Genomic DNA, 58,202 nt, shown 5'->3' with positions numbered 1-58,202 from the left:
GTCTCTACAACTATCTATAGTATTCTGGAACCTTCCAAGCTTCCCCAACAAGCTCCACACATTTCTAGAGAGTTCCAGACTTACCCAGACTTTTGTGGACACCTTTGGACAGTTCTGGGCAGCGAGCCTTTGTGTATTTTTGGACAAAACATGAGCGGTGCGTTACAATATGTACGGAAAACAAACCCAGTGCGAACTCTGAAGCGTGTATGGTATGCTTTTTATTTGCTTTTACGATCTTTTAAACATAAAATTCATCAATAACTACATTTATATTAAGCTCTGCAAAATTCTTATTACCTTTAAGTATTTAAGTAACATATGACAATTTGCAACACTTTTTATGTTTATAATTGAAAATAACATTTTCCTCATCACATTTAAAATATATATATAAGAAGGGAACGAAGCATAAATTTTTGTTATATACATGTACACACATATATATTCTAGGTTGGATCGATATGTTTAACATATTATTATTTATTATATATAAATAATAATATTTAATATAAGACCCAATTATTAAGTTAGTTTTAGTCCTAAATATAAGACTCATTCTCATATTTATCAATTTATATAAATTACCCATATAGATATTCTCTCAACCATAATCAAGTAAAAAAGAAAGAAGAAGCATTAAAAAGATAATTATAGTGTTTTAGGAAAAATATGTCACTTTTTTATAATTAACTAATTTACCCAACTTCTTTAATCTAATCAATTAGTTAAATGAGTCTTATATTAAAAACCAAAGGAGTATACAATAACCGCATTCTATCCTATTATTATTGATTAAATTCAACTGTTATTGGCTCAGTTGTTGGATTTTTTTCCCCCTTCTCGGCCAGCCCCTATCTTTCGAATTCAATCCACTTGAAATTATAATTATAAATTTCAGGAAAACACAATTTTATCTTTGAATGATTTTTTTCCAGGACAGTGGAAAACTTCAGAAATCAATCCACTCTACTCACATTACCAACTCCTTCCCATCTAAATTAAAATTAGATTATTCAGATCTTTGATTTTTTTTTTATATTTTAGAATAGACAAAATACAATTGCAAAACAAAAAACTAACGACCAATTTTAAAAAAAAAAAAAAAAAGCAAAGGGAACGACCAAAATTCACACAAAAATATATTAAACTTCAGCTGTCTACATTTAGTAACATCCTAACGAGCTTGGTCAAAAAAAAAAAAAAAACATCCTAACGAGTAAACAGTACGAGAACAATCAAGAAACTAATGTGCAGGATAAATACTTATAATCATTACAGATCTTTTTGTTGTCTTATAGATATTAGTAGATTAACAATATGAATACATGTAACAATGGACAAAATTTGCAACCTTACGGTTTATGCATCGAAGTATAATAGTCCTATGATTAAAAAACCTTTAGAGGAGTTAGCCAAGAGATTCAAACCTAGAACTTGATGAAAGCCAGCAAATCAATTACACTTGGTTAGCCTGAAAACTTTATGCTTAGACATTAAAAAAACTGCAGATACTATTTTACCTGTCATCTCCCCCACTCAGATGGGGATTCACTAATCTCCCCAGGAAAACTTTATGCTTCGCACATTTGCTGGTAGCACTTGCTTTTCTGATTGATGCAGATTGCTTCTCATTTTGGTTGTGATTTACCTATTCGTCTTGTGGGATTTGGAAGATCTCATGGATCCATGAGAAGCTGCCTTATCCTTCCCAGTACTCTTAGCCTTAGGCATTACTTTTCTCTTCCCACCACCAGCGACACCTTTATTCTTACTACTCCAATTGCCCTTCTTACCTCCTTGTTGACCTCCTTTCTTTGAATTATTATTATTATTATTATAAGAACGCCTAGCTCTTTTGGCGGAATCGGATTCATGATCAGATTTCTTCTCTTCCTTTCTCTTTTTAAGTTTGCCTGCACCATTCCCCTGAGAATCTAAATTCTTGGGCTTCTTCTGCTTTGGCCTATGATACAAGGGGGAAAGAAGGATCAGATAAAGGCTGCTGCTTCGGGTTTGTAGGATCAAGGATGACGTTCAAAAAAACCAACGAAGTAAATAACAAAACTAGTTAACAAACAGTTGAAGCTATACCCCTTCGCAGATTCAGGAACACTTTCTGCATCATTATTGACATCTTCCACTGCACTCGATCTGCCATGGCGGTTCTGGAGGGCAAAGAGTGCAATACAGTGAAATGAAATGTTTAAAATTGGTCAGCATTTACCATTTAACTAAAATAAAATGAACTTGAAAGTAATACAAAGTTCAGACAAAACTCCAATCGAAGAAATCCAATGGGTGCACAACATAAATTGTATAGCTGGCATATAGATAAGAAGGAAAGGAAGAATTCACCTTACAAAAAACAGACAAGGGGAAAAGAATTCTACATAAGAGATAAATAATTGTTTAAAGCTCCAAAACAAAAGGATGACTATCCGGGGGGGAGTCAAACCAGAGACCAAATGCAGTCTGGCCCCACGTAAACTTAGTAACCATTAGTAAATCAATAAAAGGTTTTCATTATGGCAGCAAAGAAGAACGTAGTTTATAAATTGTTCATTGCCTAAATTTAGTCACTATATTTTTGCCTTAGTGAAAAAAGAAAAAAAAAACTGAGATTTGAAGTTTGTGACTTTGATGCATTTGAACTTCAAAGTCCACATGTCCAAAAAATTTGCGTTTGTGCTTAAGTTGCTGTCACATAAGAATAGGCTCAGGCCAAGTTGAAGGTATAGCAGTGGTCTCTTAACTAACAGAAAAGGGCATACCTCTAGCACTGTCTTGATAAAACCCATGTATTTCCCAGGGGCAACCGCCTTGACTGCTGCAGCACCACACTTCCGTATTATTATCTCAAATATGACAGTGACCTGCACAAAACTGTCTATATAAGCACACACTCAAGCATTGATTAGAATTTTACAATCATAACACTAAAATTTGCACTTGCCTTTGATCTAAAATGATGTCTTGAGACAGACGACCAGGGAAGGACTTCAGTTGCAATATCTGAGAGGAAGTTGTGCAGATCTTTTGCTTGTAAGCAGGAGACAATCACTTTTACAAAGCCCAACACAGCCTGTAAAAGATGTAAGTCAGCTCAGTTGTTGTTATGTATAGATCCTCTAAAAGTACTGTGACTTTGAAATTTGAGTAGGAAAGTACTCACTTTTATGACTTCAACACCTTTGGTATGCAGCAAAGACAAAAGAGATGGAACAAGATCAGACACTGAGAGAAAGATGTCTATATCCTTGTACGCCAAAACAGACAGTGCAGACACTGCCCCACTTTGTATATGCGGAGATGAACCAGAAAGATACCCCATTATCTGAATATTATAGAATGTCAATCACTTACTATTTACGACCAATGGATAAAAAAAGCAAGCGAAATTAAAAAATAGCACAACCAAGTTCAATAGTGCAATAACCAAATAAAGATTTGAAAACAGCATAAAGATAAGATCTCATTGCATAAACCTATTTTTTTTACTCCCTTCAGTCCTTATTATAAGATTCAAATAATTAATTTGTGGATAACAAACAACCGGTTAAAACTAGTTAAAAGCAATAAATAAGTTAAAAATATACATTTGTTTCCAAATATGCCCTTATAATAAATGAGAAAAAGGATAAAAAGGAATGTATGAGGAAATATGATGAGAAAGAGAATGGCAAATGAGAGAGGATAAATAATTAAGGGCAAAATTAAAAAAAAAATGTACTAAATGTTAAGACCAACCCAAATTAAAGCTTATAAAATGAGCCACCACCTCTTCCCAAATTAAAGCTTATAAATAAGACCAGAGGAAGTAGTTTATATATAGAACATAATCGACTTTTAACCAAGCAACTACTGGAAAAAAAAAAAAACACTTAGAGAAAGGAACATCAAAGTGAAATACAATATGCATTTACCATGTTAATGAGTTTATGATATGGTGCAGTCGGGCCATCATAAGATAAGTCTCTCAACGCGGAGCCAATATCAAGGAGTACATTATATGCCTGTTTCCTAGCTTCATCATCGTCGCCCTACAAATTACAATTGGTTGTCAGTTTAATAAAGCCAACATTTTTCCTCTTTCATTTAAAAAGACAGACAAAACTTAAATCTGAAGTTTTTGACAAGTACATCAACAATATTCACTCAAATCTTACATCCTTTAATGTGAGAATTATTTCATTGAGAATTGAAAAGGCTTTTGAGTCCACCTCCTCCTCCAAGCTCATCTGCAGAATGCGTAGAAGAATTAGTTATATTCTTTCCCCCTCAAAGGGCCACCCAGTTATTCACTTATTGGTCTAGCTTTAACAAATTACAGAAAATTAATTATCTTAATTGAACAAAATTCTGACCTTCATTGGCGTATCATCAAAGTGTGGAAACAAGCAAATCGGCTTCTAAACATTCAACAATATAATCTTGGAGGCTTCTGATTTTAGCAAGAAATCAATAAGCTCTCCATATCGAGAAGAACAAAAAGTTGTGTTCCTGCATCAACCACAGCACAGTAATGAAACTGGAACCAAAAAAAACGACTATGGAACATGAGAATGTTGCGCAAATGCAAACCTCCAAAATTTTGCTCAAAGTGCAGTAAGCCTCATGATGAACCCGCTCATTAGCAGCCTAAATAGCATAATATATTTGAGTAAAAGGTTAAACCATATGGGATAGTCAACAGAATTATTAAAAAAGCAGTAAAACAAAAAAAGAAATGTCCATCGCTCAGAAATACCTGAAAAGAGTTTAAAGTTAAAGCATAGATCATCTCAACAAGATCATCATCTCGGCATCATTGCTCCCTCAACAAGAGATGATGCCAATTCCAATATCAATTGCCTGAACAAATAAGTAATTATGAACATTCAGTGACTTCACAATCATAAAATGAAATGAGTGAGTTTTCATCATTTACGATTGTTGGGCTCTCCAATTCAAATATTATAGTCTGAAAATGATGCCAGCAATGGACATTTAACATCAGCTATTATAAGATGGTTGACTATAGCATAAGAGTGACATAAAATGAAGGCTGCCAAAGCGAAAAGTTGGTAAAAGGACAAAATTTACAAACTGGTATTTATAACAAATCAATGGATTCTTTCCTATTTATGTTTGCAAGTGTTCATCAGCTTAGATTTAAAATATACTTATACCTGCACCATCCTCTCTCTCAAAAAAGGTACTTTGCTAAGGATTATAAGGCTTCAGAGATAAAATAACCTGTGTTATAAAGATAACTAACAATTTAAAACAGAAAAGACAGGAAAGTAATAAGGATGCTATGAGATTAGCATTAAATGCAAAACTGAGACATGCATGACGTATTGCCCTTGTATTAAAATCCATACTGCCATGCAAGACCACTGACTCAATTATCCTTAGAAAATTAAATTTCCACTGTTACCTTTGAGAATCTCCCTCTGTGTCACTTGGTTCACTATCTAAAGTTTGATCGTCATTCTTCAGCTCTTCAAATTCACCTTCATAGTCAATAAACTGAAACCTTTTAAGTAATGACGCAAAGATTTCTTTAGTTACAGAAGAATCAGTGATAGAAGCCAGACATCCAACTGCTCCCTGAGAAAGAAAAAAAAATCAAACAATTCAAATTACTTGTATCCTGTCCATAAACAAAAATCATCAGGCAATCGCTTAAAGAAATATCAGAGAGAAATTGAAAAGAGTGTGATAGATACAAAACCATAAAAAATAATCTTTATTATTATTGAGAATAAGGAGAGCTAGAGGTAATGTTTCCAGCCAAGATGACACCTAAAAGTTTAGATGCTGCATTGACTTGAAACCTCCCTGAATAAATATTGATTAGAATGATGATAATGCCAACAAATTCTTGATTACAGGCTCTATTCAATGACATAATTGAGATAAAATTTAGGCCTGAAAGATAGCAACTCCAACTGGCAGGTAAGGGTAATGCTGTGCAAATTATTGAAAAATAGAAATAAGTCATGCATTTTTCAAGCAACACAAGGAAAGAAGAGAAGGGCTTATCTAAGACAGGGAGCGAAATAAGTGATAAATGAACAACCTTTAAAGGAATGTGATTGCCGGAGTGTGAATTTATAAACAAGTCTGATAGTACACGAAGCAATTGGTTAGAACAAGAGGCCAGAGCCTTAATGTTTCTATTGGCTTCTTTCTTTGAGTAGGAAGGTGAAGTTCCAAACTCCATCCAAGAATCTCGTAGTGCATAGCAGCTTGACTCACTCTTTTGCTGGCTCACACTTCTGTTCTCATTTACAAGAATCTACACAAAAATTAAGAGTAAGAAAGGTACAACTTAAATCATATAGGGCTAATCAGTTTGGAAGGAGAGAGACCTGTAATGCCATGGAAATATTTTCATGCATAGAAGGGTTCTTCTTGAGGAAAGTAATAAGAATATCAGACAGACTGGAAAACCTCTGGTAAGTATCCGTTGCATGACGACAAAAGCTAGGCAGCAATGCCAAGAGCTCATGAGCTCGAACCTGCAGATCTTGGCTAATCGCTGACTTTTTTACTGGAAGGGGGAAAAAATAAAAGGAAAAGGCCAGTTAAAGCTGGTAAAGGTGAGAAACCAGATAACAACAAGGAACGAACATTTTAGGCAAGACAGAAGACCATCTCTCCACGCAACCAAATTATTCATAATCAAACAATTGTTGCCACTGTTAGGAAAACCAGACCAAACCACCTGCCTAAACCTAGTCAAACCTCAAGAGTCAACCAATTTTGAAATTTTGCACCTCATAAGATTCATTCCTATGAAACAGCACAATTCATCATGATCAGATCTGAAAAACTAAGAATGCAAGGCTCTAGGAGAAAGTGGAAGTTGAAAAAACGAGAAAATAAAGGAAAGAAAACAAGAGAAACAAAAAGTGTGTATTCGGTAATTTTTGGAAGTTCTCTCCATCATGCTCCATCTCTTAGCAGCATCTCGTTCAACTGTCAAGGTATCTGGAAAAAATCGCTACTTCTACAATTGGGCTCTTCACATAATATTGGAAACTCGAAAGTTATATATTAAAACTCTTAATTAAGGGTAGTTTTTGTATTGTTCAATTCAAAAATGACTTCTCAAACATATTAAAAAACATGGAATTATAATTCAATATTTAAAATTTATTAGTCTTTACCAAAATGAGTCGCAAGGAACTCAACACTTACCAAACAAAGTTTCAAATTCAATCCTTGGAACTAAAAAAATCACACTGCGAGAACAACATCCTCAATTGGGGCCCAATTTGGATTGAATTTAAATTAGCTGACATTACAGATACTGAATGGTATGTTACACCCCAAAACCCCAAAAAAAAAAAAACCTAGTATTTATCTGTTTCTGCAGAAAATTTTGAAAACATATTTACCTATTACCAGTTCAAACATGGTTCAACAACGGTCAGAACTAAACCATGAACCACTATTTTCCTTAATTTAATGCCTGACCCAAATTTAAAAACACCAGTTATAATATCAGTACTTTTTTCTGTACTTTTATCCAGTAAAACAAAAATAAGGAAATCACATTTTAGAATGATAAAACTAACTAGTAAGCAGAAGATTTTGAAAAGAATGATAAATCACACGGTGAAAAATATAAAATTGGTAGAATACCTCTATGACTAGCCTTCTTAAAGGACTTCGCAAGAGGCATGATATGATCCATGTAGCATGCAAGGGTTGCTCCAGTTACATAGCACTTCAAAATAGGTATCAGCCAAATATTTGAATAAGTCAAGTCATGTTCGTCAAGAGAGATAGGTAAAAGCATAAGAATCCTCTCTGGCCCCATGGCAAAAACAGCAGCAGCACCAAAACATTTCTGAAGCTGCGTGATTACAAAAAGCAGAAAAACCAATACTCAGCAGAAATTTGAGCATGAAATGCATTAAAACACATTAAACATTACATGTTTATTGCAGCAGGCACAATGGTACGAAGAAAGAAGAACATCTAAAATCTCAAACCTGTGAACCGATCAGTGACAAATTTATCCACTTGGAATATTATAGCAAAGGAGATATACTAGGAATTACACTTAGGTCCCAGAAAATCAACTGCTTGGTAGTTAATATTTTTTGGGAATTAAATTGAAGTATTGGGACGAGGTGTCATTCCCCCTAAATTATACTCAAGGTTTAGAATTAACTGAGGAAAGTACATATCAGAAAAAGAAAAACCGGAAACATGAAGCATTAGTTGCACAATTTTAAGTGGTAAGGCCCGATCAACACCACAGTGGCCAAGAAAATCCCCGGTCAGTACTTACATGCTCCACACTATTGCCACCTTCAGAATTGTGGGTCATCAAGTCAGCAAGTTTAAGCACAATGTTCCTCAAAAGCACAAACGAGATTTCACCTACAACAAAGAATTACCCAGCAATAAGCAGAGATTAACACTATGTCTACCACCACCTCCCAAAAAAAAAAGGTAAAACAAAATTATCACTGAAAGAAGGGAAAAGTACAATAACCGAGAATAGGCATAATCATCAATATGATTATATGGATAAAAAGCAGTGAACTACTGTAAAATAAGAAAGTCCCATACCAAGCTCAAGAAACAGAACAGATATGACAGACAGAATATGCTCATTTGGAATTCCAACGCCACTTGAAAGGGCATCCTCAAAAACGGCACATGTTGCTTTCAAAGCACTGCTTTCAAAACTTTCCTGATTCCTGCCAGAGGATATTTGATCCGCATTGATTAATAAGCTTAGTGGGTGCACATGACGCTTCAGCACATCCTTCAAAATACTTGAAGCCTCTGATGCAGTGCTTGCCTCAGAAGTTAGAAGACCTAAGTTCAACATTGACAGCCTGAATCAGAACACAACATGCATGAAAGGACACGTGGAAGCACACTGGTAGATACAAGATGTAACACTTTTGAATGATTAAACTCAGAAAGCATATGACAACATGAATTCCCCCCCCCCCTAAAATTCTATATAATCATTTGCTAAATAGAAAGACACCTTTAGATTATTTATAAAGCCTATTATTAGGTGAATTCAGCAAGAGTTACCTTAGAAGTTAAACTTTTTGACAATGTTCTCACATTTTCCCCATTTTCACTTAGAAGGTCTTCAGAAATTGTTGCAAATTCAAACTATATAATTGTGAGCTCTGACAAAGTTAAAAACCTGACATAAAATCTCCGCACAGTACTCTTTGTGGAAAATAGCAAACTATTGCTCCTAAAGTACAATGAAAATGTCTGGCAGGCCTAAGATATATTAACAGAACCAATTTTTGACCTCCTCTGACAGCTGAACGTTTTGGGATGGTTGGTTTCTTAACAAGGTAAAAGTTTCACCCATGGGTGGATCTACACTTCCTCCTCACTTCAACCAGAAAGGTTTTTGCTTGAGTGGCATGTCAGAGATATTAATTAAAGTATTCTTGGGTCTTCTCCAACTCCATAAGCTTTTGGGATAGTCGCTAGCTTGCCAGAATTGAAGTTCTTATTTTAAATGATACAGATATGCAACTGATTTGAATCAAAAGGTAACTATTCATTTTCCTCAAACGAAAGCAGATAAGGAACAGAAGTATTGCAGCTGTCTTGAGCTACTGTGTTACTGATATTTGAATGATAGGCTTGGTGAAGTAAACTAGAGAAGGCAACCTAGGATGTTTTCAATGACAGAATAATAACATCCCTGCAAATCATGTAATTCTAGAATGCAATAATTCAAGTCAAACAAAAGTTAAAATAGACAAAAGGCAGTGCTAAACATTCCATTTTAACTAGATGAAATTTGATGATGGAGAGAAAATAACAAGAGACCTAGAGTTAACCTGAACACAATCAAAGGATAAAATTTTACATTCAATTAACATGTAGCCATGTCGGAAGTACACATACCCACAACAGAACTACAAACATGAGGAAGATTCTTGATCCAAGAGCTTGACTGTCCAGTATGAAGCATGTCCAATGCACGGCTTAACAAGGATGCTGCACAAATTACAGTATCCAGGGGGTTCTTATCTCCCAAAGACACATATGAAGTAAGAGAAACTGTAATGTTCTCTGTCTCTACAACTATATTTTCAGATCTTGAAGCTTCAAAAATAGCTTCAATGATTTTAAGAACATGCCTTGTAAGTGCTGAGAACTGGGAATCAATTAATTTATGCATTTCTGAAAGCACTTTTGAAATGACTTTTGCAGAAAGACAAGGAGCAGTAAGCTTAAGTACGTTTAGAACATAGAGGACCTCCATATGTTCAGGTTTGGAGGACATATCATCTTTAGAGCCATTACTAGTCCTTGACGTGACTAAGTTTGTAGCCAAAGGCATGTAACTTCTCAGCACCGACAAAACGAACTTGCTGGCTTCCATAACAACTCTGGAAGACTGGAAAGACTTGAAAACCTTCTCAAGAGACTCCTGAGCACATCTTCGCACCTGAAAGAATCCAACCAGCAAAAGCATGCGAACTGAACTTGTTTGATTCTACCAATGATTTCACCAACTCTTTGACCAAAAATATTACAAAAACAATCATCCAAACAGAACCAACTAAAAAGAACACACGAAAACATGAAAACAAAACAGAAGAAGAAAGAACCAAATCAGTTTCTAGTAAGTCTGGTTTGACCATACAACTTGGTCGAAGAATTTGATTGCATTTACTGAAGGAAGCAGACTGATGAATACACCTAGGTGCCATGCAAATGGCAAGGAAGGCCAATTGCTGTCAGCGAAATCAAACAAAATAAGATCGACAACTTTACCGCGTAAAACCTTTTCAATGATCTCAAGAAGGTGGTAAGTTTTCCTTCACATGGCATTGCATGTCAAAAAAAAGTGCGGGTCTTCAGATTTCCTTCTTCCAGACAGGAGCTCTATTGCTTTGAGACACGGTTAGCGTTAGTATTCTTAGTAGGTCTTATATCATCATGACATAACGATACTAGAAGACCTCTGATTCCAATAAAGAATAGAACATGTTGTCATACGGATTACATTACTTGCATGCACAGTTACACGTCAATGCCGGGATTTAACCACCAAAGGGATATGTACGACGCCAATGGGCAGTGAAAGAGTGGATGTCTTAAATAAGGTGAGAAGACAATGAGGATTGAGTTTTGCAGTGACACTACAGAACATATGCACAAAATTGTGGATAATTAAACATAAGCATCTTAGTATGCCTAGTTACATAAACTAACAACGGGAGAAGTAATAACAAAAGCATACGAATACCTTGGGACGCTTGTCGATGGAGAACTTCATCAGTGCTTCGAAGCCCAGTCTGACAGTGTCCCAAAGCTCCAAGTCACAAACCCCATCAAAACTCCGAAACACTTTACCGCCGCCCTCACACTAGAGACACCCAATCCCTCCCCTTCCCTCTCCGCCACCTTGACCAATACTTCAACAGCATCACTCGCCCTTGCGGGCGCAATTCCACCGGGTTGCACCAGGGGAAGGTCGATGGCCAGGAAAGACAAGAGTGCGGAAACGGCCGTCGGGTCCAAGGACTCGGACGAAGACGCAGTATCAAGTGCAGAAATAATGGCGGCAAAATAAGCCGGCGGTGTGAGAGGGAGGGACTCGGCGGTGAGATTGGAATGCATGGCTGCGGCGGTGGCGAGAAGGTGCCGGTGCTGCGGCGCCGCAGAGTTGGCATAACGGTCCATGAGCTGCTGGCAAAGGTCCGAGCCACCCTTGAATAATTCTGCGCGTTCTACTTCCATGATGAACAGATTTTCACTTGACTAGTCACACTGCCGATAATTTTCAATCCCTGCACCCCTGCAGGCTGCAGTTGGAAGGAGAAAGAGCGCCAACGGAAGCAAGGGTTCCTTTTTTTAACGGACAAAAAAGGCGCGGACCAGTGATGGATTGGGCACTTGTGGCCCAATTTATAACTAATCTGGCAACTCTTTTGTTTTGGACTGAATAATCACGCAACTTGGGCTTCCTATTTCATGAGTTCACGTGAAATTGACAGTTGTAAAAAACAAAAATGGTATTACAAACAGGGCCTAAGCCCAAAACAGTTGTCAAAAACATTTAATTTCATCATGATCTCGTGATATATTTTTTTAACTTTTTCCAGCTCCCATCTAACCACTCTCGACGCTAATTAGGCAGGTTGAAGTTTCCTATTTTGTTTTATCCGGAAAAAAGAAGTTTCGTATTTCATGAGTTCATGTGAAATTGACAGTTGTCAAAAAATGTAATTTCATCTTCTTCTTCTTTTTTGCACACGAGAAAGAGAACGTAATTTCATCAGGAACCCATATTATAGTTTTTCACTTTTTCCAGCTCATATCTGACAGTAATTACTCGGAGCATTAACTAGGCAAGTCAAAGTTTCCCAGTTTTGGGATTCATATGAAATTGACAGCTGTTAAGAAACATAATCATATTTAATTAAATTAAAAAAAATTTAAGTTAATTAATCATTCATTTGATTCTTAATATAAAATGTAATTGGAGATTTAATATTGTTCTCATATATAAAACCTATTTCATATATTCACTAATTTTTTTTAAATTAATTCTCTTAATATTTTCTAACAATAATCATGTAAGGGAGGAGAAAGAGAATTAAAAAAGATGTTTAAGGTGTTTTAGAAAAAACATATCATATTAACTAATTTAAATAACATTTTTAATATATTTAAATTAGTTAATTAAGTCTTATATTAAGGACCGGAGGAGTATAAAAAATATGATATGTTTTTCTTAAAATATTATAATCATTTTTCTTAATATTCTCCAATCTCTCCTATTTGATTATGGTTGAAGGAGCATATACAGGAATAATTTAGAAAAAAATTAATCATAATAAGATTAAGATTAACTCAATAATTAGATTATATGTTTAAAAAAAAAAAAAGAATGCATGAGTATTTTTTTAACTTTCTCCAGCTCATAACTAATCAGGCCGAGCATTATTTAGGGAGGTTGAAGTTTCCAATCTAATCCCTTCCTGGTTTTGTCCACACAAAAAAAGTACGAGTTTCTTCGTAGGCCCGATAGAAAACCTGAACCCGCTCCGCCTCATCCTAATTATCCACGTTCGTGAAGAGGGAAGAAAATTAAAAACGATAGTCGAGATGTCCAGTGGGCCTCAACCATCCATCTTTTGGGTTTTGTTAATGTTTTTGACCAGGGATATTTTTCAGAAGCAAAACAATAAAAAAAACCTGAAAATTACTATATCCCAAATCAAGTTTGATAACAATACTTTATTTGGTATTGACAACACTAAATTTGTGACTAACAATAAATTTTTATTGACATTCCTGATTTGGTATTTAGTAACTTCTAACTTTTTTTTTTGGTTATTTTCTCCAATTGTTAACCATCATGTATTTGAAAAATTCATACATATTTATGTTGGGTCTGATAGAAAGAGTCAATACCTTACAACGTGATATGAATCAAGGTTTAAATTATTGTTAGGAGAAATACCAGTTAGTTCCTCACGGTGTAATAAATCAATATTTGAATTATTGTTGGGAGAAATGCCCCATATTTACCACTTTATTACTAAGTCTCAGATTAAGTTTGGTAACAATACTTTATTTAGTGTTAACAACACTAAATTTGCAACTAACAATAAATTTTTGTTGACATTCCTGATTTGTTATCTAGTAATTTCTAACCTTTTTTTTTTTGTTATTTTCTCCAACTGTTAACCTTCATGTACTTGAAAAATCCTTACATATATATATTAAGTCTAATAGAAAGAGTTAATACCTCAGAGCATGATGTGAATCAAGGTTTGAATTATCATTAGGAGAGGTACCAGTTAGTTCCTCATGATATAATAAATCAACATTCGAATTATTGTTGGGAGAAATACCCCATGTTTACCACTTGGTAGTGTTTCAAGCAAAATTGTCTTTAGTAGAAGTCCTACTCATATATGTACTAAATATATTGTCAATCGCAGTGAAGATACTCAGGATCTCGCAGTGAAATAACATATATTGAAAAATTCACCTCACCCAAATTTACTCCTTGCCATTAAATTGAGGTCTTAACCGAGTGTTAATTCTGATCGAGTCTGGCAATTATATTATATACGACATGTTTTCATGGTGACCGTGACATTATGGAAAGCGAGACTAAAAGAAGGGCTGAGACAGATGCATTGTCTCGCACACAGGAATGACGATGGGATTTTGATGGGCGTCAGTGTCTCTGACCAAGTAATACACAAAACAAGTCCCAGAATGATGAAGATGACAAGGAGGAACCGCAAAAATTTCCATATTCAACGCTTCACTGTGCTCTCTTCAAAACCTGTATGATTAGCACCTTTGAATTCCCCCAGTTCGTGAGCACCTCACAAAACGAACCCTGCTCGTCAATCCAACGTATCAGTATAAAAATTAACAAGTCCTATAATTCTCCCAGCACCCTCGGCATAAAAAAGAATTATGTTTATTTACTCAGCATTATATTGATGGAATCAGAAATTAATACAGGCTCGCCTAAGCCAATTAAGTACTTTAATTTGTAGTCCATAGTGGGGTCAAAACACTAAAAATAGAATCGTAGAAGAGAAGCGAGGGCGCACGTGATGGAAAGAAATGAAGCAAGAGAAAGAGACAAAGTAGCAGAGTCCGATGGATATGGGGCGGGCGGTGGAGAAAAAGAGAATACCTGTACTTACATTTCTTCTTCGGAGCTTCCAACTATCCATCCCTCATCTGCTCCGAAGCTTCGTATTTATGTTCCTTGTCTCACTACTCTCATAAAACATCACATTCCCCCACCTCCCTGCGAATCCTCGTGGGTGGTTTAATACCTAAAAATAAATAATACTAGTAGATAGATCTCATTTAATTTTCTTCATCCTTCATTAATGAGACCATGCCCTCTCAGTTTCTTCTTCTTTTCATCCGATCCTACTGATACAGCATAACTAGGTTTCTCGAGCCCTTGGCTATACTAGAAGCAGAAACCACGACGCCGACAACCATATACATATGTAACTTCTTATACACTTAGGCCGTACTCCCTCTATTAAAATCAAAATCACATAGTTCAAGATATTAGTTAAATTTAGTTAAGTACAATAAACATACAAGATATATACTTTTTTTTTGGTAAGAGATTATGAGTGAAAATTTATCATAAAAAAATAATAAGTGACAAATATTTAATAAGAATAAAAATAAAAATACTAGTTTAAAATTTCAAATAAAGAGACTTGATTTTTTTATATATTTAGAGAAGATAGATTATTTATATTTAGAGACAAATATATTATTTCTTATAAAATGGGATGGGAAAATATGTATTGGTAATTAATTGAGAAATTTGTTTTGGTTTTAAATAACTTTCCATCAACCTTGACTCTCAAATTTAGTATTCAATTAGTAATTTTTTTTCCAGCCGTTATTTAATTAATAAATTATTCTTATAAATCACACTTATTATAAGTGTTAAAAGCTCCTGTAGTGCTATTCTCAGAAAACGCTACAGAAAATAGCAACACTTTCCTAAGAAAGCACTACAAAAGATATATTTCCTATAGTGCTTTTTCAAGAAAACGCTATAGTTTATACCCACACTTTTCCGTAGCAGGTATCAATGTGGTGTTTCGAAAATGCTACAAAAGTTAAAAAATAAGTGCTACAGTTAATATTTTTTGTAGTAGTGGAAGTATGTTTTTAATCAAAAATATCGTGCATTCTTTACAAATGATCAAGTTAACCAATCTTTTTTATGTTTATGGACTAATTATTTAATCTCCATATTTAGGATAAAAGGAAACACAATGATGTGGAATGAGCTAGAAGAAGGCTGTATACCATAGCATTTAGCTTCTCTGGAACAAAATTACTATTCCCTCCGTTCCTTATTATAAGAGACAAATAACTAAATTACGTTGATAAAAAAAACAGTTAAAATTAGTTGAGGACAATTAATATGTAAAAAGTATAATGTTTTTTCCAACAATACCCCTATTAATAAGGAGAGAGAGTATGAGAGAGAACAATTAAATTATTAAAAGAAAAAGAAGTGGGAGGAAGAGAGAGTATGGGTAGAAGACAAAGTAAATAGGGGTAAAATAGGAAATTAATACAAAAAACTAGAGATAACTTTTAAGTGTCTCTTATATTTGGGAACATGCCATAAGCATCAAATGTCTCTTATAATAAGGAACGGAGGGAGTATTTCCGTGTTCAGTTAGAAACAACAACTCCCTAAAAAGCATGCCCGATATATATATATATATATATATATATATATATTTTACCTGGGCCGATAAAATGTAAGGTATCCGCATCCAACGCTTTTTCTCCTTCCCTGTGTGTGGCTGTGTGTGTGTGTGTGTGATCAATTAAAAAACCGAGTGTCTATCATCGACAAAACTTTTCAGATGGCGTCTCGCATTCATCATATTGATACCTCCCAGGATGATTGTTTAACAAATACTTGTGGAAATATGATTGTATACTCCAGGTTCGATTGTAAAGAACTGTCTCTGTCAAACGTATCGTTATCCTGTTGTTGTGACGTGAACGGAGAAGGGAAGCACATATATCTTAATAATAACTCGTGAGATTTTTAAAGTCATATCATTTGGATAGTTCCCTTGATATGAAATCAAATTAACTAATTTAAATTATTTATATTCATATTTTTTTAAACTAATTTGTATTATTTATAAATTGATATATAATCTAATGATTCACACACATATTTTAGTATGATTATATAACACATATTATAATTAAATAATTTAGTAATTTTTTTATCTCACTAAATTAATTAATTGGGTCTTGTATTAATAACTAGAAGTAGTATAAATCATTATAAAGTATTTGAGTTATATTGTTCATACAATACATGAATAAAACAATAATCACAGGTCTGCATATTTTACATGCCATGGCCACCTACGCTATCACTCACAGTTAAATTTTATGCATGTATTAGTTTATAATGAATAATGTAATACTACCTCCGATTCTTAATATAAAATCTTATTTAATATTTATTTTGATCTTAAATATAAGATTTCAATCCACTTTGTTTCTTATATTTATACATTTTGTTCTAAGATAATCCTTCTAACAATGATAATTCTAGCTAATATACTTGATTAACAAGGATATTTTTAAAAAAAACACATATTTATTATAAATAACTAATTTAATTTTTTTAAAAAAAAATTAAATTAATTAACTAATTTTTATAATTAGAATCAGAAGTAGTATAATTTTATTGCATTTGCTGCTGAGTATTCTAGTAAATATGCTTTTTTGACCAGCTCTATTAACTATGCTTATACTACTGGATAATAGTAAAAATTTATAGAGGAAACAGGGATTCGAAGGAGGCGTGATGAGTGCGAAAGGACATCTGAGCTTGATTCCGTGAAAATGCCAGGGTGGTCATGTTTATTATGTGTATCGAGGATTGGACCCTACCAGCCTCCGTCTACCATCCGCTCCACCAATACTTTCTCACCCTCACATTTTTTGTCGGCAGGGGCGGCTATTTTTCTCCCAGTAGCTTCATAATTCAATATTACAACTCATTCTAAATTTAAAATTTATTTTGTGATACAATTCACGTTACAAAAAAAGAAAAAGACAGAAAAATACTAACTTAATTTCAGAATCACCAGAATGTCCGCTGAATTTGAAAAATGCCATTTTGATCATATGAGACTAAATTGGTATTATCATGTCAAATGAAAAGACCAAATTACCCTTCTTTTTAAATATTGTTTTTAAAGTATCACAGTCCCACTGGCCGGCCGATCACCGAAGCTCCGGCAACGACAGTCAACGGAGCTCTAGCAATCGGCTGACAATTGGTCACCGGAGCTCCGTCGGTCAAAAATATTTTTCTTGAAAATTTTTACAACTTCAGTATAACGATAATAACTTTTGTGACGCTATTAACAACTTCAGTATAACAGTTAACAACAGGTTTTCTGGAAAATTCAACAAGCTTTGGTGGCCGAAAATAAATTTTTAAAAAATGTTTACAACTTCAGTATAGCGGTTAACAACTTTTGTAACGCTATTAACAACTTCAGTATAACAGTTAACAACAGAATTTTGGGAAAATTCAATAATTGAACACCGAAGCTCCGGCGTCCGGAAACAATTTTCTTGAAATTTTTTACAACTTCAGTATAACGGTTAACAACTTTTATAACGCTATTAACAACTTCAATATAACAGTTAACAACGGGTTTTCTGGGAAATTCAACAAGCTCTGATGGCCGGAAATAATTTTTTTGAAAATTTTTACAATTTCAATATAACGGTTAACAACTTTTGTAACGTTATTAACAACTTTAGTATAGCGGCTAACAATAAATTTTTTGAGAAATTTAGCAATTGGTCGCCAGAGCTCCGTCATTTTTTGAAAATTTTTACAATTTCAGTATAACAGTTAACAACTTTTGTAATGCTATTAACAACTTAAGTATAACGATTAACAATAGGTTTTTGGAGAAATTCAACAATTGGACACCGGAGCTCCAACAGCCGAACAATTTTTTTTGAAAATTTTTACAACTTTTGTAACGCTATTAACAATTTCAGTATAACAGTTAACAACAGGTTTTTGGGAAAATTCAACAATTGGTCGCCGGAGCTCTGACGGCTGGAAACAATTTTTTTGAAAATTTTTACAACTTTAGTATAACGGTTAACAACTTTTATAACACTATTAACAATTTCAATATAGCGGTTAACAACAGGTTTTTCAAAAAATTCAACAATTGGTCGCTAGAGCTCCAGTGGCTGGAAACAATTTTTTTTTTTTAAATTTTTATAATTTCAGTATAACGGTTAACAATTTTTGTAATGTTATTAACAACTTCAATATAGCAGTTAACAATAAGTTTTTCAAAAAAATTCAAAAAGTAGCATTTTTACAACTTCAATAATGTCGTTAACAAGTTTTGTAACTCTATCAACAACTTTAGTATAACATTCAACAACAGGTTTTCTTAAAAATTAAAAAAAATGGTATTTTTATAACTTTAACAACTATTTTTTTAAATTTTTTACAACTTTAGTATAATGGTTAACAACTTTTGCATCTCTATTAATAACTTTGATATAACAGTTAACAACAAGTTTTTGAGTTTGTTAATGGCATTATTGAAATTGTAAAAATGTTATTTTTTGGATTTCTTGAAAAATCTATTGTTAACCGCTATACTTAAGTTGTTAATAGCGTTACAAAAGTTGTTAACCGTTATATTAAAGTTATAAAAATTTTCAAAAAAATTATTTCCGCCCATCGAAACTTGTTGAATTTTTCAGAAAATTTGTTGTTAATAACATTTCAAAAGTTGTTAACCGTTATACCGAAGTTGTAAAAATTTTTAAGAAAATTGTTTCTGACCGCCGGAGCTCCGGCATCCAATTATTGAATTTCCCCAAAAACCTGTTGTTAACCGCTATACTGAAATTGTTAATAGCATTACAAAAGTTGTTAACTATTACGCTGAAATTGTAAAAAATTTCAAAAAATTTATTTCCGGCCGTCAGAGCTTGTTGAATTTTCTAAAAAACCTGTTGTTAACTGTTATACTGAAGTTGTTAATAGCGTTACAAAAGTTGTTAACCGTTATACTGAAGTTGTAAAAATTTTCAAAAAAAAAATTCTGACTGACGGAGCTCCGGTGACCAATTGTCGGCAGGTCGTCGGAGCTCCAGCGACCGGCCGGGCAGTGGGGCTGTAATACTTTAAAAACAATATTTAAAAGGAAGGGCAATTTGGTCTTTTTATTTGACACGATAATGCCAAATTGGTCTCATGTGACCAAAATAGCATTTTACAAATTCAGCGGACGTTCTGGTCATTCTGAAGTTAAGTTAGCACTTTTCTGTCTTTTTCCCTTACAAAAATAGGCCATATATTTAAAGTGAAAGGTAATACTTTAGTATCAGAAAATAATAATTAAAAATTTTATTAACGATGACACAGTGAATTAAATGTGTTTTTAAACAAAAGATTTCAATTCATTGTGTTCCCTAAATATCCCTAAGAATTATAAAAAAAACTTCTTCCAATCATCCAATATACATAATTAAAGAGAATAGTTTAAAAATATTAACATACACATATAACTTTTTTTTTTGAGCAAAAATTAACATACATATGTAACAAATAACTAATTTAACTAATTGTTTTAATATTCATGTGTATTTAGCTTTTTATAATAAGAATAGTGGCATATCTGATCTATTTCGGCGCAAAAAAACGATTCATTGTTAACGTACCCGAACTCGTTCGATAAGCACACGCTATTATGGTAATGACGTCCCTTCATCCGCCAAAATTTTGCCCTCCAAAAGCACTATGTCAGCCTCCAACAACAACAACAACAACAAGCATTATCTCACTAGGTGGGGTCAGCTACATGAATTACACGACGCCATCGTGCTCTGTCAATAACCCAATCCTTAGATATGTTGTTGACTAGGAGGTCTCGTTCAATGACCTCATTAAGCGTTCTTCTTGGTCTTCATCTGTTCTTTTTTATAGGACTCCATCTTGTTTGATCCACCCTCCTCATCGGGGCCTCCAATGGCCTTCTCTGCACATGTCCAAACCATCTTAAGCGATTTTCAACCATTTTCTCTTGGATAGGTGCCACACCGACTCTTGTTCTGATATTTTCATTTCGAATCCTATATTTTCTTGTACGACCACACATCCATCTCAACATCCTCATTTCTGCTACCCCAACTTTGCGCTCTTGTTTTCCCTTTATTGCCCAACATTCACTACCATACAACATAGCCGGTCTTATAGCAGTCCGATAAAATTTTCCTTTAAATTTTTCTTTATGTCAGCCTCCAACAGCACACGAAAATTTGCATGGGCAGTCAAGAACTCGAAACAAGCCTCCGTCAATTCTTCTACGTCACTGAAGTGAGCTTACACGCTAATAATTGACATTTTGTGTTGGATATAAATTCCGTCTCTTGTAGTGTATATTTAATAATGTAGTACTACTCCGGTTCTAAATAATTATACTACAAAATATATCTTATATTTAGAATCGGAAGAGTAGTATTTTAGTACATTAAGTTGAACTTTTCCAAATTTAAAAGCTCAATTAAAAATAATGAACTGACGATCGTGTTAATATTTGGCGGGGCAAAAAAAGAGCGTGTTATGCTAAATGTATTCCGTCTATACTATAATGACTTATAAACAGTTTTTTTTTATTATTATTTATAAAATATAAAATAAGTATACGAGGAGCGTTTTATTTTAATTTATACGAAACGTGTTTATAAATGATTTTAATCATAGATAAATAGGAACTTATACGTTTAGCGATCTGCTAGCATGGTGCCGTGGTGTGAGGCTTAAGATTTTATTTTCCATTTGACTTACTGCATGCAACACCCGCCTGGGTGTTTGTTTTTTTTTTTTTTTACTTTTTATTATAGGTTTGGGGGTTGTTGTTGTGGAGTCATGGATCAAAATTGAACTCTACTGGACCACCTTTTCATCTGGAAAGGAGTAAAATGCAATTTAATTGGAGTAAAATTTTCAGCTGATGGACCCTTTCTTCAGCAAAATTTCAGCTGATTACCTTTGAAAAGCACAATTATCAAGTGATCAGAATCTATAAAGGACTGATCACTGTGATTGATATTTGTTTTTAACTAAAAATATACAGTTATGTTTACGTGATATAGCATAGTTGCCCGAGGGCATCCTCATTATGAGTTCAAATTAACTTGGTTGATGAGCTAATAGACCCGACCTATTTAACGGCAATAAATAATATCAGAGACAGCTGTTCATGAATACATATTTGAAGAGCTAATTGTCTAAATGTCTAATGTTACACGAAGGGAGGAGGTGCATGAAGCACCGACTTTTTCCGGGTGCATTTCTGTGCCTCAAAATATTTTATGATATACTTAATAGTTAATATTCTGAAATATTTTTTTAAATACATCTAGTACTTTAAAATATTTTTTAATGCATTTAACATCATAGAGTATTTCTTAAAATGCTTATAGTAGACGCATTCCAAAATATTTTTGTTTGCATTCAATGCCAAGGCAAAAAAAAAAAAAAAACTAGATGTATTACAAAATATTTCATGGTGCTGGATGCATTTACGGAAAAAAATTTAATGGTACTGGACGCATCTTAACTTTTATATAAATTACTCTTCTGATCCTTAATATATAATCTAATTAATTAATTTGAGTAGATTAATGATAGTAGTTAACATGATACGTTCTTTTAACTTTTTAAAATATCCTAAAAATCTTCATTAACTAACACCCTCTGTTCCTATCCTATTTAATTATTATTGAAAAAATATTAATAAGGTTAATTTAAAAACTAAGTTAACAAGGAGAGTATTTTAGAGTACTAACTTTTTAATGCATGAAAATATGGGTAACGGCAATCCATTAATTCTTAACGTAGGCACGGAGGTGCCCACGGGCAAATTTTTCTAAATATTTGTGCTGATGTTACTAATCCTATCAGTACACGGTTAACACTACTGAAAAACATGTAAACGATTTAAAATTTCAAAACATTATAAAAAATTAAAAGCTCAGAATTATACTAAAGAACAAGATAGAAAATCTTCAGTAATCGTTATCAATCCATATTTATCATAAAACATAATCTTATATATCATCAAGTTTTGTAGAATTAACATATCTCGTGTCGGTCTCAAAAGGTCACTGTGCGTGGGTTTTTTTAAAAAAATAAATCAATTATAACGAGTCAGCGCTAACAAAATAAAAATTTAAAATTTATCAATATAAATATTTTGGGGTCAAGATTTTGAAAACTAGATAGATCACGCATTCATAGTTTTATATCGACGTTAGCCTATATATGGAATACGGCTATACAAATGTACATTTTCCTAATATCATAATAAAGGAACAAAGAACGACAACAACGTTGTGGGCAAATAGAACATAGACGGCGAAGCAAACAACCGGATCGCCGAAGGGCGTCATAACTCTTCTTCGTTATCGTTTCCAAAGCGTCCAAAAAACAGAGCAAGTTAAAAGCTTCGCAGCGTTTTTGACAGCCACAGAGCAAAGCAGAGACGAATATGGGTTTACTGGCGAAAATAAAGGCGAAGTCTGGCAGTAACGCCAGCACTGCCGATAACACTAGCAGGAACATGGGTCTTCTGGTAGTCTTCTTCCCTGAAGACGATTCTGCCATTGCCGACAAGAGCAAGCTTTTCTCTTCCCCCTCTATTGCTTCATCTTCATCATCTTCTTCTTCTTCACCTTCACCCTCTAGATCACCTGGTTCCTCCTTCAGAAGAAGAAATTCCAGTTTCCTCCTCTCTAAAGCTCAATCCACCATTTCAATCTGTGCGCTTTTCATCTTCATCACTCTTCTTCTCTTCACTCTGTCCACCTTCGAACCCTCTAATCCTTCTCCCCGCAATACCCTTATGCATAACCCCCCTCGTCGATTCCTATCTCAGAAACCTCCCACCATTCGCAATATTCCCAACAATCCCACTTCGAAATCCAAAATCCACAATTGGTTACCCCAAATGTGGTGGAAACCCAAATCGTACGAAGCATCAAAGATCGAGTATTCTTTCCCTTCAACTGCTCTACAACGAATGGGTACCCTGTATCGAAGAGGAACCAGAGCCATGAGTGATCTCGTTGTGGCTCACGTGGTTGAAGACACCACCGACGATGAGCTCCGTTTGTTTCTCAGAGTTCTGCACCGGTCTGGTCTCACTGCTAGAGCAGATGTCGTTTTCATCTTCGCTTCTGCTTCTTCGTCTTCGAGCTTCGGCTCCATTATTCAGCAAGAGAACGACTTGTTCTTGTCTCTCATTGACCATTATACAGAATTGAACCCGACGGACCCGAGCCTTAAGAAGAAGCCGGAGTCGAATTTCGACGGTGCTCGGTTTTTTAAGGTTGGAAAGAAGGGAAAGGTAACTGGGGAGCCACTGTGGGGGAAGAAATCCCGAGGCAATATCACAAGACCAGAAGCAGAGGAGGGCAGCAAAGAGGCGGCTCAGTTGAGTTACGGGTCGGTTCTCAGCTTCGACGCCACTGAACTCGACCCGGAAAACTCGCTCGCCGGTTTTCTAGATCATGTTCCTTTAAAATTGCGAAGATGGGCATGTTATCCCATGTTACTGGGCCGAGTCAGGCGGAACTTCAAGCACGTAATGCTCGTGGACGCGAAGAATCTGGTGGTTACAAGCGACCCACTGGGACGAGTCAGGAATCGGAGCTCCGAGTCCGTTTTTATGTACTCTGTACCGGACAGTAAACACAGTAAGAAGACCCCTGAAAAAACTCAGTCTAACCGCCCGGTTGACTCTGCCGTCGTAATGGGCGGCGAGCGTGGAATTCGGAGATTATCGAATGCGATGTTGATAGGGATCGTTCGAGCCGCGACGCAACACAAGAGGAAGAACTTGGTGTCCGAGTCAGCAATATTGAGTCAACTCGTCAACAACGGGTTTGTGTTGAAGAGCGTCGATTTGATCACAGCGCCCGAGTCGATACCGGACGCGACCTCACTCGGACGCCGCAACTCGGTTGCTTTTCCGTCATTGTGGGATCATCCCATAATTCAACGTGGTACGAGTAATCGTGAGTTAAATTCTGTTATTACGAAACAATTATGTTCCTCTCACATAGATTCTTCTGTTTATAGAGATTGTTAGCAAAGCAGATAGACAGTCCTGAGAAAAGAAAATAAATAAGGGTGAAAATAAACCCCCAAAAAAAAAACTTTTAAATTCACGCCTATGGTCACCGTGTGATTCGATCAGTTTTGTTGTAATACTTGTACATGTTCATGTTGGGATTATATTTTTGTAGCTTTGTATGTGGAGCAGTGTGAGCGGAGTAGAGATGAGTAGCTGACAGTGAAATTTGACCACGCATCCCAAATTAAACCCTCTCTTGCTTCTGGACCCTTGACTTTGGTCCTTTTTCCAAGATGTCCATTGCTGGTCAATTAATTAATTATATTGAAAATTAGGGCATAGCTAGATCAGCCATTGATGCTGGATGTGTCAGGGAGCATTAAAACGCGCTCATATAGATTAGATTAGAGTTGCTTCCTGGAGAAGAACCCAGATGCGAGAAAAGGTAAAGCGAAGGAAAATGGAAAAGAAAATGGGAGGAAGGGGAGGATGGAGGGGCATGTGGTGCTGAACTTTTAGGCTTGAGGCAGTGTCCGTGTTGGTAATTAATAAGAAAGAGGATGCATTAATTTTCGGAAAATTCCATCTTTTAAAGAAAAAGGTAACAAAACGTCTTGATTACGCGCCCTTGTCTTTCTCTTCCCCCGAAACAAGGCCTTTTGGGACGTGCCCTCTTCAGCACTACCACTACTTCTACTGATCTTGACTTTGTAGGCTGTAAAGTTGAGTGAAGGTTTATTTTTAAAACCAAGAAAGGGCAGTGATGGCGTACAATGTGTTTGTGTTTTAGTAGTTCTATAAATGAAATGGAGGAATGATCTCAGAATTGAGCCAACCAAGTTCATGCTCATTCACTTTACCATTTATTAATGGTAACCCACTCGTATCCCCACAAAGACATTTGCCAACCTTGCAACTTGCCCATTAAGTAAGGATCATCCTCTTTTGAACAGGGGATTTCAATTTATCGACTTCTCTTTCTCTTTCATGAGCAAGATCTCTTCTTCTTTTTTCAAATTAACCAGACTAATTTACTAGTATCACTGTATCTCTTCGAATTGGCCATGATAACGTGAAAACATAAACAAGCTAGGGGTAATGAAAGTGTGTGTTTCATTTTGTTGGGGAAAAGATGTTTGTTTTGGCTTTGGATGACTACCAGTGGGGAAGTGATCCAAAACCGTCTTTTCGTGGTGAAGGCCAACTCACCGACACCAATTCATGTCGTCTACGTGTCACTCCATAATTGATTCCGGACTCACCCTGTTTTTTCTTCCCTCTTAGTTTCTTTCCTTTTTTCTTTTGCCAACCTTCTTTCTTGGTTTCTGTAGGATGGACAAGTCTCCACTCGACTACGATTATATTATAGGCTAATTTTCCTTTCCTTTCAAAATCTTTTGCATTCTTTAAACCAAGACTATAATTTATCATTAAAAAATTCAAAGCAAAACAATAATACATGAACAGTGAGACGAATTCTCCAGAAAATCAAAAGGGAAGCCAAATTCATGTGTTTCTCAATGTGCCTGTGGGACATCTATATATACTCCTCCGGTCCTTATTATAAGACCCAATTTGACTTTTTATTTGGTCCTAATTATAAGACCCAATCCATTTTATCTCTTATATTTATGTATTTTTTTCCAAGATAATCCTTCTAATAATGATAGTTTTAGCCAATATACTTAATTAGCAAGGATATTTTAGGAATGACAACACTTATTTATTATAAATAACCAACTTAACTTACTTCCTTAATTTCCTCAAATAAGTCAATTGGGTCTTATAATTAGGACCGGAAGAGTATAATAATTACAAATACTGGAATCTCTTTGGTTTTGGCCCACACTTGTTTTGACTTTGGTTACCTATATTTTTCATGTGCTTCATGTACAGCTATGAGAGATCTTAATTTGTGCGTCCTCAAATTTCCCATGTACACACTCTGTTCTTCACCTGTTCGCTTCCTGTTCCTGTTATCTCAGCTAAAATTTATGTCATTATTTCTAATTGTTAGATAAGGCCAATAATTCAGTATTGCAAGAGCCAAAATACCTTTTTTTTTAGTCATTTTTCTTCTTTCTTCCTAATCAAATTAAGCACAACGTGCCAGCAGCAATCTGTGGGATCGTTTCACACAAACACACACAGCGTTCACATGATAATTACTTGTGCGAGTTGATGAAGAAAATTTATAAATAATGAAATGTATATCTCAACGCTCCTTGACAAGAAGGAAGAATCCAAGGCTTTTTGTAATTGACAATGGCCGATCATTGTTTGAGATTTTGAATTTATTCACTGACGCGGCTTGCTAGATTAAGTGAGCAAGCTATATTTTATAATATAACAAGGTTGAAGTAACCTGAATATATATACATATATATAAAATAATTAAAGCCTCTAGAGGCATTTTGCCGTAGGAAGCACGAAACACAAAATCTATATACTCTTCCGGTCCTTAATATAAGATCTAATTGTTGAGTTGGTTTTGATCATAAATATAAGATACATTTCTCATATTTATCAATTTTCTCTAAATTATCCCTATAGAAACTCCTTTAACCATAATTAAGTAGAAGAAGAAGATAAAGTATTAAGAAAAATGATTATGGTGTTTCAGGAAAAACATGTCACATTTCTCATAATTAACTAACTTACCTAACTTCCTTAATTCAATCAAATTAGTTAAATAGGTCTTATATTAAGAACCAAATAAGTATATTATCTTTAAGAAAGAAGAGCGCCTATACGTACAAAACCGAGTGTGGCTTTCATATATTACTTTCGGTGTTAATCGGTGGCACGGGTCCAAACCAAAAAAGCCACGCATTCAAAGTGCAAGCAAGCTCCCTTTAAATCATCTCTGTTTTATTTGTTTATTTTTTTAATGATTCTGTGTATATATCTTCACATTAGCAAATGATATAAATTCCTTATAAATGTAAGTTTTTTAAAGCCGTCAAATATCGGAGACCGCCTTTAAATTAAACTTGCTATTAAAAAGAACTCTCTACTCTAACACAACTCAGCGTACGTGGGTGAAACGTGAAATGGATTGTGAAGATGCCATGTGACGTTTTAACCAGAATCACTTACTTACATTATTTTATCATAATAAAGAAGGCCTTTCACTATGGAAGGATATGGTTAAAGGTTGAGTAAGTGAAAGCAACAGAAGCCCTATCTTATTAAAAAGAGACAAAGTGGGAGGGGCATAGTGCCCATATATTCCCAAAATCCCACGGGGTGCCCATGAAGCTCGTGAAGACAACTATATAGTGTATATATATATATATATATATATATATATGTATATGTATGTATATTACGTGTATATTGTGAACGTGAATGCGAACCTCACGCCACCACCCTTCCCTCAACTTTTCTGGAAGCAGCCTCACAATGCTTATCTTTTTCAATCCTATAACTACATGATCTTTTGTTTCAGTGATAGAGATTATATATATACACTATATATATACTCCTCCAGTCCTTAATATAGGACCCATTTAACTAATTTGATTAGATTAAGGAAGTTAGGTAAGTTAGTTAATTATAAAAATTGTGACATGTTTTTCCTAAAATACCATAATCATTTTTCTTAATACCCCTCTCTATCTTCTACTTGATTATGGTTGATGGAGTATCTATAGGGGTAATTTAGAGAAAATTGATAAACATGAGAAATGGGTCTTATATTTAGGATCAAAACCAACTCAATAATTAGGTCCTATATTAAGGAGGACCGGAGGAGTATATATATTTGCAGAAGCCGGAGCGTATTTAAGGCAGGCCAACGACATTTTAGGGGGCGTTTGTTGGGACCAGAGTCCTTCAGTGGTATTAAAAGTGGTGGGGTTTTGATCAGAGAAAGCTTGGGACCTGATGGGACCAGTGAGATTATATTACTAGCAGGAAACCATATGAGGTTGAGACATTTTAGTTTTTTTTTTTTTTTTTAAATTTTAGCGGCGCCTTATTCTCTTGAAGCATTTTTAAGTTTGTTCATCGAGCCTGGAATCTGCAGTGCTTTAGATTAATGTTTTTGTTTGCCTATAATAAGAGTCACTTAAACTAATTAACTGTACATTTGTATCTCACCTGTTGGCGCAGTCGATTGATTCCCTGTTCGTATGTTTATATATATAAACCTTCATATATTTATATTCAAAATAATTAATCTGAGAGCGATCTTATTGTATTATATTTAGACGAATGAGTGGACGATACATGGGGATGGGGCCCCAGAATTAATGATATAAAACTGTTATAAAATCAGCAAAGGATGACACTTTATTAAAAGGCAAGAATTATAAGGACAAAAAGAAACCCCATGATTGATTGTATCTCGCTTTGCCATTTACAACTGGATAGTGTTAACTATAACTAGGACAATTAACATATATATAATTTCCGGAGCTAAAAAATATTTAAAAGCTAGGGAAAGAAATAATAAAAAGGTACAGAGGGGATTCATCAAATGCACTCATTTTATTCATGTTACTGTTTGGTAAAAAATAAATAAAAAGAAACAGGGACCATTCAAATATATGTCCATATATATCATGAAATTATGTAAGGTTCGTCACGTTCTTATCAGCGTTGTTTAACGTAACGTTCGTATCTTTATTATTGTGACTGATACTTTGGATAAGCGCAGTTTATTAGAATTATCTGTGGTTTTTATATAAATGTGTTGGTCATTGAAGTGGACTCGTCTCGTGCAGCTTTGCGCACACTTTGGGGAAAAAAAATTCCAACCCCAATTATTATTCCCTCACAGGCCTTTCATTAAAGGTCACTTTACGAAGGATAGTGATGGTGTTGCTTTCTCGTTCAAACTGTATAATCAAACGCTTCATTATTATGTTGGGTGAGGGGTGTTCTAAATCAACTTATTATTGTAGCTGTTGGGTTATCAATCAGACACTTAGTAATAATTTGAATACTTTTTTAGGAACCGCATATACAGACACTTAGCTGTAGTATAGCTTTATATACAATACCATGTCTCGTAGTCTAATAATTTTTCAACAGTGGTTGGCATTTTTTCCACGGCTTGTTGTTAAAACATTTAACCTGAAAGAAACAATGATGTGGTGTGAAAAATTAAAGTCAATCTTTAAGCACTGACTTATTGCCTTCTTTTTTCTCACATGTACTCCTAATCATAATGGCTCCTATTAGTGCATTATTACCTAAATTAATCTGAGTTAATAAATTGACCATCCTGCTCCTCAATTTACTGCGTTACATTCTCAATCAGGATCCATTATTGAGCATCTTATTAAAGATTGCTTTGAATTATTCTAAGCTGCTTAGTGCGGTGGAAAAAAAGAGTAAACATATAACCGAGTGGTAAGTTTGCTGTTTCAAATTAATCAGAAGGCAGGGTCTTAAAATCCTATTTGATCACGAATATAAGATAAAGATGTCTTAGTTTCCATAACCACGACAAATTCTTGGCATGTTTTATATTATCATGAACTCTACTTTATTATGGTATTTAATTTTAATGGATGACAGGATTGGAAGATCGGATATTTTCTACAAGTTTAGGAGTATCAAATACTCCTCCGGTCTTTAATTTAGGACCCAGTTGTTATATTGGTTTTGGTTCTAAATATAAGATCCATTTCTCATATTTATCAATTTTCTCTAAATTACCCCTATGAATACTCTCTCAATTATAATCAAGTATAAGAGGGAAAAGGGGTATTAAGAAAGATTATTATGGTGTTTTAAAAAAAACGTGTTTTACCCAATTCTTATAATTAATTAATTTACCTAACTTCTTTAATCTAATTAAATTAGTTAAATGGGTCTTATATTAAGATTGAATGAGTACCATTAATTAAGATTTAAGAATGGTAAATTTAGTTAACTTCATCTTATAATTAGAAAAGATGGAACAGACAAATAGCGTATTGTGAGTCTCACATTAGGAATTTTCTTTCCCAGTATATTAGTCTTTTGTAATTGGGTTTTCCTATGTACTTGTGTTTATCACACAGTGAATTTTGATTCTGTGATGCTTTTATTGCAGTATCACTTCTTTTCCAGACTGTGATTCCTTCGCTCGTGGTTCAACTGCGCAGAAAAGTGGAATATATATGTAGTTCAGAAGAGGAGCTTTACTTTTACTTTTACTTCTGGTTTTTTGGTTTGATCCATGGCTATGCTCCTACTTCTACTTGAGAGCAGCCGTAAGATTCAAACAGATCAGTTTTCAAGAGAAAAGGTACGCGAACCTGATGCATAAAGGAAGGCAGAAGAGCACTACGAAATTAAAAGAGACGAACCCACTCGTTTAAAGTTACCGTTCCAAATGCATATAATAAACTAGCGGACGCGGACGTCAAAATCGGCTCACCCGACCCTTAGGGGCTCGGTCCATATGAGTCAACCCACGCAGGCTGCAGTAATTTTCTCAACTCCAACCTAATTGACCAAGTTCAATGGAGGCCACAAGCCTTCATTTTTATCTTTTGTAAATTAAGTTTTACTGTATAATGAGTTAATAATGCATGGATAGCCTGGCCGAAGGGATAAGTCTACTGTGATTGCTCAAACCAAGATTTGAATTTTTGCCGGATACCTGTACTGAAAAAAGAAAATAATGCATGCATAAATGTGTCCCCGTGTTTTCAGTTTTTTTTTTTTTTTTGTGAATTTGCTTTACTAATATTTAAAGCTTAAATTTGTTTCAGTCTTAAGTCATTGTTTTCAGCTGACCATTTAATGAAAAAATTGCTGGGAGAAAGTTGCATAAAATGAAAAATTTTCACCTTTTTTAATGAGCCAATAATTTAGCTCGAGCTTGAGTCCATAGAGTCAGCTGGAAAACTCTCCAAAAACTAGGTCTGTATGAATAGCAAAATGGACCACATTACGGGCTGAATCTCATCCCGAGCCGTTGAAGCTCCACCCCTCACAATTAACATGTCCCCCTGCCCCCCAGGTTTAAGCTACAGTTTCAGGTATAATCAGTATTCTAAATATTTTCATATACATCTAATCCATAAAAAAAGATTTAAAATATGTTTAGAACCCTAAAGTATTTTTTATGTTTGGTGTTGGAAGCACTGGGCATTGAACACATATGAAAAAGAATTTCACAATGTTAGATGTGCAAAAAAAATACTTTAAAATGCTATATTCATTTGAAAAAAATATTTTAAAGTGTTAGATGCATCAAAAAATATTTTAAAATACTAAACACACTTAAAAAAATGTTTCGGGGTGGCAGATGCAGCTTAATTATTTTTCACCTTACAATTAACTAAGATTAAGACAATGGGTTTTCACTTTTCACCACAGGGCTCTGTCCATCATTTGTGGCGAGACCTAGCTGCCCTCACGCGATGCATAGTTAGAAAACATATAGTACTTAAATAGATAAATAACAAGAGGGTAAATAGAAGCCTGAGATGCACAGAGTCTCTTAAATTAACATAGGCTTCAAGGCTACTTGTCTCTTATGAAATCCGATCGATGGTCGTTACTGGTTGCTTGCTAGTAGTCGATCATGAACATGACAAGCATAAAAAGGAGGAAAGCAGTTTGTACCTCTTATCTAGCAATCGCCTATTGTCCTTTCCTTATTTATATAATAGGTTATAGGATACCTAACTGGCAACTTGGAATTTCCATGACTGTTAAATTTTCTTGTTGGTTTTTCCCAATGTGCATATGACTACATAAATTTTTAATTAATTTTAATTATTTTTTTAATTACAATTTTAAAACCTCACTTTTTAATTTTTTTTAAATAGAGCTTACTAAAATTTTTCTTTTCCTTTCCTCCCTTCCATTTTCTTCCTAGCAAACAGTACCTTAGTTTCGATTTAACAGATCTAAGTTTACTAATTTATTTTTAATTAAAAAAGAGGTTATAAACTAGTCATGTCAGGTTTCCGCCTTCTGATGAAACTTGAGACAAGGTAAAGGGCATATATAACGATTTGTCATGGACCAGACCAAGCACTGGATCGCTGGTTGATGGAATGGGCCGGTCCAGTTCTGTTTTCCAGAGTCAATTCGATGGTTTCGGTCATAAATGTTGAAATTCTTTCTGGGTCAGACACCACGGTTTCCCAATGGGGCAGGAGTATCCAATAGATATTGGCCGAAGTGGCCCACCAAGGGCGGATGAAGCCTTGGTTTTGTTATGAAGCGTGAATTGAATTGGATGACCCGCCGATGCTTCGGGGCCACCGTGAAAGCTATTGCGCGCATTGCATTAATCAAAGGCGTCCTCAATCCCAATTCGATGGTAGCTTGCTTGCCAAGCTAGCTACGTGGCACTTCTTGTCTGAGCCAAAGCCTCTGCGTGTGAGAGAGATTCTATGACATCTCCATTACCGATCCTATCACTTTCAGTTACTGCTACTATTGGGGCTCTTCATCCTTACCAGCTAAGACACGCACAGTTTTTTCCCCCGGTTTCCACGCGTCTCTCTTTCTCTCTCTAATTTAAGCCCGTTCTTTCTGAAATATGCTCGCTTCTCATTCGAGGAGCTGATTCTTTTTTTAATGTTTTTTTTTGCATTAATTCCTTCCTATTTGCCATCTTATAGACAGAACCGTGTGATTCCCAAGTCAGTGGATGGTGATACGAAATTTTCTACTTTTCTCTCTACTTATAGGCCCAAGGCTCCCTAGCCAATTCACGCTGCAATCGTCAATTCACTCTGGTACGTTTTGGCTACTTACATGTTCTTGATTTTCCTTGTTTTATGAGCTTCGTCGTTGCTTTTAGGACGGTAGTTTTTGTGCTACACAAAAAAGTATGAACATTAACTTCATTGTTAATTTGATTTTGACTTTACTTAACTTATGCGTTGGTTGCCGTGCATTGCCGAACTTATGAATTGGCATCTTCTCTGGGACAAAGTATTTGGTGCTTCATGCGCATACTTATATAGAAATGATAGCCAACTAATCTCTCTTATTTGGACTGGCATCAAGAACCTGAATTAATTTCCTATCCTTCACTCTGTTAAAGGATGACGCTGTCATCGAGACTTGAGAACATTAGCAAATGACACAGTCTCATGTTTTTCATTTCTTATGCTTCGATTGTTATCTCGGCAAATCATATGGTCTTTATTTTCACTCATCAGGCTCGAAACCCCGTAACTGATAAATTTATCATTGATGCAGGTTACCGCATTAAAGCAGAATTTGTTCACCCACTGTTTGTAATCCTTGAGTTGCTATGGGTTACCTAAGTAATGTAAGCAAAAGATTCCTATTCACTCTCGCTTTTGTGAAGCATTCTTCAGATTTCTTTGTTTAACTTTATCTTTATCTTTTGGTTGATGGTTGATGGGCAGGAGTTTGATCAAACTAATCAACAAAACGATCATGGTATGCTGTTCTTCCTATATTTCACATGCACAGACTCACAATCATCATATGGTCTTTTGCTGACTTACAATTTTAACTCCCATTTCATGCACAACGTTATAGTCACAGCTGGTATTATGATCAATAATAATAGAAGTGATATTCATAACTGAATTTTCAGTGTCAGGTTAACTGTTGTATCCAACATGTTAATTTAAATACTTAGTAGAGGATATTTTGATCCTACTGAATGTTTCCCTGACATAAATGACCAGGTGCACTGATACGAAATGGAAAGGAAATTCTTTTTCAGGTAAACCAAAAATTTGGGACTCTGCTTATATGCTTAGTTGCCTACCTATAACTAAATAGATTTTGGAGGCAATGTTCTGACTTTGATTATCACATATCATCAAGCCTTTTTTGGCTATACTTTTCAAAGTCTATGTTGTTCGTTTCTCTAGCCTTGGGCAGTACTTAGTTGGAAAACTGTGCTGATTTTGTTACTTATATGTAATATACTGCATTTCAGTTTTTAGAATTAAAATCGGTCAATTGTATTTCACACAGATGATTTAACACACACCAACAAAAGAAAATAAAATAAAAATGCTTTTCAGGCATTCAACTGGGAGTCTCACAAATACGATTGGTGGAGAAATTTAGAATCCAAAGTTCCTGACATAGCAAAAGCTGGATTTACTTCAGCCTGGTTGCCACCACCAACACATTCCTTCTCTCCTCAAGGTTAGAAGCAGTGAGCACGAAATTATTTGGGTTTCGAATAATATTTTATCTTTTCCAATGACCTGACGAGGATGATGAGATCAAACCTTTCACTTCCTTTTCGTTTACAGGTTACACTCCGCAAAACCTTTACTCTCTCAATAGCTCATATGGCTCTGAGCATCAGTTACAAGCTTTGCTTCATAAGATGAAGCAGTGCAAGGTACGAGCAATGGCTGACATAGTTATCAATCATCGTTGTGGCACAACCCAAGGACGTGGAGGGATGTATAATCGTTATGATGGAATTCCATTATCATGGGATGAACGTGCTGTAACAGCTGATACTGGTGGCTTGGTAAGATAATTTTCTGTAGTCAGCATATTTTCATTGATTCCACTTTGCAACCGACGAATTCTCTCATTTCTATCTGTTTTTTTTTAAAAAGGGTTAATTAATCCGTAAGTCCTTATAGTTTCAACTAATTTTGAATCAGGTCCCTATAGTTTTTTTTCTTTTTATTAGATCCTTATACTTTTACCTTTTTTTAATTAGGTCCTTGTATTTATTTTTCTTTTAATTAAGTCCTTATAATTTCATTAAATTTTTAATCAGGTCCATGTAGTTTTAATTTTTATTTATTAATTAAATATAAGCTTAATTAAATAGATTAATAATGAAATATAAAATATTAATAAGTAAATTAAATTAATAATTATGTAATAAAAAATAATAGAATTAATTAATTCAGGAAAATTTTTTAGAACAATTAATTTTTTTGCTGAAAAATTTAAAATCATTATAATAATTCATATCTTTAGAATATTATTGTTTATAAACTAATATTAAATAATATATACTATTTTATGTTTATATAATAATACTATTAGAATTCATAAAATAAAGAATAAAAAATTCAGGGACTTAATTAAAAATAAAATGAACTTATAAGGATTTGATAAAAAGAAAAATAAATATAAGGACCTAATTAAAAACAAGTGAAAGTATAAGGATCTGATAAAAAGAAAAAAAACTATAAGGACGTAATTTAAAATTCGTTGAAACTATAAGGATTTGCGGATTAATTATCCCTTTTAAAAATTATTTAAGGGTAGTCAAAGCACAGGGGCCATTTTCCATGGGTTTCCAAATATTGATCATACCCAAGATTTTGTGAGAAAGGACATCGTTGGGTGGCTCCAATGGCTACACAGTAAGATAGGCTTTCAGGATTTTCGTTTTGATTTTGCAAAGGGGTAAGAATACTCATCCCTTTGGAATATTAGTTTTTTTTCATCTTCTTGTTTTCCACATTCTATTCGTTGACAGACCTCTACAATTTCTCTATTTTTTCAGTTATTCACCAAAATTTGTGAAAGAGTATGTTGAAAAAACAAAGCCAGCATTCTCTGTTGGGGAGTATTGGGATTCTTGCAACTATCGCGGTTGTGTTTTGGACTATAACCAAGGTACTACACTTCAGCGTATATTGTCTATTGCATCGCAGTGTCCTTTGGATTTTTTAGATTTTTCGGTTCACAAACTTTCTCTATTGATGGAGTTTTGTGCTGGCTCTTGAAATGTACGAAAAGCTCTTGTAAAATTGGAAAAATCCAAGAGAGATTGAAACATCTTATTTAATTTAATTTTTTTCACTTTAAATTCCTAAGGAAATTATCTCAGCATGAAGAGAGTAGATGGGGGAACGTCAAAATAAGTCCAATTTTCTGCTATAACTAGGAATGTGAGGCATTACTAACTAATGACTGTGAGATATCTCTTCTTCAATCTATAAATTTTTACTCAACTACGTCAAAACTTCTAGTTTAAAATTTATTGAAGAGAAGTATTAAGAGAAGAAAAGGAGCTGAAAGAAGTTTAGTAGTGGCGAGGTTCTCCACAAGAACCAAATTGCTGATCTCAACAGAGTTGTTTTGCCTGATGTCGTCTTCTATGTTAAAGTTAAAGTGTTAAACTGTTGACAGGTGAGCCTATTAGCCTTTTTCTAGGTCATTCTACGTGTTGATTATTGTGGTGAATTATTCTTTTCTGAGTGGTGGATGAATTTATGACCAATTGTTTAAAGATTGCTGCCTCTGTTGGGACTACATGGTCCCTAAGTTTCTAGAGTCTACTAATTTGTCATCATTATTTTCTTAAGTTTCTAGACTCTAATAAATTGTCATCATTATTTTCTTTTGCTTGTTCACCTGCAGACAGCCATAGGCAACGGATAATCAATTGGATCGATGGCACAGGTCAGCTTTCAACTGCATTTGACTTCACGACAAAAGGAATTCTTCAGGTATTTTCCAACATTTTGTAGTTCATAACTTAAATGAACATTTTAGGAAATGAGAACCATGTTTTACATCTTTAATTGAGGGTAGAAGGTAAAAGTATCAGCTCTTTGAACATTACAGTTACATCTTCCAAAGCATGAAGTTCATTATGATTTTGCTTTGATTTTCATTGATCTTATGAAGTCTACTAACTCTTGTATCTATGGAGGCGTGAGGAAAATGGTGTATCCAGAATGAAATTTCTTAAAATTAAACTGAGGTGCCTTGCTGTAGGAAGCTGTCAAGGGAGATTTTTGGCGTTTAAGGGATCCTCAAGGAAAGCCACCAGGGGTCGTGGGGTGGTGGCCTTCAAGGGCAGTGACATTTTTAGATAACCATGATACAGGTTCTACACAGGTACTGAATTTATTACTAATAAAATGATGCATTGAGATGCTTCAGAGACAATATCGGAGACGTAGTATATTTTTCTTGTTTCTGGGGCACATGTTGCATGTAATTAAACTATGCTGGTTGCTAATTAAAATTTATTGCCTTCTGATTTTGATAAGAATTTTTGCATCAACACGCAAGATGTTTTTCCTCCCCTTCTGCCAAAGATTCCTATTGCATTCTTTTATTTGATCAAACTCCCTTCTCACTGTGCAGGCTCATTGGCCCTTCCCCTCAAATCATATCATGGAGGTACTTTTTTCTCCGGGTCAACATAATGATTGCTTTAATGCTTATCTTCCATTATGCTTCTTGCACAATTCTTATTCTTTTTTGGGTTGGAGGTTATGCTCTCCTTACGTTGCCAAAGTTTACTAAACTGCATCTATGATGAATTGTTGGCAGGGTTATTCTTACATATTGACGCATCCAGGGATACCGACAGTTTTCTATGATCACTTTTATGAATGGGGTAACTCGACTCGTGATCAGATTGTGAAGTTGGTATGTAACTTAACTAATACCCTACTATTGCATTGGTCATTCAACGAAGTTCCCCCTCGGTATAACTAGTTAACATTTGGTGGCAGATTGATATCCGCAAGCGTCAGGGTATTCACAGCCGATCACCTGTAAGGATTGTGGATGCTAAGCAGAATCTATACGCAGCATTCATCGGGGATAGAGTGTGCATGAAGATTGGAGATGGTTCTTGGTGCCCTTCTGGTAGGGAATGGACCCTGGCAACTTCTGGCCACAGATACGCAGTATGGCACAAATATTAGTGTCTTTTTAAAAATCCCCGTACCCCCTTATTACTTATGACCTCACCTTTTCATTTGATGAAAGTGGGGATACACCTCAGGACCTCACGTCGCGGATTCATTCCTTACGTGACCAATAATAATAGTAGATATTTTGGGATGTGCGTTTTTTTCCTTTTCTAATAGGTGAAAGTAAAATTACTACTGTGCCTCCTGAGGTTATGAAAAATCATCATATTAGTATTTGACTGCGACATTAGAGCGCTTTATTACAATTTTGACAGTCCTGATATTTTCATATTGAGTGTGCTGGTAATCTCGTATAGCTATTGGGTATTTGGAAAACCCCGATATCAATTAAAATAATTTTACAACATAAAACTTCTCCCATGTCCTTATCTTGCAAGCTTTTTTTTTTTTTTAATTTTTTTCGTTGGCATTTTATTCAAAATTATACCAAAAAAAAAAAGAGAATGGCAAATTACACTTTCATTTACCTAGTTAAAACTTGAAACCATAACAAACAAAATTTCATTCTCTGCATTGAGATTCATATAAAATGCAATGCATATACATCCACCAACCTAATCAATGACAACATGAAAGAGGTCAAGGACTATATAATAATACGAACTAGAGCAAATGAAAGAATTGGCCCTGTTCACTAACTTAACTGCTACAATACGTGAGCATTACTACATATAGGTAGCAGCAACATAAAAGGAGCAATCAAAATCACTCGCCAAGCCGCGTCACAAGTAATTACGGCACTGGCCACGGCCCGGCTCCTTTTGCCAACAACAAAATTTATGCGCGGCAATCCCGAGGATGGTGTGCCTATAAAAATCCAACAGATAAATGGATTTGAGGATGCAAAAGCAGCCAGATACATCACAGTCTAAAACAAGCCCTGCTTCTTTTTCAGCATGTCTTGTTTCCACTTTGGCATTTCATAAAATGCTTCTTTTGTCATTCCGAATACAGATAGGAAATCGTCATCTGACAGATAAGCCTGAGCGATATCACAATTGGAGACAAAGTCACTATATATATAAATTCAAAGCATATATAGTTTTATTAACAATAAGTAAAGCATGACTAACCTCTCTCCGTTTAAAGTCAATTCCAGACACAGGATTATCAGAGAGAGTCTTCAGTTGATCATAACTGTATGTCACATGACTACTTGGACTTAAAATATCATCGTCCAAGTTTTCCTGTTTTGGTTCGGAATCCCCATCGCCAACAGTTTCTTCCTCTGGCTCCTTGGCATCTTCGACTTCTTCAAGACCTCCAGTCTCAGCACGGGCATTTTCACTCTTACCTTCTGCTGAAACTATTCAAAATTGTCAAACGGATCAGCTTCTGATTCTTTGAACAAGTAAAATTCAAGCATTTGGACAGCAAGGAATTTTGCAGTTATCTTTCGAACATTTACACAAGCAAAATTAGGACGTGACTATGAAGGCACCTCGAGGGAAAGAGAAAGCCAAAGCCTCCTCATGTATAATTGTCTGGCATCTCAATAAGCCAGGATAGCAAATTCTTTTTAAATAAAAGTAAAGGGGCCCTGATGGGGTTGTTTGTACTGATTAAGCCGAAATCTTTGATTCTAGATAACGCAACTGGTGATAATACTGCACATTTTCTCACACTGACCAAAGTCAATCCAGGTGATAACAGTGTGCATTTAATGATAAAAAAATTACATACAAATTTTAAGGAAAAGGAACAAAAGGATCAGGTTCCGATAAACAAGAATGGAACTGTTCTTTTTTCTGAAAAAAGAAATGCATTTTGCCACATTTTATGTGGGGGGGAAAAAAGGGACAGAAGCACCAGCACAGTGCCCATAATGCAACATCTCTCTTAAAATAATTAGAGATTTTTTTCCTCACCGGGGTGATGTTTCCTGCAAGAGGACTACCAACTGGTGTAGAATCAGGTGATTGCTTCTTTTCAGCAGTGAGAACTGATGAAAGAGCAGCTACCGCGGCTGCTCTTTGTGATCCTTGACTTGTTGCAGAAGGTTTAGGGGCAATAGCTTTAGAACCCGATGATGAACTAAAAGCAGAATTTAAGGCCGCTAAAGCTTCTGCTCTCTGTCTTGGTCCTCCATGATTTAATTCATACAACCTATCCTGTGACTGTGGGAGTGCCACAAATTAGAAAGAAGCACTACAATATCCTTTATCTTGTTAAAATACTATCCTCTTAACATGAGTGTCTGTTCGTTTGAGAAACTACTCCCTATAATTATTTTGTTATGAGAAAAGTTAGCAACTTGTCTGTGAACAGGTGCAATACCGTAATGGGTGTTTTCTCGGAAGATGAATTAAAAGCAGAGTTTAAGGCGGCTAAGGCTTCTGCTCTTTGTCTTGGACCAGATCCGTCAGACTTTTCCTGTCACCAGAATCAACAAAGCCTTACTAATGCAATAAAGGAATAATATTACTAAGGAGGCACCACATTTACACATGATACATATCTAATACTGACAGAAATGCTTCTGAATATATTTATACCACTAATAATGACGAGCAAGACAACTAATGGTGAGATTAAACAATGCCTACTCGTACGGAACCTGGATGAACTTGAAAAGAGTGAGAAGACCACTCAAGCGAGAAAGGCATCATAGATATTCTAATATGAACCCATAATGTTGATATTTGATATACTATGTGCCTTACTTTTCTCTTAATCGCACTATAAAAGAAAACTACCACACAAGAATTATTTCAGCATATCATGAAGAGAAATAGGAAGTGGGGAAAAACAGAGTAGCGTTTCTATATCGTAAATAATACCTTCGTCATTTCTACAACCCAGTGCTTGATATACCATAGACCTCACTTTTCTCTTTATCATAATCTAAAAGAAAGCTACTGCAAATGAATTATTTTAACATCATCAAAAGAACTATTTTATGAAAATCAGTCCTGAGAAGGAAAGAAAAGCAGAAAAAAACAGAGCAATGTTTCTGTATTGTTATCGACACTTTCATCCTTCTTTCAACCCAGTTTGAAAGTGTAGTCTCGGGGTTGGCACTGAATGTTAATTTTGATTTAGAGAGATGGAAAGCTTGAAGATCATCTAAGAAATTTCCTTACAGAACTAAGTGAAATGTTTTATAACTCTAAAGACCATGCCCGGCGAGCAAATATAGATATCCCAAGTTCCCCTACAAAAGCACTTTTTTCCATATAGCATTAATGGAGATCAATAATCATGACATGAACAAGAATTTCACGTTTGGACCTTAGCAATCATGAATATTAGTCTTGACAGAAGTTCGATTTCAAGTGTTGGTTTTAATGTAACCAGCAAGTGTAATTGGGAAATGGAGTTACTTTTCACGATTGACAGCAACAGAATATTGTGAAAATTAGAAGTGAAGCATTTACCTCCACAGCAAGGCCAACCCCAAATAGTAGGGTCACCTTTTTCTGGAATGAGTTTCCTTGAACCTGCATTTAATCAGCAAGCACCATTTAATGAAACATGTAAATTTGTATGAGCCTTGTCTTGCGTAAAATATATTCTTTAAAATCACACAATCACTTCAAATCGTTTTTCAAAATCACAACTTCGCCTGGTAGATTTTCACAATGTTCAAATAATAGCACCAAGTGACCCTAGTTCATAAATGTAAACAGTTGCCACAAGCCGGTCTATGTTCTGATCCTCCCTGTGTTTTAACTTTCAAGTTCATGTTGATTTCAGCATTTCATGATCAGAAAGAGATATAGAGATTCAAATGATAGATGGAATAATCTTCCCGCCAGTTAAACTCCAGCTATAAGAAAATCCGCTATTTTTGGTCTTCATCGTAGGTTCTTTAACATGGGTATTTGAAGATGGGTGTTTGTGAAATATTTCTTTGTCTATGCTTAAGGAGACAGTTACTTCTAAGAAAAGGAGCACGCTCTGGGAATGATCAAATTCACCTGGATGCCAAAGGCTAAACTCATTCGTTCATCTCTGCAGAAGCCAGCTGAACAATATTTAGAATAGGCTAAATGAAAAGACTTGTATATTATGTCAGTCTAGTTTTCAACTTCCTAGCAAACCCAAGCCAGCATTGAAGTAGGCCTAGCAACGTCATAGCTGCTAGGGACCTAGTTTGGTTGTGTCGTAACGAGCAAATAGATGAACCCCTTATTTAATTACCACTGACAATGTCATAAGGGCTTTGCTAATATGGACAGGAAGAATTATTTCAGTTGACCAAGAGAGACATTCATCAAACTGGGTTTACAGTTGAAAATGACAAAAAGAGTGAAAACAATGAATAAAGTAATAAAATATCAAACGAAAATTAAAAACGGAAAACCCTGATAGTTAATACGCATACAGTAGCTTTCGCATGATCCCATGAAAAGTATGCTGTGAAGAAGCATGGTTCGTTCCCTTCCGTGACTTTATACAGTGGCACTTGAGGAGAGAGTCCCTCTAAAGATGCAGCCAACTCTATATATTTCTGGTGGGAAAAAGTTCCAGAATAAATGAAGCATATCAACCACGTAAGAAAATGGGAAACAACATCCTAAATATGATTAATATGTTTACCTGGCCAATTTCGAAGGCACTTTGCCTCTCTTTTGGGTTAACAGTCTGACCAACCCAAATAAACACTTCCCCATGCGTATCAAGGATGAGCATATCCTCAGTTAACAGATCATCTTGGGAGAAGTTGTAAATCTCCTCAACCTGCAGAGGAAAATACAAAACACATTTAGAGATCTACAAAGGCCAAATTACAAATTACAGATTTCTTGGCTAGGAAAATTGACATAATGAAGTTGCAGACACCAACTCACCTGGAACTTTCCTGGCGAATCCACGTTGGAAAAGAATGGTTGGAACAAGGAAACAGCTCCATCAGCAATGCCAGTGTCCTTAACATTTTATCCAGAGAAGTAAAAAGGAAGAATGCTACCTTTGTTAAGCGAGAAAGTGAACAAATGTGGATCCCTGACGGTGTCATTAGTGACTTTTTTGCTGATATAACTTTGTTTTCCTCCCAGTGCAGACCAGAAGGCTGAGCTTTCTGTTCCTTCTTTAGCATGTTTTAAAGCAACTCCTGGCTGAAAATCCCATAACAGGTGATATTAATGTACAATAAGATAGGGCCAATCAAAATCATGATTTTGCTCAGTTGTAAGAAATGCAAAAGGGGGGAAAGCTGTCAGGTCAAGTCAGTGTGCTTGACTTGAAGCAATGCGTGCAACAAAAGTACCTAGTCTAAGATTTCATGCATATAAGAATCAAAATCTCTTTCTAAAAGGGTCGATCTATTCGAGACATTAAAGTAAACGCATACTCAATTTTATCAGTGGTGAAAACAATTTGGTCATGTGCTAAGTGCTAACTTCTTACCATAACGCTTGAAGAACTTGGTTCTTTTTTAGATGACACTAGTTGGTGTTCCAAAGAATTTTGGTAAGCAGAATGTACCTTCAAAAAGTCTGCAACTTTTGCAGCCACCTGCTGCTGCTCAAAAGAAGATTGATTTCCATGCCAAAGGTAGATTGTTGAGCCCGATTGCAGGAGGAAACACTCAGTAGAATTTAGTGATGTTGCCACCTGAACAAGAACAGCATGCTTGGTCTGACGCAACCAGAAGTGACTGGTAGAAAAATATAAGCCCCAGAAAAACAAAAAGACGGTGAACAAAAATGAAGCATTGAATGGGTGCATACTGCATCAACTTGCACCGCTTTATTATAATTCGAAGTTCCAGAAGCTTGAATGAGGGCAATACACTCTGCTGTATATGTCTCGTCTGCCAATCCTTCGTCAGCCATTAATTGTTTGTAAGAAGAGCTCAAACCTCCCTAAAACATAGATAATTCAGTTAAAATGGATAGCATCACATGTTTAGAGTTTAGACTACATGCATTCTCAAAAAACACTTCCGGAGTAATGACACGGTACCTTAAGGACCACCATAGGCTGAAAAAGAGCAACAAACTGCGGTGGCTCTTTGCCTTCAAATATGCGACCCTGCGAGAAACTAATTCAATTGCAGACCATTTCCAAGCACTTTCCCAATCTGACAACGTGATAACGATACCTGAACAGGTCTACCCTTGAGGGAATTGAACATTGTGTTGGCCAACTGACTTGCCATCCTTTGATCTTCCTGAGTGGGAATTGTAATAAATATAATTTGTATGTAGCCATCAGTTCATCAATATTTCAGCCAACGAAAGCAATTAGCAAAAGAAGTTTACGAATCTGAAGACGTTCCCATGCCCTTTATATTGTTTAATCTCAACTCCAACCAAATGCGATAAGAGATTACTTATTCTTTCGTACAGATAAGTACTGTGGGGGAAAAGAGACTTTGAAAAACACGTTAAAAAAACACTAATAGCAGTTATTCTACAGAAAAGTGTGATTGCACAGTTTATTGATCATGGTAAGCAAAAGCTTTTATCCAAAGTGGCTATAAATCGGTAGCACAACAATGGACGATCATTTATGTGTACAATCTACGAAAAGGTATTCAAGTGCTTACAATCTAAGATGATCATTTATGGTTGGATTGATGTGTAAGACATTAGATATGTGGATCAAATAATCAGTGCAAAAATGTAGCAGCAGCTTAAAGAATAGAGTTGGTATAATCTAAAGATATTATCTGCTTAATACAATTATTCATGGAAAAAAATTCCTTTAAATTTACACAAGTTCTTAATTCACAACACTCAGCGCAGCCATGTAAGTTTGAAAAGTGATAGACAATGGTTTGCTAAGTTGTCTCATATCTTTAGGGAAAAAACCAACTGCTACTTTGTTCGTGAATTGAAAGGTGATACATATTCAATTTAGGTTGAAACTAATTAATATTGAATCAAAAATTATAAAAACCGAATCCTATTTTTTTCCCCGTGTGTGTGTCAATGCAGAGCAAAGGTTGATCACTTCAGTCCAGTATCTATTGCTTCCAGTAAACGAAAACAATAGACATCATCGTCTATCCCCTTGTATGACTGAATCAGCATTTAAAATATCAGTGTATATCACTTAAACGTTGCTTTTACGGCCAACCAAATCCTCGTAAAATGGAAGATATTTGCTCAAGTACGGTCGTTTTTGGTCAATCTTAAGATCCCTTGATTAAAAATACTAACAAGGCTTAAGTGAATGTCACGAAATATTACACTTCCATTCTATATTTTGAACTGATATTGGAATAACAGAAATTACCTCAACGCTGTCTTTCCCTAACCAACAGCACAAAAAGTAGTCTTCCTTCCTCTCACCACCGTGGTAGGTGTACAGTACCATGTAGCAATCCCCGCTGTAAAATTTACCTATATCCCCCTTAGGTAATGGATCCTTATCACCTCCATCAATCCGCCATACCTGAAAAAGTGAAATAATAGTATTTTCAAGAGACGGATTAAAAAAATAACATGTATTCGCACACGCACACACCCCCCTAAACAACTAACCTCCAACTTTCCACCTCCTTCGAGTAGATGAGGAATTTCCTCATTTACAGCTGTGTTTTTGGCCATTCCTTTGATGCCCATGCCTTGTTGCTTCACCAAAGCTAGTAGTAAACAAAGTACCATACTTAGTATGCCTAGTGAGACACAATGGCACGAGTCATGTTTCAAGTGGGAAGAAATGATATTCACCTGCAACTTTTCCCCTTCCTTCCTCAGCACCCGTAGTAGCAGTTCCTGTTGGCCAAGAATCGAAGTTGGATTTGAACTCATGTGTCTCAAAACCTTGAATTACTCTGGTTATCTTCGTCGATTTTGGCCTGTTGTGACTCACAACAAACTCCTGCAGCCAATAGGAAAGATAAGGAATCCATGTTCAACTGACATATGAAGAGTTACAAGTTATAACGTCAATACCTCAACTGCTTGACAGGCTGATTTTCTTTCTTCAACTTGTGTTACCCGGCCAACCCAAAGAAATACCTCTGCCCCACAGTCCAGTATATAGCATTTCTTGTTCTCCAATAGTGATTTAGACAATTCACCTTCTACGGGGTTGACCTCGCCATCAACAATGCTGCGAGGACATTTCATACGATAGTTACGACCAACCAACTATTTTTGTCTTTTAAAAATGGAAACTATCGACTTCCATCTATGATCCTTCTGAAACAGATCTTTGAGGGAATGAGGGAAGGGATGAGAAGAAATCAACATACTTATAAAGTTGAGCTGGAATGGCCTCCGGAATTATGTCATCCTCACAGATAACCTTCTTTCCAATGGGAGCAAAACCACCAAAGAGGACCCAAAATTCACCAGAGTCTGACTCAGTGTCCAACCTGCCATCATCTGCAGGGTGGAATAGATTTTAGACACATTTAGAAACAAAGTAAGAATTACGTCCACAGAATAGAAATGTCAAATTATATAAATTCTACCAAAAAAATGTGTCCTCACCAACAATTGCAACGTCACACTTCCCTTCGTGATACTTTTCCTTCAGAAACTGAATTACTTCCAAAGCCTTAGCTCTCTCTTGAATATTGGAATTTGCACCATTGAACTGATAAATTTTGTTCTGAGTGTCTAGGATAAAAACATCATCATGATTGAGTGACGAACGTGCGAAAGGTACCTGCGCAAGCAACATGTAAAGTTACATGTTCATTCAATGAATGTTCACTGGATCCATGAAGCTAATGTCTGGGGGAAAATATGCCTGTTTCATCCTGACAACTCGCTTTCCCTTGCATATGTACAATCGTGTTTCAAACTCTTCTTCTTCAGGTTTTCTAAATCCAGAAGCAACACCCCCCTCTAATGGTATGATACATGGTTTAAAGTATGACAAGAACTTGTCGGATTCATGGCCTTGGATTTCCCTGTGCTGCACTGCACGTCCTCCAAGAGCAGCATCAAGTTCAACAGTTTTGATGGCTGCTGTTCCAGCCTCATCCTAGAGAAAACCGTTATATCAAGAAATAATATTCTTTTGTCACCTATAATGGATCAGGTAATTTAAAACAAGCAGGTGAATCATGTATTTAAGACAACCTCAAACGAACTTTACTAGGCTCACCTAACATTTTACTTAGGCTCACCTGACTTGTGTCCTTTCCAATCCAGAAGTGTATATCATAAAAGTAAGTGCCTCCTTTTGCTTGAGTTGTCTGAAAGTAAGCATATAAGAGAACCGACATAACGAGGGGAAAAAACTGAAGATGTAAATCAAACATGCCAAAAGGTTAGTAATTGTGTTAGAGGCTTTCCTTATATGATATAGACATAATGAAAGTTGCACCCTTCCTCGTTCTTCATGTATTTAGTTTGTGAGTGTGCTTTGGCCTAGTGTGTCTAAGATGACAATTACCATGACAATGTGGACCGAATCTCCAATATGGTAAACAGAGATCATGAACCATGCATCTATAGAGCATTCAGCATCTAGTCATGCAAGATGATGATGAACAATACTAAATAATAAGAACATAGTCAATGCATCAGATTTAATGATACTCACCTGCAATATGAGATACGAATCACCCATGTAGAATTTCCCATATTCGGATTTAGGCAAAGGAACTGGCTGAAAATTCTCGATCCTCCATATTTCAGTTCCTCTTCATGAAGTTAAGTATAAAACCACTCAACGTGGACTCAATATACAAGAAGATAACCAAGAAAATCATATAGCATGCGAAGATCAATTACATACAATTTGGCTGTTCTATGAAGTAAATTTTTCTGTTGTTTTCGTTTTTCACACCTAATTTATTCGAGAAGCATAAAGAATAGATCGGATCACAATTTATATTCAAATGCACTTGATATATTAAGGATACGATTTTAGACCCACTCCCTGAAAGGCAGGATCTAAAATTTTAGTTGAGCTAGACATTGCTGAAATTCCTTCTTAAATGCTGTCTGTACAAGCAAGCAACACAGTGGATGCAAATTTCTGAGTAGCTCACTGCATAGAAAATACAATATTATCAGATATAATAAGGAATATATAAGCATGGAAAAAAAAAAAGCGTCCCTTTTTAGCGAAATTGCAAATTCTTTGACACCGCCATACACGCTTCTGCAATGATTAAAAAATATGTGGAGAACAGCCGCAATAACAGGTATTTATTTCCCTAAACAAATTTTGCTACGCCTTCAGTAGATACCAAGGCAACATATATAAATGCATGCAGGCGCGGAGTCACAGAACAAATTAAGAAAAAAGAAAAGAAAGAAAAGAAAAAAAAGAAAGGGCAATCCAAGAGCCAAATCACTGTAAAACAAACAAAAAAAATCATAGAGAAAACTAATGACCAGAAGAAAGCGGTAACTAACTGTGAAATACCATTTAAGTTATCCAATATCTTCCGGACTCGGATCAACGTGCGATTATAATGCTGGTCATACAATGCTCAGTATATTGAATCATACAATAAAAAGTGCAGCAAGAGATGATCGAATTTCAGCTGTATTGAGAATCCGCGGAACTGATATGAATAACGTGTTTAAGGATATACCGAAGGAGAGGGATTGACGCACCTTTGATCTCTCGCTGTGATTATGAGTGGAGAGCTCAGAGGCAGGAGATAGAGAGGAGAGGAACATGCATGAAAAGAGAGATGAATTATTGCAATGCCTGTGACATTGTTCTCTCTCTAAAGTAACTTTTGAGGCTTTTGAGATCGGTTGAGAGAGGGAGGGCGCAGAAAATGAAAAGAAGAGGGGGCATGGATGAATTATGGCGACGAAAGGTTGGGGAAAGGAGAAAGGCAGAAAGCAAAGAGAAGATACCGTTGGGAGGAGAGAGGATTTTGGAGAGAAAAAGTCCTTGTTTAAAGGCAACGATCCGCTCACCTTGGCACCGGGCATGTTGGCCTTTATACGTTGCCTTTGCTTAGATGGACGAAATTTTACGTCTTTTCCTCCTTTTGTTTTATTTTTTATTAGATAATGTTATTTCCTTTTTCTCACATAAAAACGTTTAGGAGTGTTTGGATGGAATCAAAACTATAATTTTAAAACTTTTACAGTTTACGAATAAATATATGGAGGAGTTTGTCTCTTTTCACAAAAAAATCTCTTTTTGGTGCTTTCAAACACTTCTTAATCGCTGCAATGACGGTGCGCTGCGCGTAACAAGTTAAAGAAATTATGAATTCTTAATAAATGTTATTGATTGATTGTGATTGTAATGTATTTACAATCAAATCAATCAATTATCATGCAAATCAAATCTCTAATGGCTCCTTCTGGTGGTTATCAGATGCATGGCTGGTTCACATGCTCCACGCTTCTTTTATTTCTTTGTACATCTGGATCATGGGTGGCAAGGTTAAATGAAGGGTTGTCGCTGTTTAATACAATTCGTATTGTTTCAATGATTCAAAAATAAATATTTTCTGAAGGTGAAAAAAAAATATTTTCAGGAACATAAGACCCGCTAATAGTACACTGTAATTAGTTTTCTTTGGCGGCTGTATAGCTTGGTTGAAACCATCCATCTTCATGTCCTCTCGCTTCATTATTGTTGGTTTTTTTTTTAAAATTGAAATATGGAGAAAATTCTGATGTCTCAGCCGTTTATAGTGATATTTAAGTCCATGGAAGTCTCAATATATTGACTTTCCTCGCTTGATGGTTGACAAGAATGAAATAAAATGTATGGAACTTCAGGAAATTCTCTCGGGATGTCCCCCCCCCCGCCTTTTTAAGGTTGAAAATTCTATCAATAATTATCATATCAAAACTCCCGTTCCTGCTATCATCATTAAGCTAGAGCTTGTAACAAACGGAGTAGCGGGATTAGCGCTTAGAAGGCTGAGAAAAATTATACACTTCAGTCTTTAATATAAAAACTAATTTAATTTTTAATTTGATTCTAAATATAAAATTTCAATCTACTTTGTTTCTTATATTTATTTATTTTTTTTAAAACAATCATTATAATGGGTGCATATATTAAAAGTTCAACCAAGTGATAGTTTTAGCTAATACATAATTAATAAAAATATTTTAGAAAAGATAATACATAATTATTACTCATAAGTGGCCAACAAACTTTCTTAATTTACTCAAATTAATCAATTAGCTCTTATATTAAAAACCGAAAGTAATAATTAAAACTATACATAATGTCAGGTTCAGTTAACTTAATTCATGGAAAAGGGTCAAACGTTTATTCATCGTTGTGATTATTGTGTAAAAGTGGCATGTTTATGGGAACATGGACAAACCAATAAACACCGACGCTTGAACTCAATCTGGCACGGTGGTATGGCCTCCTTCAATTCTATCACGTACTTCACTCATCTTTTGAAATTAAACAAATTATGATCATGTCATTAGAATTAATGCACATACGCTACATGAAGAATAATCACGCAGATATAAAATATAAAAAATACAATGAATTCAAGTTCACGAATTATGAACATTATAAATTGTTTTGAAGATTCCGTGGTGAGCAGACTTCTGGCGGCTGAACATCGTAATCTCTCCATGATCAATCAATTTTTGCCTGAAGGGTTTTGATAAAAGGCGGCAGCTTTTGAGAGTGAAGATCATGTGTGATCGTGGCGTTTCTGCTTTTGCTCTCACTCATTGCAACAACACTGCCCTACCCATTCCCTAGCCTCGTGCGTCATCTTGTACTTATTTAAATCCCATTGGTACCTTTTACAAAAGTGAGGATTGATAAAGTTTTTTTATAAAAAAAGTAAAATTACATGTTTCATTTTCATATTTGTTCTTGTTTTCCGACCCTTTCACTGTAGCTATAGTTTTCTCTGACGAAGACTTGTCAAGGCAGTGACACATCCCTTGCTGAGATTATATTTATTCTATTTTATTTTTAAACTTTCTAATTGAAATGACCAAACTGACATTTGAGAGGGGTGCTCCTTTCTAAAGTTTACTTCACATTCTCTGGTTTTTCCTTTTAAACTAGCATGTGCAGTTAAGAAAATAATTCTCACTTTATTGCAGTTAAGATTCCCTAAAAGGATCTCTTTTGAATAAAATAGAATTGTTTTCCACAAAAAAATTATGGATGACCTAATGGTGATTTTTTTTTTTTAACATAGGGCCAAGCATGGGCTCAGAAAAAGAAGTCTCTGTGGGCTAATCGAAGGCCCCTCCTCCTCCAAAAGGGTCACACATTCTGGATGAGGGGTCATCCAAATCACGAGGTTGTCCGCCATATCATGTGTGATTTTTGCTAGTCAGTTTGCATACCTGATTGTGTCTCTAGATGTGTATTTGAGTTGCAGCTCCCACTCCGAGAAGATCATGCTACGAGCCACATTGATTTCCTCTCTGAGTGGGTGGCTCGAGTCTCCATCTCTCATGATTAGATTATAGACCTCCATAGAATCTGTATATACTATTACTCTCTCTAGTCCATATTGCCGACAGCACTGGAGACCTTGTATTAAAACGAGAAGTTCTGCAGTGGTGCTATGTGCATATCCCAGTTTGCATTGGTATCCAACTATGCACTGTCCGTGAGAATCTCGAATTATACCTCCACTTGTTGCTTTCTGCTCATTGTTTACAGATGCGTCAATGTCTAGTCTGAAGTAACCTAGTGGTGGTGTTTCCCAAACAATTTCCTCTTGATCACTAAAGCTGAAAACTTGATGTTTGTATTTCCCCATCGTGTTGTCTTCCATGAGGTGGAAGATGGTTTTATGGAAAAATTCTTTTGCTTCCACTTGTCTACCTTCCATGACCTTGCAACATTGGTTTTTCCATATAAGCCAACATATGGTACAAAAGACTTTAATCCAAGGTTACCTTGTAAACCGTGGGGTCCCTAAGCTTTGGGTCATGTTCCTTTTAAGCCAAACTTACAAGTCATAAGAGAAAAAACTAAATCTACTGTTAGGTTTAACAATTTGTTCCCAGACATCTCGTGCTATTTCACAATCACGAAGTATGTGAATAATCGTTCTCTCTTTGACACTCAAAGGGACGTTGATTATTTTATATGATTTCTCTGTTAGCTTTTAGAAGGGTTGTAGGAAGCCTCTCTAGGAGAAGCTGCCACATAAAGAATTTAACTTTCTCTAGGATCGGCAGCCTCCACACTTTTTCCCATGAAAACCTTCCCGTCTGACCTTTATGCGTAGTGATCATTTTATAACCTAATGGTGATTTTAATCTCTTCCGATTCAACATGAACCTGGGCATTGGGATAAGGCGGAGAGGGTTCAAGCTTTCTATTGGGCTTATGAAGAAACCCACAGCTTGTTTTTGACAAAACCAGAAAAAGTCTTCGTATTGCTGGCCCAATTTACACCTAATTACTCCGGGCGTTAAATAGGCAAGTTAAAGTTTCCTATTGTGTTGTAAAATAAAGCATATTTATGGGTTCATGTGAAATTGATCGCTGTCAGAAAAAATAATTACTTCATGAACGCACAAAATAGGTAGAACTTTTGCTTTTTGACAACATAAAATGGGAAACTTTTTTTTTTTTTTGGTGATAGGGATAAAACAAGAATGTTCAACTTGCTCAATTAATGCTTAGAGTGATTAGATGTGAGCTGGAAAAAGTTTAAAAAATATAAAAAAATGACAAAAAAAACTGTCGAAATAAAAAAAATTATAAATAAGAATCCATAACAATATTAGTATGATTTTGATAACAATTTTTACAAATCGGTCTTTGTATGCAATTTTTTTATTTTAATGGTCTTTTTTTGCTATTATTTCAAAAATTTAATAGGGGTTCACGATAAAATTACTTTTTTTTTTTACACCTGTCAATTTCACACGAACCCGTGAAATAGGGACTCTTTTTTTTTTTTTTTGCCCCTGGATAGATGCGGGGACCTTCAACTTGCCAAATTAATGTTTGGTTAGATATAGTTTTTTTTTTTTTTTGTGGGGGGGGGGAGGGCTAATCCATCACTGGTCTGCGGCACCGTGCTTCATTTAAAAAAAAAAAAATTGCCTCTCTCGGCTCTCTTTCTTCTTCAAACTGCAGGACGGCAGGAATTGAAAATCATCGACAGCGTGGCAAATAAAGTGAAAATCTGTTCCTCGTGGAAGAAGAACGCAGAATTATTCAAGCAACTCCTGGACCGTTAAGCCAACCGCCGCAGCCATGCGTTCCAATCTCACCGCCGGCTTATTTTGCCGCCATATTTCTGCACTTGATACTGCGTCTTCGTCCGAGTCCTTGGACCCAACGGCAGTTTCCGCATTCTTCTTGGCTATCGACCTTCCTCTGGTGCAACCCGCTGGAATGGCTCCCGCAAGGGCGAGTGATGCTGTTGAAGTGTTGTTCGAGGTCGTGGAGAGGGAAAGTGATTTCGTGCATATGTTCCACAGTCTCACTGCAAAACTCAACACTCGATCCACTTTTTGTTCTCTCCTCATTTGAGACATCGGCTCTTTCACCGCCCATAAGCGTCGTGCACATCCCCCTTGGCGGTTAATCCCGGTATTGACGTGTAACCGTGCAAAAGTGCTTTCGGAAATACATAAATTAATTGATTCCCAGTTCTCGGCACTTACAAGGCATGTTCTTAAAATTACTGAAGCTATTACTAGGCACTTGCAGTAGCTTTTGTCTATTTTAACTTTTATTTTACTTGCATTATTGCATTCTAGAATTACTTGATTTGCAGGAATGTTGTTATTCTGTCATTGAAAACATCCTAGGTTGCCTTATTTAGTTTACTTCACTATACCTGTCATTCAAATATCACTAGCACGGTAACGCTAAACAGCTGCAATACTTCTACTATTTCTTATTTGTTTTTGTTCAAGAAAAATGAATAATTACCTTTTGATTCAAATCAGTTGCTTCTCTGTGTCATTTAAACTAAGATTTTTCATTCTGGCAAGCTACCAACTATCCCAAAAGCTTATGGTGTCTGAGAAGACCTAAGAATAGCTTAGTTAATATCTCTGACATGCCACTCAAGCAAAAGCCTTTCTGCTTGAAGTGTTGAGGAAGACCTTCTAAACGACAAATGCTAAACTGTGAGAACACTGTCAAAAAATCTAACTTCTATCTAACTCTTGCTGAGTTCACCTATCAATAGGCTTCATGCATGATCTAAAGGTGTTCTTCTGTTTAACAAATGATTATATATAGAATGTTAGTGGGGATTCATGTTGTCATATACTTTCTAAGTCTAATCATTCGATTGTTACATCTTGTATCTACCTATGTGCTTCTTTGTGTCCTTTCATGTATGTAATGTTCTGATTCAAGCTGTCAGTGTTGAAGTTAGGTCTTCTAACTTCTGAGGCAAGCAATGCATCACAGGGTTTAAGTATTTGAAGGATGTGCTGAAGCCTCATCTGGGCCCGCTTAGCTTATTAAGGGGGTATTTGGGTAACCCCAGAATCACTTTTCAGAAGCACTTTTTCGCAAATCGAGAAAAATTCCTCTACATATTTATTTCGTATACCGTAAAAGCACTTCTGAAACTATGGTTTTAATCTTACCTAAACACCCCCTAAGTGATACAGATCAAATAGCCTATGGCAGGAGTCAGAAGAGTTTCGAAAGCAGTGCATTGAAATCAACATGTGCTATTTTTGAGAATGCCCTTTCAAGTGGTGTTGGAATTCCAAATGAGCATATTCTGTCTGTCATATCTCTTTTGTTTCGTGAGCTTTGCATGGGACTTTCTAATTTTACGGTGGCTCACTGTTTTCTATTTATATATAATCATAATCATATTGATGATGATGCCTATCCTCGGTTGTTGTACTTTTCCCCTCTTTCAGTGATAATATACATACACATGCTAAGCAAAAAGAAGGTGGATGATGTTGTGAATCAACAGTGAAATTTCCTACTGCGGCGGATATATACATATAGAAAGGGAATATTATATTACTTTCTTGGACAACTTTTACCCATGAGTCAAGCCGGAATAATTCGTTCTTTTTTCTTGCAGAAAACTTGAATAATCTATTCCTTTTCTCTGAGAAAAAAGTTGGAATAATTTATTTATTCTTTGCCTTTCTCGGTTATTCATGAAATTAACTATATATACAATGGATCCTCGGTGTGAGCCAAAATCCCAACAATCTCAACTCTGCACACCAAACGCTCATTTACATCCTCCCATATATCTCTTTCCATTATGTCAGCCCCCTCAAACCCCCAATCGCAGCAGCCTCTTGATGACCAAGTGAAAAGTAGCCAAACTTCCCAAAACGGCTGCCACAAGGTCACTTTTGGAGACGTCTGGTCACGCATGTGGACGTCAAATGATTCTAATTCTAGCATTATTATGAACTCTCCAGTCCTATTATTTCAAATATGGTTTGGTCAAAATGTGTATCCTTACCTGACCCCAATGCGTATATTTTTGTTCGTCATCAGCCTCATAAGCTCCTTGTTGGCTTTTGGAAGCTTCACACAGACCGAGTTCTACAAATCAAGTGATTATCTTCTCCAGCTTTCTTTGTGGCCGCATTAGTAGGGCACACACTCTGTCTGATCTTCATTTTGTTCTTCAGATTCTGCAGTGTGGGTCCCCACCATTACGTGTTAAGATCTCTCGGAGAAGTGGTGGTTCTTGTTGTTGTGTCTTGTCTGATGTTGGCAATCGGACACAATCATCGTAATGGGTCGGACGAGGTTGCGGTATTGGTGACGGTCGTTGCCATGGACGTTGATGCGGTTTGTCTGATCAGTCTGCTACGCCCCGACCATTCATTCCTCTCTGTTGGAGGCCATCGTTACGTTAACGTTGCACTGGTTGGCCTGTTGGGAAGCAGCAATCTTAGAATATTTGCGATGTTTTTGGTGTTTCTGATACTGCTCGTCAAGAATTTTCAATGGCGACACGTGGGAGATGCTCAAAATGATCAGCATTACTTGATTTGGGATGCCCAAGAAGCTGTTTGATCTGCATAACTTGTTTCCCATTTAAATTTATTGAAATCTACACTGATAAATAGATGGGTGTGTAATTTCCTTTCCTTTCTCTGTTTTTCTAATGCTATTCGATTGTAAATAATATGTAAATAACAAGATTGTGTGTTGGAAAATTTACGTTTTCGTTTCTTAAATTTTATATCTCGAGGCTTTCTTGCATGTTTTACTTTTGGGTACCCAATGTGCTTCGGAAAAATTTAAGTGTTTTAACCTGAAAAATTAATGTCAATCAAAATCATTTTGCCATGTGCATTTTTTTTTAATTTTTTTTTACATTTCCGTTCTTTTTTTGAAAACAAAATAATACTAAATCTACTTAACATAATCGCGCCATTAAATGTGTACATTGTTGTAAAATTGTATTAGTTCTTACATGCACCTTTGTTTCCATTTCAATAGTTGAAAATTGATTATAATATTAGTACACTACAAGTATATATGAATATATTTTTATTTTATCTTTTGGCCAGCTAAAAACCTTCACTTAATGGTTAAAAAATAAGCATAATTTTACAATACAGACGGTGTCCTTATTTACCTGTGTCGTTTACTCCATATTCTCGCTCTCTATATACCATGTGTGTATAAGGTAACCGGGAAGTGAATAATTGAGTGTGTTCAAAATTTCTAAAAATTTCATAAAAAGTAATCACTTTTAGTTTAGTTTTCAGTTTGAAAAAGCTCTTCAATAGTCCGTTATTGTTTTCCATTTAATAGTTATATTTATTTTACGTTCTATTTATTTTAACAACTTTTGAAAATTTAAAATAATCCAAATATGGATTATAATGACTATTTTTTAATGAAAAAGTAGCAGGTAAATATGAGAGCACATTATGGCTGCATTTTATTATGAGTCTCATGTTAGGAATTTTTACAAGTGTTATGTAATTTATAAATTCAAGGAGCTCATTATAACAATGTATTTCCTCAAGAGCCTATGTCCCTGGCAACTCCACACCACAAGCTTTACTGGCTTTTTTGCTGATCAAAACTCTCTATAGATAGCTCTTTTAGCGAGAGAATTTGCATTTGACCTTATAAAATCAAAGGCACATAATTAGTAATTAGAAAATTATACGAGTCTATTCAAGCGAAACGAAAATAACAGGAATAGCACTTGCCTAGTTTTAAGCTAAAAGATTCCGCATATATTGCTATCTACAATTCTAAACAATCCACCTCGATTCCTTTCCTTCAGTATTGGAAACCAATAACAGACGCCTTTACTTTGAAATATACCTGACTTCACAGTCCGGGCTACGTCAAATACAGAGACCATGTTGAAAAGGGTCCAAGATGCTTTTGAAAGCTATATTAAAGACCCCGTTAAATGCAGCAATCTCTCACACAGCACGATCCAGTTTGAGCCAAATCCGAACACCAACCCCAGCTAAAATGTGCTTGGCCTTCAGTAACAAACCACCATCACCATGGTGAGCAGAAGTAGGATCTGAGTCGCAGTTTTGGAATGGGTGGCATTGGGAATTGCTTCACGTCTTCGTGAAATACCACATGGCCACTTGTGTGGTCATGGAGTTCAACGAGGAAGATTGGAACCAGAAGCTTAACCTTCGTTTGAAGACCCCAATGCTTATATTTTGGTTCCGCCTGATTTTGCGGGTTCATTATCTGGTGTTAATAAGCAAGCATTTCATGGAGGACTGAGTTCTACAAATCAAGTGAAATGACTTGTCAAATATCTTCCTCAAGAAATCTCCCTGCCCTGGCAGAAATAGTGAGGAGATCGGTTCTTATTACTCTGTACCCTCACGCATTTTGTTGTTTAATTAGGAGGTGAAAGCCAGGGGAGACACATGTACATAAATCTGCAAGTTGTGTAAATGGTACCATGTGCCATAATTTGTTTGTTTGTACAAAGGGCAGGTGGATATGATGAAAAAATAGTGAACATGATTTAAAAAAAAAAAAAAACCCTCTAGTTCAGATACTCGAGATAAACTCTTACGTCAAGTTCTTCATGTTTATTATGTTAAAGTTTTCTAATCAGACATAGTTATGTGTCATTTTTTTAAATATTATC

General features: G+C 35.6%; 4 protein-coding genes and 1 pseudogene across 7 annotated transcripts; 2 read left to right on the top strand and 3 right to left on the bottom strand.

Annotated features, from left to right (window-relative positions):
* Positions 1-1,512: 1,512 nt before the first annotated feature.
* LOC114724450 (RRP12-like protein) lies at positions 1,513-11,830 on the bottom strand (annotated as a pseudogene).
* Positions 11,831-23,108: 11,278 nt separating this feature from the next.
* On the top strand, positions 23,109-24,908 carry LOC114724449 (uncharacterized). Its single transcript, XM_028910795.1, has 2 exons — positions 23,109-24,624; positions 24,868-24,908. Exons 1-2 carry the CDS (start codon positions 23,109-23,111, stop codon positions 24,906-24,908), a joined length of 1,557 nt encoding a protein of 518 aa, XP_028766628.1.
* An 8,055-nt stretch (positions 24,909-32,963) lies between these two features.
* LOC114724451 (probable alpha-amylase 2) lies at positions 32,964-38,656 on the top strand. 4 transcript variants are annotated; one of them, XM_028910797.1, is made up of 14 exons: positions 32,964-33,142; positions 33,282-33,394; positions 33,864-33,936; positions 34,037-34,070; positions 34,325-34,362; positions 34,670-34,796; positions 34,907-35,133; positions 35,887-36,032; positions 36,133-36,245; positions 36,993-37,081; positions 37,353-37,475; positions 37,728-37,763; positions 37,917-38,015; positions 38,102-38,656. In XM_028910797.1, exons 3-14 carry the CDS (start codon positions 33,919-33,921, stop codon positions 38,294-38,296), a joined length of 1,245 nt encoding a protein of 414 aa, XP_028766630.1. In that variant the 5' UTR covers positions 32,964-33,142; positions 33,282-33,394; positions 33,864-33,918; the 3' UTR covers positions 38,297-38,656. The 4 variants fall into 4 exon arrangements, with proteins under 4 accessions (XP_028766630.1, XP_028766629.1, XP_028766632.1 ...); XM_028910796.1 differs by having other exon boundaries at positions 33,278-33,394; XM_028910799.1 differs by lacking the exons at positions 32,964-33,142; positions 33,282-33,394 and adding an exon at positions 33,469-33,487.
* A 131-nt stretch (positions 38,657-38,787) lies between these two features.
* Positions 38,788-48,945, bottom strand: LOC114724447 (villin-3-like). The gene is made up of 25 exons (XM_028910793.1): positions 48,787-48,945; positions 48,084-48,211; positions 47,762-47,861; positions 47,343-47,411; positions 46,961-47,197; positions 46,699-46,876; positions 46,458-46,590; positions 46,156-46,315; positions 45,931-46,081; positions 45,742-45,842; positions 45,494-45,652; positions 44,355-44,423; positions 44,216-44,284; positions 43,981-44,115; positions 43,736-43,864; positions 43,218-43,365; positions 43,099-43,109; positions 42,848-42,988; positions 42,633-42,758; positions 41,683-41,745; positions 40,583-40,678; positions 40,174-40,422; positions 39,897-39,900; positions 39,379-39,605; positions 38,788-39,287 (listed from the first exon to the last, which is right to left on the bottom strand). Exons 2-25 carry the CDS (start codon positions 48,137-48,139, stop codon positions 39,174-39,176), a joined length of 2,925 nt encoding a protein of 974 aa, XP_028766626.1. The 5' UTR covers positions 48,140-48,211; positions 48,787-48,945; the 3' UTR covers positions 38,788-39,173.
* A 2,522-nt stretch (positions 48,946-51,467) lies between these two features.
* Positions 51,468-51,902, bottom strand: LOC114724448 (uncharacterized). The gene has a single exon (XM_028910794.1). It carries the CDS (start codon positions 51,900-51,902, stop codon positions 51,468-51,470), a length of 435 nt encoding a protein of 144 aa, XP_028766627.1.
* Between the last annotated feature and the right edge of the window lie 6,300 nt (positions 51,903-58,202).

The sequence above is a fragment of the Neltuma alba genome, unplaced genomic scaffold, assembly GCF_004799145.2.
Source record: "Neltuma alba isolate B1F8T4 unplaced genomic scaffold, ASM479914v2 tig00012189_pilon, whole genome shotgun sequence".
NCBI classification, from domain to species: Eukaryota; Viridiplantae; Streptophyta; class Magnoliopsida; order Fabales; family Fabaceae; genus Neltuma; species Neltuma alba.
Note: the sequence above shows the minus strand (reverse complement) of the source record. Positions and strands in the feature narration are given on the sequence as shown.

What these genes read in the sequence shown, in the direction of transcription:
- LOC114724451 (XM_028910797.1), top strand. An exon ending in TAATCAACAAAACGATCATG is followed by an intron (nt 34,071 to 34,324) that starts GTATGCTGTTCT and finishes ATAAATGACCAG; the next exon opens with GTGCACTGATACGAAATGGA. An exon ending in CGACAAAAGGAATTCTTCAG is followed by an intron (nt 37,082 to 37,352) that starts GTATTTTCCAAC and finishes GCCTTGCTGTAG; the next exon opens with GAAGCTGTCAAGGGAGATTT.
- LOC114724449 (XM_028910795.1), top strand. Translation starts at nt 23,109, where the DNA reads ATGGGTTTACTGGCGAAAATAAAGGCGAAGTCTGGCAGTAACGCCAGC. An exon ending in TCATCCCATAATTCAACGTG is followed by an intron (nt 24,625 to 24,867) that starts GTACGAGTAATC and finishes ATATTTTTGTAG; the next exon opens with CTTTGTATGTGGAGCAGTGT.
- LOC114724447 (XM_028910793.1), bottom strand. Translation starts at nt 48,139, where the DNA reads ATGTCTAGCTCAACTAAAATTTTAGATCCTGCCTTTCAGGGAGTGGGT. An exon ending in TTGGAAAGGACACAAGTCAG is followed by an intron (nt 47,198 to 47,342) that starts GTGAGCCTAAGT and finishes GGTTTTCTCTAG; the next exon opens with GATGAGGCTGGAACAGCAGC. An exon ending in ATTCCAGCTCAACTTTATAA is followed by an intron (nt 46,316 to 46,457) that starts GTATGTTGATTT and finishes ATGTCCTCGCAG; the next exon opens with CATTGTTGATGGCGAGGTCA.
- LOC114724448 (XM_028910794.1), bottom strand. Translation starts at nt 51,902, where the DNA reads ATGGGGAAATACAAACATCAAGTTTTCAGCTTTAGTGATCAAGAGGAA.